The sequence below is a fragment of the Phyllobates terribilis genome, unplaced genomic scaffold (assembly GCF_046119375.1).
Source record: "Phyllobates terribilis strain yellow unplaced genomic scaffold, ASM4611937v1 Scaffold_13__5_contigs__length_258822181, whole genome shotgun sequence".
Lineage (NCBI taxonomy): Eukaryota > Metazoa > Chordata > Amphibia > Anura > Dendrobatidae > Phyllobates > Phyllobates terribilis.
This window is the reverse complement of record NW_027362773.1, coordinates 93,290,805-93,351,752: the sequence shown is the minus strand read 5'-3', so window position 1 is coordinate 93,351,752 and position 60,948 is coordinate 93,290,805. Positions and strand designations below refer to the sequence as shown.

The 60,948-nt window shown below is 48.0% G+C and overlaps 2 protein-coding genes across 3 annotated transcripts; one reads left to right on the top strand and one right to left on the bottom strand.

Annotated features, from left to right (window-relative positions):
• Window positions 1-3,477: 3,477 nt before the first annotated feature.
• Window positions 3,478-19,448, top strand: TSG101 (tumor susceptibility 101). Its single transcript, XM_073658211.1, has 10 exons — window positions 3,478-3,664; window positions 7,619-7,703; window positions 9,686-9,751; window positions 10,419-10,582; window positions 11,567-11,687; window positions 12,646-12,706; window positions 12,973-13,076; window positions 16,613-16,815; window positions 17,068-17,307; window positions 18,616-19,448. The coding sequence occupies exons 1-10, from the start codon at window positions 3,623-3,625 to the stop codon at window positions 18,703-18,705; spliced, it is 1,176 nt and encodes a 391-aa protein (XP_073514312.1). The 5' UTR covers window positions 3,478-3,622; the 3' UTR covers window positions 18,706-19,448.
• Window positions 19,449-21,626: 2,178 nt separating this feature from the next.
• Window positions 21,627-29,498, bottom strand: LOC141173791 (L-lactate dehydrogenase A chain). 2 transcript variants are annotated; one of them, XM_073658210.1, is made up of 8 exons: window positions 29,359-29,498; window positions 26,530-26,661; window positions 26,333-26,450; window positions 25,116-25,289; window positions 24,608-24,781; window positions 23,503-23,620; window positions 22,861-22,984; window positions 21,627-22,692 (listed from the first exon to the last, which is right to left on the bottom strand). In XM_073658210.1, the coding sequence occupies exons 2-8, from the start codon at window positions 26,653-26,655 to the stop codon at window positions 22,528-22,530; spliced, it is 999 nt and encodes a 332-aa protein (XP_073514311.1). In that variant the 5' UTR covers window positions 26,656-26,661; window positions 29,359-29,498; the 3' UTR covers window positions 21,627-22,527. The 2 variants fall into 2 exon arrangements, with proteins under 2 accessions (XP_073514311.1, XP_073514310.1); XM_073658209.1 differs by having other exon boundaries at window positions 26,530-26,664; window positions 29,359-29,494.
• Between the last annotated feature and the right edge of the window lie 31,450 nt (window positions 29,499-60,948).

Here is a 60,948-nt window from a genome sequence, read left to right as displayed (position 1 = left end):
TGTGGAAGATTGGGGTGAGATGGCTCTCAGTGAAACGATTGGCGATCTAATGTTTGTTGGGGTCCTTTAGGGTTACCAACATTTGAGTCTGCTCCCCACCTGTGCTCCCACTCACCACAGTGATCCTGTTGGAGTCGAACTGAAGAGGATCTACAGGGAAGTATAACCCTCTGTGTATGCTTCCAGCCCCCTTTCTACAGATAACTCCACTGCCCCAGGCTGTCTGGTCTCTGACTAATGACACTATTTCCACCAATTCTGTCTTTGGGGTTTCCTGCTACCCAGCCTTCTTTACATTGTGCAGCCCACCTCCTGGTCTCCTCTAGTTTTAGTGCACCCTTCTCCTTTAGCCTCAAAGCCCACTTTTTTGCCATTTTACCACTATATTTCCGTGCTACCTGTCCAATACGCCTTTTTTCCTTCGTAGCGGTGTGGACCGGCTCCTGTGACCTTGCATTCCCTTTAGTGCTGCTGCTACACACAAACTTTATCCGACTCCACTATTCGAGTTGAGCACTGCAGGTGCGGAGCTTAAATCATATTGCCTAATCCATTACCCCTGTTTTAAGCTCTCCTGGTGAGATGGATTCTTTAAGTCGTAGGTCACAGTGAGTAGCTCGGACAGGAGGTGATGAAGCAGCGGAAATGACCAGTGCATGGGACAGGACTGCAGATGGGCAAGTGAAGCAGAAAGCAACAGATACTGCTCCTGCCTGTTATCGGAGGAGACTCTGGACATCCTAAACACATTGGATGGCTGGCTGGTCCTGATAAAATCGTCAGAATCAGTCAAGATTGATCTAAAAAGTGTTTGTTTGGCCATAGTGCTGAAAGTTAGAAGATCATGTGAACTTAATGGACCAGTGACGTGGCGTGGCTCGCCAACATCTGGGTCAAGGCAAGTAATGCACCCCCTAACTTAGTAATAATGCACCCATGAGTGCCCGTTATAAAGTAATAATGCCATCATTGTGCCAGTACAAATTAAGTTTATACTCATCTAAGCCTAGCATGTGACCCCTCTTTTCCCTTACACACAGAGCAAACGGACACAGAGGGCTCAATGTGATGTTATTGCGCCAAAACGCTCACCTGGTGTGCAGGACAAACAGGTGAGGCATCTTATGGAGCCCTGATCTACAGAATCCATCCTTACTGGTGTCTTGTTGGAGACAATGTAGTTCAAAGTGGCGCTCAGATCTGGGGCATCGGCCTACAAGTCTGGGACACGTTCGCGGTCCCAGATCTAGGGCATCAACCAACAAGTCTGGGACACTCGCATGGTCCCAGATCTAGGGTACCGGGTTACAAGTCTGGGACATGCGCATGGTCCCAGATCTAGGGCATTGGCCAACAAGTCTGGGACACGCACATGGTCACAGATCTAGGGCATCGGCCAACAAGTCTGGGACACGCGCATGGTCCCAGATCTGGGGCACCGGGCTACAAGTCTGGGACACGCGCATGGTCCCAGATCTAGGACACCGGGTTACAAGTCTGGGACATGCGCATGGTCCCAGACATGGGGCACCGGGCTACAAGTCTGGGACACACGCATTGTCCCAGATCTAGGGCACCGGGTTACAAGTCTGGGACACGCACATGGTCCCAGATCTGGGGCACTGGCCTACAAGTCTGGGACATGCGCATGGTCCCAGATCTGGGGCACCGGGCTACAAGTCTGGGACGCGCACACATTTCCAGACCTAGGGCGCTAACAACACCAATGCTAATTTACTTCCCTTTTTCAAAATTAAATTTTTATTGAAAGGTTAAATAATTTTCAATTACAAAAATACAAAAAAATAAGAATAACCAGGACAATATCAGCATCAATATATCATAGATTAAAAGTATAAGGTCCAATAAAACATCAAGTTATAGGAAGAAAAAGGAAGGAAGGGAACATTTTAGGACATCAGTATTACAATTATGAAGTTACTAAAATCCTACATGGTGCAGTCAGGCGCGAACCAACACGGAGCATAATCAGTACAGAGAAGAAACGCACCAGAGAAAAGGGTGGGTCACATCAGTCTGATGAAAGACGCTAGGCATCGGATTCCTGAGATTCAATCAAGTCTCACAGTATCACAATCTGTGGGGGATCGGGCAATCAAATGTTCCATCCTATTTAGAAGGGCTATTTCACAGAACCGCTCCTCCAGAGTAGGTGAAGTACTTTCCAGTGATGAGGAATGACATTCTTAGCAGCCTGTATATGGTAGCTTATTAAAGACCTTTTGTATTTGGTGAGACTAATTGGGATCATAAAGAGCAAAAGAGATTCAGGAGAGTCGGGCACAGAAAGACCAGACGTTTTTTTAATAGTCTGAATTACCTGAGTCCAGAAACCTTTTATTATGGGACAGCTCCACCAAATGTGTGTCATCGTCCCCTCTTCCACTCCACATCTCCAGCTTCTATCTGATACTGCGGGAAACCACTTATGAAGTAATACAGGAACCCGGTACCATCTGGAGATGATCTTAAAGGAGGTCTCTTGAGCTTTGGTTGCAATTGACGTTTTGTGAGCAAATTGAAAACCTTTAGCGCATTGTGAGTCTTCAAAAGATTTGGCCAGTTCTCTTTCCCATGCATCGCAATAGGGTGGTCTGGTAGTTGTAGTATGGGCTATTAGGTGTTTATAGAGCAGTAAGATGGAGTGCGAGGGTGGAGACGACGACAGGAACAGTTTTTCAAAATTTGTAAAATCCCTATTGAGCCGTCTATCTTTTCTAACATGGGAATAGAAATGTTTCAATTGTCTATAGTCATAGTCGGCTCTTGGAGGGATAGAGCAGTCCTGAAATATCTGGTTGAGGGGTATTAAAGATGCATTAGACAGTACATGAGCAAAGTGAAGAGGGCGATATTTACTTCTACCCAGAAATCGATTGGAAGACAGCCCCTTACTCCCCTTTTTCTTATGACATTTTGCACCCAGGACGTCCGCCCCTGTGCCCGCTCCAGTAGACCAATGCTGGAGACTGAGGACAATTACTTAAACGGTTATTCCCATCTCAAGTGATGTCTCCGTTTGCGCTGCAGATTCAGGACTGCGGCCCCTTCACTATTTTTTTTTGCACAGCAGCGCAACCGTGAGCCGCAGTACAGGAAACGGCAGCGCCGCGGCCTACTGCTGTAATAGGCCCAGAAGTCACTAGGGATATGAAATGTCCACTTGGCAGTTCCCCTTCCCATTTCTGCAGTTGGGTGGTTATATCTGGTTGTATTGCGCCATCATATGATGCAATCTGATTCTATAGAGACTATGCCTCATATATAAATGTTAATATTCGATATTACAATGTGCGGACAGCAGATCTGTATAGAGGATTTATTTTACTACTTAGATCATTTATTCGATAAAAAATAGTCTCTCAATGTAAAAGCTGGAGTCAGGGAGACCTGCCCTTATCCAACATGGCGGCTGCAGCGCGGACTGTGGTCCCCATGGTAACACACTGCTGTATCCAGGGAAGTGACGTAAGCGCCAGGAGCGGAAGTCGCAGTGCGGACAGCTGGATTTCCGGCTTCGCTGGGTTTGGTTCTAGGAGCCCAAAGAGGGAAACGGAGGGAGATCGGGGACTGTGAGTGAGCGGCGGGGACACCCCTCACCATGGCGGTGCCAGAGGCCCAGCTGAAGAAGATGCTGAGCAAGGTGAGGAGAGCACCGCACACAAGCGGGTCACCACGTCTGACCCGCGGGAGTCCCTGTCACTGTGGTCCCACCAACATTCTCTGACACCGCCCCCGTTATCGCGGCCTCTGTATCATGTATAAACCCCCCCCAACACTCCCTGCCGTCTCCCGCCTCCCCCGGTATCCCGGCCCCCGCGCCGTATCCCCCCACCCCTCCCCCGGTATCCCGGCCTCCGCGCCGTATTCCCCCCCCCCTCCCCCGGTATCCCGGCCTCCGCGCCGTATCCCCCCCCCCTCCCCCGGTATCCCGGCCTCCGCGCCGTATCCCCCCCCCCCTCCCCCGGTATCCCGGCCTCCGCGCCGTATCCCCCCTCCCCCGGTATCCCGGCCTCCGCGCCGTATCCCCCCCCCCTCCACCGGTATCCCGGCCTCCGCGCCGTCTCCCGTCTTTCCCCCCGGTATCCCGGCCTCCGCGCCGTATCCCCTCCCCCGGTATCCCGGCCTCCGCGCCCTATCCCCCCCCTCCCCCGGTATCCCGGCCTCCGCGCCGTATCCCCCCCCCCCTCCCCCGGTATCCCGGCCTCCGCGCCGTATCCCCCCCCCCCTCCCCCGGTATCCCGGCCTCCGCGCCGTATCCCCCCCCCCTCCCCCGGTATTCCGGCCTCCGCGCCGTCTCCCGTCTTTCCCCCCGGTATCCCGGCCTCCGCGCCGTCTCCCGTCTTTCCCCCCGGTATCCCGGCCTCCGCGCCGTCTCCCGTCTTTCCCCCCGGTATCCCGGCCTCCGCGCCGTCTCCCGTCTTTCCCCCCCGGTATCCCGGCCTCCGCGCCGTCTCCCGTCTTTCCCCCCGGTATCCCGGCCTCCGCGCCGTCTCCCGTCTTTCCCCCCGGTATCCCGGCCTCCGCGCCGTCTCCCGTCTTTCCCCCCGGTATCCCGGCCTCCGCGCCGTCTCCCGTCTTTCCCCCCGGTATCCCGGCCTCCGCGCCGTCTCCCGTCTTTCCCCCCGGTATCCCGGCCTCGGCGCCGTCTCCCGTCTTTCCCCCCCGGTATCCCGGCCTCGGCGCCGTCTCCCGTCTTTCCCCCCCGGTATCCCGGCCTCGGCGCCGTCTCCCGTCTTTCCCCCCCGGTATCCCGGCCTCGGCGCCGTCTCCCGTCTTTCCCCCCCGGTATCCCGGCCTCGGCGCCGTCTCCCGTCTTTCCCCCCCGGTATCCCGGCCTCGGCGCCGTCTCCCGTCTTTCCCCCCCGGTATCCCGGCCTCGGCGCCGTCTCCCGTCTTTCCCCCCCGGTATCCCGGCCTCGGCGCCGTCTCCCGTCTTTCCCCCCCGGTATCCCGGCCTCGGCGCCGTCTCCCGTCTTTCCCCCCCGGTATCCCGGCCTCGGCGCCGTCTCCCGTCTTTCCCCCCCGGTATCCCGGCCTCGGCGCCGTCTCCCGTCTTTCCCCCCCGGTATCCCGGCCTCGGCGCCGTCTCCCGTCTTTCCCCCCCGGTATCCCGGCCTCGGCGCCGTCTCCCGTCTTTCCCCCCCGGTATCCCGGCCTCGGCGCCGTCTCCCGTCTTTCCCCCCCGGTATCCCGGCCTCGGCGCCGTCTCCCGTCTTTCCCCCCCGGTATCCCGGCCTCGGCGCCGTCTCCCGTCTTTCCCCCCCGGTATCCCGGCCTCGGCGCCGTCTCCCGTCTTTCCCCCCCGGTATCCCGGCCTCGGCGCCGTCTCCCGTCTTTCCCCCCCGGTATCCCGGCCTCGGCGCCGTCTCCCGTCTTTCCCCCCCGGTATCCCGGCCTCGGCGCCGTCTCCCGTCTTTCCCCCCCGGTATCCCGGCCTCGGCGCCGTCTCCCGTCTTTCCCCCCCGGTATCCCGGCCTCGGCGCCGTCTCCCGTCTTTCCCCCCCGGTATCCCGGCCTCGGCGCCGTCTCCCGTCTTTCCCCCCCGGTATCCCGGCCTCGGCGCCGTCTCCCGTCTTTCCCCCCCGGTATCCCGGCCTCGGCGCCGTCTCCCGTCTTTCCCCCCCGGTATCCCGGCCTCGGCGCCGTCTCCCGTCTTTCCCCCCCGGTATCCCGGCCTCGGCGCCGTCTCCCGTCTTTCCCCCCCGGTATCCCGGCCTCGGCGCCGTCTCCCGTCTTTCCCCCCCGGTATCCCGGCCTCGGCGCCGTCTCCCGTCTTTCCCCCCCGGTATCCCGGCCTCGGCGCCGTCTCCCGTCTTTCCCCCCCGGTATCCCGGCCTCGGCGCCGTCTCCCGTCTTTCCCCCCCGGTATCCCGGCCTCGGCGCCGTCTCCCGTCTTTCCCCCCGGTATCCTGGCCTCGGCGCCGTCTCCCGTCTTCCCCCCCCCCCCCGTCTCCCACCTGCCGTTAATCCGTGTATGATGGATGTACTGTACATTTACTGTCAGTGCATTTCTTTATTGTATGCCGCTGTCCCTTTAAGCCTTGTGTATGGGCAGTTAGTCATGTGCTGACAGCCATGAGTCATTATGATGTCACTGGAAGGCATCACTACCTGAGTCCCTGCAGATTTCTATTTAAGGAAGTGACACCTGAGGAGTAAAGCCACCCGGATCCTGTGATCTGCTGGAATGGAGTGCAGACATTGTATCTGCGTCCACACGTCATGTCCCCCCTGTTCTAGCAGATGAATGTCAGCTACACATACAGTACATGTACGGGGGCGTCATGGCCAGAGACACTGTTACACCCCTGCACCTTAAGGCTGTGTGCCCACTATGCGTTTTTCAAGCGTTTTTGCCGCAGAATTTCCGCAGCGAAAACGCTTGATAATACGTGCCCCATGGTCCCCAATGATAATCCGCCTCTGTTGTGCACATGCTGCGGATTATCGTTGCGGAAAAATACGCAGCATGTCCATTAATTTTGCGGACACGCAGCGTAATTGCCGCCATTGACTTGCATTGAATCTCATAATATCTGCATCACTACATGTGCACAAGCGGATATCATACGGTTTAATGTGCAGATGGTACCCAGGTCTGGAGAAGAGGAGACTCTCCTCCAGACCCGGGTACCATAGAACCTGTTAAAAAGAATTTAAAATAAAGATTATACTTACCTTCTGATGACCCCCGGTATCCACAGCGATGCGTCCGGTCTGTTGCTTGGGTCGCGGTGGTGTGAAAGGACCTTCCATGACGTCATTGAGTCATGTGACAGGTCACGTGACCGCCGGCGTCAGCGGTCGCGTGACCTGTCACATGACTCAATGATGTCATGGCAGGTCCTTTCACACCACCGCGACCCATACAACAGGCCGGATGTAGCGGAGGAGACACTGGGGGTCATCGGAAGGTGAGTATAATCTTTGTTTTACCATTCTTATTCTTTTTTTTTCTTTTTTTTTTGAAACTATTACTTGGTCACACTATATAACTCTATGCCGGTTCCATGGATTTATATAGTGTGACCAAGTTGTCAAGCACTTTTCCAAGTGATGCTAAAATCGCTTGGAAAAGCGCTTGTCAACCCGCATGCGGAAATGCATGCAAAAACGCTTGACAAACGCTTCTACCTGGCAGGAAAACCGCATGTAAAATCCGCATGCATTTTTCCTGCCAGGGAGAAGCGGAAAAAATATGCAGCATTTCTGCATCATGGGCACATAACCTAAAACTAAAGGATCTAAGCCTGGGAGCCACATGGCTGTTCGCAGCCACCACTAGGGGGGGCTTACTGCATACTGTATATACTGAACCCAATAATAAAGCTGCATTCAGTGAGCTCCCCCTAGTGGTGGCTGCAGGAATACAGAATTGTATCTTGTAACCATCTCTGTGCATACGTTTTGTAGCAATGTATCTGCGACCTATAAATATATTAAAAATTGTATTAGATCAAAATATTGAGGCCAATTAAGATTTTAAAAATGTAAAATAGTGTTTGATGCTGCACATTCACATTGAAGAGATGTATCTGAGGCTGATGGGGCTTTTTGTTGTGATTTTTAATATTTTTTTTCTGCTTTATTTCAGTACAAATACAGAGATCTGTCAGTGCGGGAGATCATGAATGTCATCGGGCTTTACAGAGACCTCAAACCATTACCTGACCATTATGGTACGTGACGGATGTCTGCAGGGGGCAGTAGCGAGGTATTGTGTCCCGTCATAGGCACCACAATGCAGCGCCCCTCTCAGGCTTATCCCAGGCTCTTTGCACCAAATTGGATTTTATCATGTATATATTTTTGCGGCACCATCACACCCTAACAGCGACCCCCCAACGCCGCAGGACACCAGACAGCGAGGACTGATCCCATGGAGGGGGAGGTGCAGGAGACAAAGTGGTCTCTGTCTCATGTTCACTTCTTCCTCCGTCTACAAAGGAAGTGAATGATAGACGTTGTCGCCTACCACCACCTCAAAATCCTATTCTGCACATAAGAAAAAGCTTTCTTTATATCGTCCTTCAGCCGAGAACACGAGGAAATAAAGGGAATTTATTGAAACCAATGCAAGGGTATTCCTATCTTGAAACGTGATGGCATATGTCTGGAGCATGTCATCACTTTATGGTCGATGTGGGTCCGGCCTTGGGACCTACACAGATTCCAAAAATGAAGATGTCTGTGCTCTTGTTGCTCCGCAGCCCCTTCACTGTTCTCCCTCACTGTGAGGGAGCTGCAGCACCGCTCAATTCGGGTCCCTGTACAGCCGGGGGGTCGTATGTCTTGGTGTGTGGTGTTAAGCTGCGTGCCCACGATGCATTTCTCAAGCGTTTTCGCCGCGGAATTTCCGCAGCGAAAACGCTTGGTAACACGTGTCCCATGATACCCAATGATGATCTGCATGTGCTGTGCACATGCTGCGGAAATTTCCGCTGCGGATTATCATTGCGGGAAAATCTGCAGCATGTCTATTAACCTTGCGGAAATGCGGCATAATTGCCACCATTGACTTGCATTGAATCTCATAATATCCACATGACTACATATGCACATGCGGATATTAAGCGTTTCAATGTGCGGATGGTACCCGGGTCTGGAGAAGAGGAGACTCTCCTCCAGACCCAGGTACCATAGTACCTGTTCAAAAAGAATTAAAATAAAAAAAACACATTATACTCACCTTCCGATGTCCCCCGGTCTCCTGTACGGTGCATCCGGTGTCTTCGGCGGCTCGCGGTGGTGTAAAAGGACCTTCTATGACGTCATTTAGTCATGTGACAGGTCACGCGACCAAATGACGTCATTGAAGGTCCTTTTACACCACCGCGAGCCGGCGAAGACACCGGATAAGGAGACCGGGGGCCATCGGAAGGGGAGTATAATGTTTTTTTTTCACCATTTTCTTTTTTTTCATTTTTACTATTGATGTTGCATTTGCAGCATCGTAACTTGGTCACACTATATAAATCTATGCCGGTTGCATGGATTTATATAGTGTGACCAAGTTGTCAAGCACTTTCCAAGTGATGCTAAAATCGCTTGGTAAGCGCTTGACAACCCGCATGCGGAAATGCATGTGAAGAACGCTTGACAAACGCTTCTACCTGGCAGGAAAAACGCATGTAAAAACCGCATGCATTTTTACTGCCAAGGAGATGCTGAAAAAATATGCAGCATTTCTGCATCGTGGGCACTTAGCCTTAAAGGGTCCGCAGATCACCTCTCTTGCTGCGCCCCTTTTATTCTGAGCATCACTATGTGTCCCAGACATCAGATCCCCACTAATCTTAAAGTGGCGGCACATCCTGCCACCGTTTTATGGGATGGCAATAGCCCGTCTGTACAGTTTTGTTACTATGTATTGGTGCAGGTAAAATGCGCTCCATTCATTGATAGCAAGGAGGGATCTTTAAAAATTGACTTTCTTTAGCAAAAAAAACAGAATTTGAGTAAAAATAGCTACCAAACTTTAGATTAGACGCACCACCCTAAGATGTCAAACAGCACCTGTCACAATGAGGAGAGGGGCAGCTGCTCATGTGCAGACATAGAGCAATATCCAGCCGAGGTAACTCTAGAAGTTCGGAGACATTGTGGAATATTCTTGGCCGACATTTGTGGGTTAGAGACTAATTGCTGTTTCTCCTTTTAGTTTTCAATGATGGCACCTCCAGAGAGCTCCTCAGCCTCTCGGGCACCATTCCTGTACCCTATAAAGGTAAGTTCAAGGTGTGGGAAAATGGAAAGTTCGCCCACAATGTATAAGGAGAAATATTATCAGGAATGTGTATACGCTATTAGACTGGGGAGAATCTCTCCACTGCCCGGACTAATGAGGTCCACGCTCGTCCTGGGCGTTCGTGTTGAACCCTCCGTCGCTGTTGCTGTACCCGTGCAATCATGAGTGGGGCAATAATCATTAGACGCAGCCTCTGTTTTCGGGAATGGTCAGCACTGATTAAATCATTTGCACTGGCCCTTCAGAGAGAGCAAAGGTTTCTCTCGCTAAAAAATTGCACAGAGAAATCCTGAGAAGCATTTCCACCATGCGGATTGGTGAGAGATTGGCAGATGGTATTGCTCGCTTTATTATGTTGCTTTAATATAATATTAAACTTTTAATGTATATGCACTAAATCATGGCAGCTGCATATTTATTGACCCTGTACTCAAGGCGGTTTAAGGATATTTTTTTTGCATATTTTAGCATTCAATGGTCCCACAGACTCCCCACCTGTTGTAAAACTATAATTCCCAGCTTGTGGCGGACAGGACTTGCTGGGAGTTGTAGTAGCTGGAGAGCCACAGGCTGCACTGCTTTAGATATTATGATGGCGGTTGCTAGATATCAGACATTCTCACTCATTCGTTTCCATTTACTATAGGTAACACATACAATATCCCCATATGTCTCTGGCTGCTGGACACCTACCCCTACAACCCCCCAATCTGCTTTGTTAAACCCACCAGTACGATGACCATAAAAACCGGAAAACATGTAGACGCTAACGGCAAGATCTACCTCCCGTATCTGCACGAATGGAAACACGTGAGTACGGTCGCCTGCAAGAAGCGTCCTCGGGGAGGATTTCTGTCCGGTCCCGGGTCTCTGTCCGGTCCCGGGTCATCTGTATATAGATATATCCATGCACAGAACAGAGCTCTCTATAATGTGGTCGTACCCAATGTGCGTCCGCAGGCAGGATTCTTTACTGTGAGAGCAGTTATTCTTCGGTAATAGATGCTTTATATAGGAAATTGATCAAGGGATTTAGGGATTTATTCTTATCTGAGAAAAACCTGAATGGACCTTCATAAATGCCCACGTAAAGTAAGAAAAGCTGTTCCTCGCCTCCTGAGCTGGCACTCGCATTGTTACGTGAGCACTGCAGCCAGTCTGTGTCCGCCGACTGGCTGCAGCCTCTGCTATTTTGTCCGGACATTAGCTCTGCTAGAATATTTATGACCAGCAGCTGATCGACTGCAGCGGTCTCGTGACACAACAATGATGTGTCACCCACCAGGAAAAGCTGCTCCAACCTTGCAGTGGGAGGAGAGTATAAATTGTTTTTATTTACTTTTTTTTTTTATGGGGCCCTGATTTGATTAAGCAGGGCAATGGTGGACACCCCCTTTAATAAAGAGACGTGCATGCTCAGTCACCTCTCCATACCTGGCAGTTCCGTCCGGTTACTTAGAGAGGAGACCTCAAAAATTAATACCTAGCCCCTAACCCACCAAGGTCACCCTGGGTCACAAGTGATGTATACAGATAGATTGATAGATATTATAGTATATATACAGGTAGCTAATTATGTAAGCAGAGGCTTTAGTATTCCATTGTTTTCCTTCATGCTCGGTACTGACTGTGTAGCTGGTATCACCCACCGCTTTGTTACAGCTGAAGAGCAGCACAGTGTGTCAGTAGCAGAACGTGACTCAATGAGAATGTGCTGGATGCAGCCGCTCCGCGGGCCACAGATGAGTACAGCGTCCAGCACAGGGTAGTCACTGCTTTATTCCCTCTCTACAGCCTCCGTCAGACTTGCTGGGGTTAATTCAGATCCTGATTGTCGTATTTGGAGAGGAGCCACCAGTCTTTTCTCGATCTGCACCGGCGCCATACATGTACCCGGCCACCGGACCTCCCAACAGTGAGTCTTATCTCTTTGTACCTTTCCTTGGTAATAAACGTTATCAGCGTGATGGCTGACGGCTCTGCACGGAAATCTGTTGGTTTGCAGTTTTGCATCTACATTTGGACTTATCAAAGAAAAATTAAAAATGATAGAAAATTGCACACAAGAGAATCGTCAGAACCCGGGGAGCGATGATATCTACTCACACATTGAATGTGGGGCTGGTGTTATACTGCCCATACTGAGACCCTCAGATCCTGCAAGATAAACCCGATGACAGATTCCCTTTACATTGTATTACTGCTGTAGTGTACAACGCATTTCGAGGACGTATCCTAAGCTTCAATATCCATGTTTGTCTTGTTTTTTTTACAGTATGAAGGCAGCATTGCATCCCGAAAGCTTTTTATGCTAAATAACTATATTAATAAAATAAGAAGACCTTTACGTAGTCTTCCAACCCCTGGCTTTGGTACTTACACACTGACCTACGTCTGACATGAATCCTAGAAAAGGACGGCCAACGTTTCAGTCTCGCCAAGATCTTTCAGTCTGTCGGCGTTAACCCAGACCGCTCCTTTCACAAGGCACCGGCTGTGAACGAGGCCTTGGTGAGACTGAAACATTGTTCGTCCTTTTCTCCTGATCCTTGTGCTGACACATCAGTAAATACACCGCTGTGAATTGTGGTATTTTGTGTGGTGGTCTCTACATTGTTAGTATTGGAGCAATCTGTAACACTGAGGGCCGACCACAATATTCCATATACTTCAGGATCACGGAAATGATGACTGCCATCAACCTCTGATTATTTTACATTGTGGAAGGAGCTCGGCTTTCAGTAGCACAGAGTGTTTCAGGGTTGTTCTACGTGATGAAACAGCCCATCTTACTCCATTATTACTTTCCAATATCCAGTCCGTTTTTCCTTTATCCTTTCATCACTAATAATTCCTTTCCGTATGTATTTCAGCCTCATACATGCCCGGCGCCATCCCCTCTTACCCCTCGGCAGGTCTCCCGTCCAATCCAAGGTACAGTAAATGCCATGCAATATAAGGAGATGAGAAATATCTAAACTTACAATTTGCTGATCTATTTACTTAATCAGTTTCCTCCCCCTGTTTCTGATAGCGCGGCCTGTGTAGGACCCCTGAGCGTTCCTATGTATGGGGGGAGATGGGTCATAGTTGTCAGGCGCAGGCTTTCTCGTATATGGCCGCCTTCGTCACATTTTCTGCCTTTTGACCACGAAGGTGAAGTGTCTCTAAAAAATGAATTGTCTGGTTTCTGTTCATAGTGGGTATCCTGGCTACTATCCAGCAGGTGGGTCATATCCCCCAACATCCGGCCCCCAGATGTATCCTCAGCCCCCTGTTACTCATCCTCAAGTTACCAACTCCGGTGAGTACCGCTGTGAATCTTTGCTGTTCATACATTACTTTTTTTTTCACTTTTACGGAAGTCATGGTAGAGCTCAGGGTCTCAAACTGCAGCTGTGACATTCGGGGGGCAGCACTCGTTTGATGTCGGGGAAGGATCCAATGTTGTAACGCCCCCCATATACACTAGAAAGTGATCATGTGGCTGACCGATAACTCTCCTGACTCCTCCATATACAGGAGCGCTCGGCAGTGGCTTATCCCCGGGGACATTGTAATTCCAATGTCGGGAGACCCCCATACGCATGAAGACTGTCAGCCGATCCCGGTGGGTTTGGCCGACTTCAGTCTAATGTGTGCAGCCTTTACGTGACTGTGTATAAGGGAAGAGGATGGGGAGCTGCTAGCGAGCCTAATGGTAGAAGTTCAGCAGCTCATCATCGGAAGGGTTAAGAGGTCGGCATGAGCCGCTAGAAGGCAGCGCTCTGTATCTTGTACTTTTCAGCCACAAGAGGGCGTCGCGCTCCTGCAGGTTTTTTCTGTACGAGGGTTGTTATGTTTGTGGTTTCCGGGTTCTTGAGAACTTTATTCATCGGCCAATGTCCAACTTTGCTCTGGCAATAAATCCATCTCCATTTATACTGGTATTTCATAACCCGACCACTGTGATTATCGTCCTCTCTCCATTCATATCGTCCTCTCTCCATTCATATCGGCTCTTCAGATTTTTCTGCCAAGTTATCATCAGACAATCTTAATGACCTCATTAAGGCCCTAAAACAAGGTTCCGCATATTAACCCCTTAGTTAGCACGGTAAAACAAAAATTGCTTGTTCTCTGATTCATATAATTACAGCAATACCAAATGGAGATAGTGTTTTTTTTGTGTGTTTTACTACTTAAGCACAATAAAAATAATTAAATAAAATCCTGTTGACGTATTCCAAGACTCTTAACTTTGTTTTTTATGCGACTTTTTTTTTTTTTTTTTTTTTTTTTAAATCAACTTTTTAGTGGTCCATAAAACTTTTTTACATGTTGTTGTATTCCTCCATGTGATGATTGAGACGACCGGACAGGACAGGACAGGACAGGACGTGTCATTCATCTATGAAGCCCAGAGTAAATACTACAAGGATTATATTTCTTAAGATGCCGTCAGTATTTGGTCAGTATGTTACATCAGTATTTGTAAGCTAAAACCAGGAGTGGGTGATAAATACAGAAGTGGTGACGTGTTTCTATTATACTTTTCCTCTGATTGTTCCACTCCTGGTTTTAGCTTACAAATACTGATGTAAAATACTGACCAAATACTGAAGGTGTGAACGTGGCCTTAAAAATGGACTCCCGACAGAACAATTTAATGTCTGTTTTAGTTAAATATGCATTTCTATGCTGTATTGTTCCTCTGTTATTCCTCCTGAAAATTTGAGTAATATGACATCTGGACATTACTATTCCCCCTTGTCGATAGCTTGTGTCCCTACACGCTGGCACTATTCAGTTACATATCCTAAACTGGTAACTCCCACTTGTCCGTTTATTCATACATTTCCAGGAGGACTAATTGGGTCATAGTATAACAGAGTGGGAAGAAAAAATGTTCCCAAATTGCTTTAATTGGGAAAGACATGTCAGGGTGCAGACTTGTCTTCTGTAAAGGGGTTGTCTAGACTTATGGTATTGGTGGCCTATGTTTAGGATCAGACTGGTGGAGGATCTGTCACTTGCCCCCCAGCCCCAATCAGTAGAGTATTGTGCCAAGTACAGCACCGTCTAGTGGCCGCTCCTGGGTACTGCAGATCAGCTCCAACGAAGTGAATGTACAGAGCTGCCGTACTTTGTAGGGCCACTACACCGGTGTACAGTGCTCACACCCGGCTGGCACTGGAGTAGCTGATCAGTGGTGGGTACCAGGTTCGGACCCCCACCGATCTGATGTACTATAAAAATGCACTGTAAACGCAGCATAATGATCATATATCTCCACTAGCCCGAGATAAAGGGCCGTCAGGCAGTACCTGCACTGCTTATCTAAGAAGTGTGCACGGGCTCAAATTAAATGCAGTTTTCCTCCATATCCACATGAGATCGGCCGCGGAGCCCATTAATAATAATTGGTAATCGCTGGGTCTGCAGCTGTGGATGCACATATACCAGGCCGTCCTCTGTGCTGTACGACCGGCGCTGCTGTAACCTGACGCTGTTTGCTAAAAAGGTTAAAGGTGATTTCAGCCCAGATGGCACAAAGCCCACACGGCCGAGATAAAAATAGTGAAATACTGCGGGGTCACATCTAGGGCACAGAGATGGATCACTGCCGAAATGAAAGGATTTCTCTCCCATTGGGGCAGATTTAGCAATACAGTCTAATTACTAGTCCTGACCATGTGATAAAGCCCCATATTTATCACGGGGGCTCAATATGGGGTCTGTGTTTATACCACCTATTACTTGGCTTACAGTGTGCACCACAGTCCTGGTGCAGCGGGCTTCGAAAATATGCCCCACAGAGATACAATGGCCATAGAATTCAGTACAGCAACAGCGCCACACCTGGTCACTGATTATGCATGGTACTGCAGCTCAAAGCTCTAGAGACCATCTGCAATACCAGACACAGCCAATGGACAAGGGGGGTGCTGTTTCAAGCAGGAGGCAGTTATGTATTTTTAACCCTTGATGATATTTAAGATGAATTTATAATTTGAATATAAATGAAATCGGATCCATTCAGCAACAAAAGGGTTCAAAGCCTTCATTACTGGGGGCAGTCCTCCATTAGAGTGAGGGGCGATCTGCTCACTCCGCTGTCTGTGTGCTCCCATTCACTTCTCTGCCGGCAGAGCCCTGATTGTGCCGGATGTGCGGCCGTCTCCTGCCACGTGCTGAGTGCATGTCCAGGAATGACAGACGACCGGTGCGGGCCGGCCCTGTGGTGCACTGCTGACGGTGACAGCTTGTAGGAGACATCTGCACTTGGGATTTACAATCAGGCTGATAATTAAACTAAACCGCCCATGGTATCATCCCCAGATTAGATTACAGGATCTGCTATCATACGTGTAAGGAGCTTTTACGTGCAGGTCAGTGTCTTGCAGATTTTTGTTTCGGCTACACTCCTCATTCCAGCCTTTCTGGAGTTACCTTTTCAATAACAGATCTATGAACCGCAGCTTGATCATTAGAACATCCTTAACATATATACATCTCTTTCCTTCCCCCACATTCAGTACTGTATCACAGTGCTGAGACCCTCCAGAAACCTTTACCTCTATGTGACGGATAACGGACCCTCCATTTATTGCATTACCCTGACATTGTAGGTTTTGGTAAATGGGCGGCTGACTGGATAATCGTGAGCCAATGGCAGCTGCAAACCCTCTATTTGGTCCATGGGGTGGAAATCATTGCAGGAAGCGGACAATTTGTAGGATGGAGGGCGCTCTTGCTGCTAAGGAAAGGCTAAAGAATATGATGTCCCCTTGAGTGGTCCGTCACCCCCCTATTGCTGTCATACCTGTGAGGATATTATCCAGACCCCCTAACTTTCAGGTCCAGCCCGAGACGGCACCATCGGTGAGGACACAATCCGGGCTTCCCTTATTTCCGCTGTAAGTGACAAGTTAAGATGGAGGATGAAGGAAGAAATAGACCGCGCCCAGGCGGAGCTGAATGCTCTGAAGCGCACCGAGGAGGATCTGAAGAAAGGCCACCAGAAGCTGGAGGAGATGGTCACCCGGCTGGACCAGGAAGTGGTAATTCACGATTTAGCAGATTTATGGTCGGGATTCCGCCTTAGAACTGTGTGTTTTCAATTTGTTGGATCCAATAGTGTCACCTAATGTTCCCAATAGCAGATGTAGCGAGGACACAGCGGTGAGCGTGGCCGTGCCATGCACAGCCAGGTGGCCGAGCGCTACTGTGCATGGAAGACCAAGCTGTTCACACTAAGCCCGATAATCAGAACCCTTCTGCTTTTATACCTGAATTTTCTATCTTACCATCAGACGGAAGTGGATAAAAATATTGAAACCCTAAGAAAGAAAGACGAGGAGCTGGGAGCGGTGGTGGAGAAGATGGAGAGCCAGTCCGAGTACAGAGACATTGACGAGGTGATCGTGCCAACAGCACCGCTCTATAAGCAGATCCTGAACCTGTATGCGGAGGAGAACGCTATAGAAGACACCATCTTTTACCTGGGGGAAGCGCTCAGACGTGGCGTGATAGACCTGGACGTCTTTCTCAAGGTGCGTCTCTTACTAAAATGCCACAGCTGTGCCGAGAGTCAGATATCCACCACCAATCATTAATAGATTGTAAGGGTCCGTCTGTGTGTCTGCATTTCAGTATGATCTATTATTCTCTTATCAGCCACCTTAGAGTTCATTAACTGTATTTACAGTGGAAAAAAAATCCAACCGCAGATTGCTCAGACAGTTCCTTCTGGATCCCCCCCCCCGTCTCCTATTTTCACACAGTTTTAGGCTATGTGCCCACGTAGCCGATTTGATGCAGAGCGTTTTTGCTTCTCTCTGGCAGAAAAAAACGCATGCAGATTTACATGCATTTTTTTCTGCCAGAGAGAAGCGTTTTTTCAGCATTTTTTCAGCGTTTTCGCATGCGTTTTTTCTCAAGCAGTTTTCCAAGCGATTTTGAGCATCACTTGGAAAGTGCTTGACAAGTTGGTCACACAATATAAATCCATGCAACTGGCATGGATTTATATTGTGTGACCAACTTAGATGCTTTAAATGCAGCATCAATAGTAAAAATAAAAAAAAAAACCTGTATACTCGCCTCTCCAGTCTCCTCCCGGCGGCAATCCTCTCTCCTTGGCGTCCCGCGGTGTACTGGTAGGACCTGCGGTGGCGTAATTTAGTCTGCTGATGGTCACACGACCGCTGACGTCAGCTGATGGTCGCGTGACCACAGCTGACTAAATTACGTCACCGCAGGTCCTGCAAGTACACCGCGGGACGCCGAGGAGAGAGGACGCGGCCGGGAGAAGACCGGAGAGGTGAGTATACAGTTTTTTTTTTTTTATTTTTAACTTTCTTTTTTTCACCGCATGGTAGCCGGGATGAAGAGGCGTTGTAGTCTCCTCTTCATCCCATGCACTGTGATTACGCCACAAATTTGTGGCCATTCAGTTTAATTGAAACGCAGCAAATCCACATATACCTGCGGGTTTGCTGCGTTTCAATGTTCTTCAATGGCTGCGAATTTGCAGCGTAATCGCAGTAGAAATGGTCGTGCTGCGTTTTGCAACGCAATGCGAATTCGGCACGCTAATTAGCGCATCATGTGCACAGCACATCCGAATTCACATTACTTTGCGTGGCAGACGGTTTTACAAGCGTTTTCGCGGCCGTAAAAAAGCGGCAAAAACGCTACGTGGGCACATAGCTTTAGAGGAAGCCTCATGAGAGGTTCTGCAGCAGCTGGGGAAAATGCTATTGCATAGTGTTTGACATGGCTTCACATTAGCTATTCATATGTGCTGTGTACATTTTTTGGGACCCTTACTTACCAAGGTCTTCTCTGCTTTTTTCCAGCATGTCCGTCTCCTGTCCCGCAAGCAGTTCCAGCTCAGAGCGCTGATGCAGAAAGCCAGGAAGACGGCCGGACTGAGCGATCTGTATTAACATCAACCCCCCCACCCTCATTTTTATTTTATTTTCTCAATTCCTGAGATCATTAGAGATTTGGGTTAAATTATTGTAAAAAAATAATGAAAAAAGAAAAACTGCTGTTAGTTTTCTGCTGGTGGGGGTGACGGTCTCAGAGCGATGCACTTTGTCTTTGGTTTAGATTGTACTCACAGAGCGAGGTAACCAGAAGAGCGGCGGACATTATAGTACCCCCTCTGGTCGGTACCGAGAATAGAGGAGGGGGCAGGGATGAATCATGTATAGGGGGTACGAGGACGTCCGCTACTTCTGTATAGCTTACTAGATTTTCTGGTTACCAGTTAGGTCATTGTGTAGCGGGCCGAGTATAGAGGTCCGATTTGTACAAATATATATTTTTTTCTTTTTTTAACAGGAAAAGTTTCCGCTTGCTGAGATTTGCTGCCCGGTCACGTCGCTGGCTCCTTAGCACCAATATATTACACTAAGTGAACGCCGATCACGCCATGGCTAAGGAGCAACTGAGTCCGTGCCGCAAATCTCCGCCATAGGAAGGTTTTCCGTCCAGCGCTGGCTTTGCAGAGGAGGCCGTACGTCAGGATTCATTTGCCTGTAATTTGAGCGTTTTTTGCCCTGTCTATATTTGTATGTGAAGCAGCTGTACAGTGCACCTGGAGCTTCTTGCTGTGCTTACACAGCATCAAATCCACCTGTATGTGAATAATTTTATTAATATGTATTAAATAAATAAATACTAATTCTTTCTTTTTGTGTTGCTTTTATTAAGATGAAAGTAGAGGGAATATTTCTGGGTGAGACTAGGAAGGATGCAACCGTAGGGAGACGGCAGGTAAAACGGGTGTAGTAGTCGTACCGTCTTAACGATGGGTTTAATCATTGTTTCATTAAGTCGTCAAGACTGACGTTTTGCAGATCAGAGGCACGAGCCTCCTAATGAATTTTGTATATCTTTGAATTTTCGTGCACCATCCCAAGAATCGTACTGGGGAACATTTTCTCAATTATGTCTTGCATCCTGCATTTTTCACCAGTTTTTTTCTGCTAGCTGCTATATTTCCCATAACAGTTATGAGATTCTTGTTCTCCTGTCTGTGTAACTATGAATCCAACACTGATGTGAGAATCACTTGCTAGCAAGCAGTATGTATATGGAGGACATTATACTACAGTATTGAGCAGTGTAGCTGTGAATCCAACACTGATGTGAGAAACACTTGCTAGCAAGCAGTAGCCCCATCTGTGGCTTTCTACTTCTCACTCTCAGAAAATCGTCAGCGTATTACAGTGCTGGATTCTACTAAGGCCGAATTCACACATCTGTGTTTCATGGTCCAAGTACGAAAAGGCCGCTGTGTCCTGACCTGATCTTCAGAGCCTCATAGACATGTATGAAGTGTCAAGGTCTAAGTCAGTAGACCCTCAGCCGGTCCATGCATCGTTCTCAGACTGCAAAAGGCCTAAATCTCATCCACAAGCTGCTTAGAAAAAAAAAAGGTTACATTTGCACAGGAACTGACCTGTGGTGCGTAGCGTAAAATCTGTGACAATCTGCTTGGAAACTGAGGCTTTTGTTCCAGCAGTTTATTTTTTCTTCTTCCTTTACCCTCCCCCACTTACCAGGTTGAAACTTCCATTTTTCAGACCGCTGCAAAACATCATGAGAGATGTCAGACAGAAAACCAAAAGCCATAAACTCTTGATTTTGTGCCAAGAAAAAACTCTTGGCGTTTACAAAAGGTACAAAGTTTACCCAGATAACCGTCCCGGTAATGAGAGTGGGATTATTACTTATCACACCTGAGACCAGTGTATAATGGATGGGTATTAAAATGATTAATGATCATTAGCGTTAACCCATTGAGATCAGTGATTCAGCAAATAATTGCAGCAGTTTGTTGTACGGTTATCCACCATTTTATTCTGGCCTGACGACTAGAAGACAATACTGGGGGGGATTCCACATCTTATTATAGTTCTGCAATTTTTGCCCCCCCCCCTCCTTGCTGTCTGTGACTGGAGCAATTATGATCGGCCTTCAGAGGCTTTGACGCATTCCTCATAATTATGTCCGTCTGACGCCGGTGTAGGACTTGTACAGTCAGATGCCCTGCAGGTGCCAATTCTATTTAGTTTGATTTTTCTGCCTCTAGATGCCAACAAACAATGCTGCCTTTCACTGACCGCAAGCAAAAAAATAAGTTAAAGGGAACCTGTCAAGATGATTTGTGCTGCCCGAACCAGCATGAATTGCAGCCACGTATATTCTCGGAAATGCTCCGGTGTCTGGGAAAAAATATACTTTGAAGATCCAGCTGGATACTGTAGCCAGAGGCAAAACTAGTCCGGCTATTTCCCAGCACTGCTAGGGGTCATTGCTGCGTCTATGTACACATGAAGGAGAGCCCTATCAATCACCTGTAGCGGCGCTGGGAAGAGCCGGCCTGGGGCAGTGACGGACAGGTTCTCATGTTAATAAAAAAAAAAAAAAAAATTGGATATTGAAGAACTTTTCATTATACAACAATGAAGTTTTATTACTATATAATGGAGATGAGCAGCTTGACTTGTGCTTTTCTGATCCGGCGCCCAGTTTAGGCCTCACGCAACATCATGGAGCCTAGTAAGTAGCGGGCAAAGATGTGAAGACTGGACTGGTTACCGGCCCTCAGAAGATGCACTAAATTCATCTTTAATGAATTTTATGCATTATACTCCAGAAAGCCCTTCATTAAGGCTGGAGTGCTCAATGTGTTTTAGATCTGTGTAGTAGAATGCAATCTATTACTCCCTGTTATCAACCATTTATGGTTTAATGAGAAGTCAAAGACCACACCCTAAGGGTGACTGATAACTGCATTTTTTTTTTTACGTTAGTGGCCCTTTAAGACTGGAATGACCGAACTGTAGAGATTCCGTAAGTTCCAAAATTATTTATTAGTGTCAAATCCATGTTGCCTTTTACATTTCTCAGCTGTAAATACAGGAAACTTTCTTTGCATGGAAGTGAAGACAACGTACAAGACACAGATATTTATTATATTCTCCTATAGATTCTTTAGATAGATTCTCTTTGGTGGGAACATAATTCTTGATGTGAAATATCGTCCCTGTAAACAACCATCTAGATACTCCCGTATTGTCTAAGGATCCTCCGACTTGGTCAACGGACAATAATGGAGTGAAGGCAGCCATACTCAAGTACAATGTCACTTAAAGGGGATCTCCTTCACTTACTTTTCACACAAAAATCTGACTTAATATAGTATGGATAACAGGGATTCAGTATTTGTAACCCCTCTTACCCTTTGCTGTTCTCAGACTACTGGCAATGTGTCTTACATGGTAAGCTGAGAACCTGGTTGCTATGGAAATACTCCAACAATCAGATTTAAATGGTTAAGCATTGTATACATCCATAGCAACAAGAGTATCCTGAGCATTGACAGGGAAGGGCAGCCAGTCTGCTTTATTAATCAAAAATAGGTGTAGGGCCCCTTTAAATGCACCACAGCCAACAATTTCCATGTAAGAATGGGGACCGTTTGTTTTCTTGGGCAGGGAAGATGTTTTAATGGTCGAAAATATGGTGACTTGTTAATCCCAGAGGTCATTAATTGAACCCATATTTTTTTTTACAACGTAGTGCAATACCCCACGATGCGGTATTACACTCCGGCAGCCCGTACAGATAGGAACATTACTGCTGACAATTTCACAATACAGATGATTACAACACAAGGGAATTGACCTACTCAAAAAGTGCAACGTAAAAACAGTGAGACAATGACAGCGGAAACGTGAGATAACGAGAGCGGCTTAAAACTGCAGCTCCTTCTGGATAGACCAGAGAGTGTCTGCGCTCTTCCTGAGACGCTCCTCTTCATCAGGCTTTAGGGTCATGTTCACCACATCTGTTATCCCCTGGTTACCCAAAACAGATGGGACGCTAAGGAAGACATCCTCCTTAATGCCGTGCATTCCCTGAAAAAAAAAGTTATATACGCTGAATATCCTGTAGGGGGCAGTATCAGAATATAACTATGGTACATAGGGAGCAGTATTATAGTAGTTATATTCTTTTCCATAGTCCTTTTCTTACAGTAGTCACCAGTCCACTGATTACCATACAGTTGTTGTGGGATCACGTACCTTCACCATTGTGGAAATAGGATGAACACGTCTGAGGTTCTTTAGAGTAGTTTCTGCAAGATCTGCAACTGACAGGCCGATGGCCCAGGAGGTGTATCCCTTCAGCTTGATCACTTCATAAGCACTACAAGGAGATTTCATCACAATCTGTAAGTGAACTTTTCCCCACTATGTGTACAAGCCACAGACAGAAGGCGACAGCATTTTGTCTGCGTGCAATATGGTATATGGCGGTGATGTGCAACCTGTGGTCAAACTACAGCAGGGCAGGTTGAGCGTTGTAGTGTTTGTCCGCACAGGATATATCTGTTACATATTTTCTTTAGCAAATCCACAGTCACAAAATCTCCACATTGTGGATTTTGCTGCAGATTTTACAGTCTGCACTGCAAAATGTAAAAACATGCGGCATGAATTGACATACAGTAGATATGAAATCTGCAGCGTGTGAATATAATTGTGTAAAGTCTCATCCATATTGCTGCCATTTTAATATGCAACAGCATTTGGGGTGGAATATTTGGTACAGATATGACCAGTAGTTAGACCGTAGCTGATGAGCCTGAGGTTGCAGGTCACTGGAGATGATTGGAGTTGTAGTTTTGCGCCAATCATCAGGCCGTGTACATACAGAATCTGTACCTATCAACTACTTGTTTGTGAACCTCCTTCCAGTTCTCCTTATCGTTGTCTGCTCCCAGGTCAGGATTCAGGGTCTTCAGAGAGACTCCGGCTACATTCACCCCACTCCAGACAGGCACTGAAAGAGCAAGGAAAAATCATAAGACTACGCAGAGACAGCCCTGAAAGGAGCACGGAAAACTATCACCTATTAATTCTAATTTCCCATCATGTACATTTCTACAGGCTCAGGAGCTGAGCCCACATTATACCAGGATGATGATAGCGGTGCTACACAGCTGGCATCAGCAGAAACCAGAGCTAGCTCCGATCACTGCTGGCAACAGCAGCTTTTAATAAAATGCTTCCAATGTACTTGCGCCCCATCTCCCATTGCCCTGCTTACTAAACAATTGCGGGAGCAGATGGGCTACCATGGTAGTTAGGGGATTGCTGAGGGTCCCCATGACTGCCATGATTGTCCTCCCATCTTGGGCTGGGCTTCATAGGAGAATGTCATTTTTACAATACTGTAGTACTGCAGCATATAATCTATTCTAATATATGTGCTCATAACAAAATTTGTTTTACTTAGGTTAGTTACCGCTCTAGTAGTACCGACTTGGGAGAATCAGGCTGCCAGATCCGTTTTACAGCACAATGAGCACCGTCAAAACAAAAGCGGAATGGAGGGTTTTTTTTGTTTGTTTTTTGTTTTTAAAACACCGTTTCACCCAACTTTGAATTTTTTTCCAATAGGTTTTATGGAAAAATATATAGTGTAATTAAAAACTGCAACTGGTCCTGCAAAAAGCAAGGCCTCCTACAGCTACACTGTCATAATAAAGTTATGGCATGGAGGGGAAAAAAAAGCCAAGTTTTTAAAGGGTTAAGGAACATTACAGTATATAGCAGAGCTGAACAGCTACTTCTCCCGGTAACAGCTGACATTCAGGACCACAGGGATATTCCCCAATGACCTTTCTGAGCCTTTCGGGGTGAAGGCCGCAGCATCTGACCTACTTGAGTTACCAGCTTGACCTTTCCAAGGAGGTAAATATAGACTGGGTCTAAGGTTACGTGCGGTTTCATCTTCAGTCGCTGTCTCCCCGATGATTGCACTCACCGCTAGAGTCTCCGTGTTCACCGATGACCCAGCCGTGACAGCTCAGGGAGTGAATGCCCAACCTCTCCCCCATGAGGTAGCGGAAACGAGCAGAGTCCAGGTTGCAGCCACTGCCGATGACACGGTGCTTGGGGAAACCACTGATTTTCCAGGCTACGTAAGTCAAGACATCAACTAAGGAGAAGGATAAAGAGAACAAGTTTGCATTTAACAGTTCTATCTATTGCTCCCAGGTATCATCCAGTCAGACTGCAGTTTAAAGGAATGTGACCCCCATGAACACTTCTGTATATCATATATCACTACTGCCGAGAACCTCCAGGGACTTCAGCGCTATTATAATCTGTGGATTTTGGGGTTAGTGGCCCTTTAAAACTAAAAGGACCAAGCTCCACTTGGGGCAGGGACTAGGCCAACATTGCTTGTGCTCCTGGGTCAGTACTGCTATTGCACAGGACTGCCTCAGCCCCTGGGTTCACAGCATGGGGTACTGCAGCGCAGGACTCACCGGGATTGGAAACAATCAGCAGGATGCAGTTAGGACTGTGTTTTACAATATTAGGAATGATAAATTTGAAGATGTTGACGTTGCGCTGCACCAGGTTCAGGCGGCTCTCTCCTTCTTGCTGACGGGCTCCGGCTGTGACCACCACCAGCTTGGAATTGGCTGTGACACTGTAATCTGCAATAACAATAGTTAAGTCACCATCACAGCAGTTTATCTGGCGGCTTTTCACCGCCATACAGTTTTAGTGGGCATCAAGCCAAATTTAAAGGGGTCCGTCTGACGACGCTGTTACAAAACAAAGCTCCGCTGCAGATTAATGAAATGTGCAGCACAACCATTAATGTTTTAATTCATTGACAGCAAGCAGAGATCTTAAAACTTCACCATGTAATTTAATACTGAATTCACACAGTCACCATTAACGGACCGAGTACAGACCGCAATGTCCGGACCGGCTGCTGGCCTTCCAACCTGAAATCGGATTCGTATCTACTTAGGCGGCTGTTGAGACAATCAGGAGACCCGCAGCCGATCCGGACATTATGGTCCATACACCAATCATTGGATGTCTGAAACGGGCCCTAGTTCTTAAAAAAAAAAAAAAGTGGACCCTTTAAAGGACATGGACACCTTCAGTTGCATTTTTTGGTTAAAGGACAGGATTTGCTATTGGGTTTTATTGAAATATATTGCCCCATTTGCCCTTTATCTATTGCTTGCTGCAGAATGAATTGACAGAGTCAGAGCGCTCACTTTTTACGGAAGAAGGTATAACTTTATATTCTTTCTTCTGAGCCCCTCTCGGGTGACTTATGGCCAAAGTTTTACAACTTTACATTGTTATAAATCTGCTGAGAGGCGCTAATAAGACAACAGATAAGAGTTGTAAACTCTCCCATCAGAACTAGCTCATAGCTGGAATCCCAGTTAACTCATTCTGCAACTTGCAATACGCAGGTTATAGAAGAAAACAATCAACATTTTTTAATGAAACCCTAATGCAAAAAAAAAAAAAAAATTATCAAAATTTAAGCCAAAGATACAGCTTTTAAAGTGAAAAATAATGACCCCCCCAAAAGGTAGTATTGCCTTTAAGGGTAACAGTGGGCGTACAGTGGTCCTAATTGGGTTGGTCCATGGTACCGGGATTGTCTGCAGGTTAATATTTAATGGGGAACGTGTCAATTTGGGTTCCCCTATGTGGATCACTGACTTACCTTTCCCAGACACAATCTTAGGAGTCCGCAGGAAGAGACTGCCATGTTGTAAATCCATCATTTCACCCTTCAGTTTGTCTTCAATCACATCGACCAGGGCAAGTTCATCCGCCAGATCCTGCAGAAGAAATGTACAATGAAAAGATATGAAGAATAGGATACAGAAACGTCCTGGTAAATGATGGGAGTTGTCTCACCTTCTGCAGGACGCTGATGGCACAGGCCATACCGACTGCGCCAACGCCGACAATGGTGACCTTATTCTGGGAGGCCGCCGCCTCGGGCACCACATTGTGGATCAGCTTCTCCTTGGTACTTGCCATCTTGCTCTGCTGAAATAAGCACAATGCAGACTTAGGGCCGGGATAAAGGGCACCGGGCGTTGTACATTAACCCACAGCCTCATGACTGCAAACAAGAACTGTATCGGAGTCCATAAACATGAAGGCAAGGACGCCACATACCCACGGACGCAATCATGTGACCGCTCCGATAAGGCGTCTAGACTATACCGTACTATGAACAGGACTGAGTATTCTCAGACCGGCATTAAAGTATTTACACCATAATAACATGTCATTTTATCTGTTTCTAGGAAAGCTGGTGGCCATCCTCTTGGCTGCTAAAACTTTTACCAAACTTTCCCAAACTCCTGAAAACACACACATCTATATATACACATATACTATATATGACAAACTCAGCTCAGCTATTTACAGCAGCTCATTGTGGCTTTTCCTATCAGAATAAATTGGACGGGACCCAAGTGTCAGCAGGAAGTAAAGGCCGAGGGGTGAGGGCGCGTTATAGTCACAGACGCCATAACAGCGAGACAACACTTCTCAGCCTGAACCTTCTGATCCAATATGGCAGCTTGTGTGTAATAAACAGACGCCATTCTGTAGCTAAAGGGTGAAGTCAAACCATACATGGATTATATATAGTCAGGATCCACCCACATGACAAAAAACAGGACAAGGACAGTTTCACATGTCCGACCAGTCACGATCCGTCCAGATTGGGTCTCCTATGTTCAGGCCTGGAGACCTGCAACCTGCATGAACCACAGAAAAATACCTAGACGGTGCACAGATGGAGACCCTGTCATCCAAGTGCTGTTGGATCCCACACTCATAGTAAAGGGGGCCAAAAATTTTGTGAAAATTGATATTACTTTCATGTCTGCAAATAAGACGGACATATTTTGCGTCTGCGCTCTATTACCGTATTCGCACATATAGAACGTAAACTAATTATCTCTACAGCTGTTCACAAAGTTCACATGGACCAAACCCTGATGAAAAATAAATATATTTTTTAATGTACAAAAAAAAAAAAGTATGGGGCACAGGATATATATTTTTTCCTTATGGGAATACTATTAGTCATAACCTCCAGTCTGATATATACACCTGCAACACCGGCTCTTAACGTGATGTAACGAGGCCTAAACGGTGCAGCCTGGGGCGTCTCTACGATCCCTTTATTTTATATAGATTTCTATGGCATCAAGAACTTTCGATAATATGGTGACTGTCAGGGTCCATTTATGGTGAAGTTGAGGTATCTGCATGTTGTGACGCCATGGAAACACGACAAGGTCACCGAAAGAGAAGGACATTTACCCTCTAGGGAATACATAGTGTTTCCATGGCTACAATGATCTCTGGGAATAGAGGTTGATGAGCTAGAGATATATAGATATATAGATATATATATATATATATATATATATATATATATATATATATATATATATATATATATATATATATATATATATATATATATATATATATATATATATACACACACACACGATGGCCTCCTCCTGGTGGAGATGTGACATCACATATGTAGTGACAGGGTACAAGGATGTCTGCAGTCAAGGGCACAGGACGTGGTATACAGACCACCATTTGTGAATATTATATACAGAGGAGCACCCACAACACAGGAAACTGAAATTGTTTTTTTTTTTTGTTTCTTTTTGCAAAACTTGAGAAATTCTGGGGTTATTGCCCAACTCCACCAAGTGATGTAACCTGCACCATGTGACTGCGGGTTATTACACCGGACTCTTCGAGGATCCCTACTATCACCCTGGGTGATAATCAGATCATTAGTAAGGACCTGTCACTTGTGATGCGCAGAAGACAAAGGACGAAAATGAGAAATGGGCGAGGTGATCATACCTAAAAGATTATTTCTCCTATTTCCTAATATTCTAAGCAGCAGCGGCCCCACCCTTCTCATCTCCGCATCCCCTCCAGGACTGACTGAATGCATGGAAGCAGAGGATGAGGGGGCACAGTGCCAGCATGACACCACCATCCCCAGTTACTTCCTATCAGACACATGAACAAATGAAATCTGGGCTATAAATACTGCGGCCTGAAAAATGGGGCCGACACCGTGACACCATAGATTCTGCATCTGATGAGGTGACCCAGGAATGGGCAGAAAGGCTGTATCCCCAGAAGTGCAAAGTGTACAGAAATGCAATATAATAAAATATATATATATATATATATAATCAGTGTAATGAAACGCCATATAACAAGCAGTGCAATGTATAGATTTACAGTATATCCATGCTAGGTATGGCTGTATCCCCAGAAGTGCACTGTATACAGAGGAATGTAGCAGTGCAATGTATAGACTAGTGTATATGTAGCAGTGCAACGTATATAGATGTATGTAGCATTACAATGTACAGATTATATTCGTGCAATTTATAGATATATCAGGGCAATGCATCATGACATGTAGCATGGCAGTGTATGTATTATATTAGTGCAATGTTTATTCTTGCTGATTATATGTATTAAAAACATTTTTTTGCAAAATCAAAAGGAAACAAAACATTTACACACCCTTCATTTCCATTAGTAGTGCACCCCACCCCCACCGTATGATAGAACACAGTTCTTTGCAGAGCAGTGCCCCCTCACTATACAGCTGGTGCAGAGCAGGGCGTCCCCCGGGGCCGCAGTGCAATGTCGGGTGTGGACGGCCGCTCTCACCTGGGTCTATGTCTCTTCCTCAGCTGCTGCTGCGCTCCGCTCTGCACAGAAGCCCCGGCGGAGGGATACGTATATATATCGGGGTTGTCCTTGACGTTAGCAGTGATGCGTACCTCATTTGCATAGCTCGCGGACGTGCCTGCTCTCAGGTTCTGCGGCTGGCGGAGAGATCTAGTGTGAAGTGATGCAGTGATGAGGCTGATGCTGGATGAGAATGCGGACCAATAGGATCAGGCGGCGCCGAGGAGGATGATAAACGTGCGATACATGCACAGAGAGCCCCCATAACAGTGTGCCAGCCCAAACTGTCCATAACACTGTGCCTGATGCAGATCCCCCATAACAGTGTGCCAGATACAGATCCTCAATAAGTGTCATCCACAGATCACCCATAACAGTGCATCAGCCACAGATCTCCCATAACAGCCCGTCATCCACAGATCCCCCATAACAGTGCGTTACCCACTGATCCCCCATAACAGTGCGTCATCCACAGATCCCCCATAACACTGCATTATCCACACATCCCCCATAACAGTGCGTCACCCACAAATCCCCCATAAAGTGTCACCCACAAATCCCCCATAACAGTGCGTCATCCACAGATCCCCATAACAGTGCATCATCCACAAATCCCCCATAACAGTGCGTCATCCACAAATCCCCCATAACAGAGCGTCATCCACAGATCCCCCCATAACACTGCATTATCCACAGATCCCTCATAACAGTGCGTCATCCACAAATCCCCCATTACAGTGCATCATCCACAAATCCCCCATAACAGAGCGTCACCCACAGATCCCCCCATAACACTGCATTATCCACAGATCCCCCATAACAGTGCGTCATCCACAAATCCCCCATTACAGTGCGTCATCCACAAATCCCCCATAACAGAGCGTCACCCACAGATCCCCCATAACAAAGCGTCACCCACAAATCCCCATAACAGTACATCCTCCACAGTGCGTCATCCACAGATCCCCCATAACAGTGCGTCATCCACAGATCCCCCATAACAGTGCGTCATCCACAGATCCCCCATAACAGTGCGTCATCCACAGATCCCCCATAACAGCGTGTCATCCACAGAGCCCCCATAACAGTGCGTCATCCACAGATCCCCCATGACAGTGCGTCACCCACAGATCCCCCATAACAGTGCGTCATCATCCACAGATCCCCCATAACAATGTGCCAGACACTTGTGTAGATGTGGGTGACGGCATTCTGCACGCAGCACTACACAAGATATGGAGACCCTATAAAACCAGAATATAAGGCCGCATTCACATGTCCGATTTCCGCGCACTACTGCTAGCTGTCACTTTCACAGACAGCACTCATACCTGTGATAATCTATAGGGCTGTTCACATATTCATGATTTTTTGTGGACCAAGCGTTGCACGGAAAATCAGAGACGTATCCTATTTTGATTCCAGGGTCAAAATTGACAGAATTTAAAGGTGTAAAGTTGACGGGAAGGACACAAGATTTTTCCCAGTTAAACAAAGTCATCTCTTGTCATCTGTTGCGTCTTGTGAGAACATGATAATATCATTCACATATAGACACATTGTATTGTGTAGGGGCCTTGGATGAAGCCTGTGATCTCCAGGATAGAGCGGATAATGGCTGACAATGGCTCCATTGCATTAGCACATAACATTGGGGGTATCCCTGCAAGGAGCCCCGAAATAGGGGAAAATAGCCTGAAATTTACCGGTATCCGTTGACCCGTGCGTGCGCCACTGGGACTGGATATAAAAGTTTAACCCATCTAGTAAATACTGTCACGGGTACACCATGACAGAGAGGGGCCAGATGACCGCAGCATCTGATTTCACGCACTCCTGCACTGATCAGAAGTACTTTGCCTTCATATTAAACGGTGCAGGTTTCTGTTAGCAGTACAGGGGTTAAACTGTGCAGCTTAGAGTCTCTGAAGCTTCCCAGCTTGGATGATCACAGCTGTTCAGTATTGGCCACTCCCCTCTCCTATATATACTGGCCTCTGGCAATGTGGATTGCCAGTGTAAATCTTGTACTGCTCAGTTGTTGGTAGAGGCGCTTACAGTGTTGATCTGTGACTGTTTCTTGGCGTTTCGGCTGTGTGCAAATCCTCATCCTCTCCTATTTTTTTGCCTTCCTTTTCTCCCTGGTGTTCCTCTCTGTTGTCTGTGAGTGCATATTTGTGTGATTGGTATATTCATTTATCCCTGTACATCCTTGTTTGTCTAGTTTGTGTATATATCTACACTTCCTCCCCCACTTCGCTGGCTGGGGGAGGTGGACAGATATAAGGCTGATTCAGGAATTCAGCAAGGTACGTGGCCCATGCGTCTTAACCATCAGAAGTAGTCCAGGGAGCAGGGATAGCTAGGGCGCCCCTAGCGTTAGGGACAGGGAAGGGGCTCCTGGCCCTGGGTAATCTGACAACAGAATCATGACAAATACAGGTCCAAAGCCCACCCTACACATCGTCTCCCAAAAGAACTCCCACTTGATGATTTTCCCGATATGAACCTAGTTTGGTCTCCATGAATAATCTGCAGGGTTCAAGACTACAGTCAATTCATTTTTACATCAGATTGCAATAACAAGATGGGTCTATACGAAGCACAAAGGATTGAGGTCCCTCCAAGGTTTATGGAATCTCTCCCAGTTTTGAGGGGTCCCTACCAGGTTGGGAGGTGAAGTCCTTCTTCACATGTGATTTATCCAAATGCGAGGAAAGTGAAGCCAGCGCTCATTGGTCGTAGGAATCGCATGAGCCTCAGGAGAGCCAGTGCCAACACTGCTGTAACGGTACTGGAGGTGAGTATAGGTGTAATTAGGTTACTGGGGGGAAACATAGGGCTGTCCGAGTAATGGGCAACCCCTTTAATCACTGTAGTCACTGGAGGTTTTGAGGTTCAGTTTGCCACTTAAATCGTCATTTTCAAAATATCCGTGAGTCATATGGAAAGAGCTACGTTGCTCCTTTTCTCTAAGCAAAAGGGTATATGCCCGCGTGGCTTCAGGGGTAGGATTTTGGAGACATTGCAGTTCCTATCTCGTAACCACTGTTGTGAGTACATAGGTTTCTCCTTAGGTCCCCCACAGCAGTGGCCAGGATCCCCTTGACATTCGCTCTAAAGGTATCCCAGTATCGCAACACCTGTCACCCAAGGTGTGGGAAAGACTTAGTGCAACACAAAGGGAAGAGGGAAAGGGAGTCCAGACTCTAGGGAAAGGGGGGAAGTGAGACCTCCTAGGTTGATCTAGCGTCACCCTGTCTCCCCTAACATCCCTGTATTGGCTCTTCACCAATCGCCACACGTGTGCATCGCCCTGTCTTTCCCTGGCATATGTCTATGGCTAGGGAAGGGAGGAGATGAGCACTAGTCGAGCTCCACTAAACACTATAGACAACAAGGGAGGACAAACAGGGGGAACTTGCTTAGCTTTAGACGACTCCACACAAATGCGCATACGTCCTCAAGCTCCAGAGAGGACTAAGTACTGCTCTTGCTAAACCTTCACAAGCAGTAATGAATATCGCCGGCACCTCCCTCTGAAACACAGCAGGTGTTTATATACCCAGGCAGGGTGTTAATTAGCCAGAGGAAGGTAGCCGCTGGGTCCTAGAGACAGCCAGCCTCTAAGAAGATGTCTGTAATGCCAAACGTAGAGATCTCCTGCAACCAATTGCAGGGCGACTGTCTGTCACTTCTGACACACCCGTGACAACACCTTCCCAATATTGTCCAAAAGATAGGCGTTCCATCTCTCCACAAAATAAAGTGATGGGAAAAGAAGAGAGAACCAGAATGGATTCATAAGACATAACGGCTTCGGCCGTAAAGGGACACAGCAGGTGGGGCATGGTCCGTGGCCGGGCAAGATAGGTATTCACATGAGTTAACCCATGCCAGGGTTGGATCCGATTCCATTTCCATTTAGTATTTCACAGATGCAATAAGCAGTAATAAGAACCATCCACTGCTGAACCCGCCTTACATCCTCCATGAATTGCAGTCACCTATATGGGAGTTTCATCATGCAGCAGCCATCGGCCTCTGTGATTACAATGGTGTCATATGATGTCTGCAGGTAGAGGTGAATGTGCATTGTACAGACCCCACTGCAGAATGCAGACTACGGTGAGGGTCTAGGGTGGACATAAGACAGCCAGAGACGGACTACTGAGCCAATCCTGGTGTAATGCAAGTGGATATGACGCGCCCCCTGGGACATATTCCTTTTTGAGGGGAATACCCGGCACCGGATCAGATGGGGGGTTGTAGTCTCCGAGCGGCTGTGACCCGGTCCCGTGCCCAGGGCGTCAAGCTCAGGGTTATGTGGCAGTCTTTACTGATGTTATTAAAGTTCGTTGTGTCGACTACGCCACCCGTTGTGATGCGGTCACTGTGGCCGCCGCTGCAGCAGGGTCCGCTGAGGCTGATGGTGGATGCGCAGCTTGGTGGGATAACCCCCAACGGGAGGGGTATAGCCTCAGAGGGGACAGGCGCAGAGGATGGGGGTTGTGGTGGTGCGGTGCAGCCGGTAATGATGACAGACTCGGGTAGTGCAGTTAAGGGTCTTTACTTACTGCAGATGTTCCTGGTCACTCTAGCTCCAAGTGACCTCCCGAGCCGTGCTGCGTCCACCAGGTCCTGGATCCGGCCAACCCCCAAACAAGTCCGGAGCGTGGCCCTGAGCTCTCCCTCTGTCCTTTCTTCAGCCGTCCCCACCAGTGATTCACCTAAGTCCAGCTCCCTCGGGCCTTCTGTTGGGCAACCTTTGGCCTAAGGTTCCCTGACCCTTCCTGTGGTGTGCCTTCAGGGTGAATGTAGTGGGTGACCGTGACAGACACTGCCCACGGTCTCCGGTCTCTGGCTGGGGAATGTCTTTACCCCCACCAGCTTGGGTTCCGGTACCCTCTTGCTGACTCCTCACCCGGTGTTCTTATTTGGGTTCTTGGGTCCCTTCTTTGTCCCCCTCTGGGTCTTTCTTCACTCCACTCTCTCTCTCTCCAGGGCTGCTGTTTCCTGCTCTCTGCATCTGACTTGTCCTCTGCAGCTGACTGACTGACCCTGATTCTAAGTTGGTGCCCTCCTTATATATCCCTCTATGTGTGAGCTCAGGTGACCAGCACCCAATGAGCTCCTACCACTACCCAGACTGCTCCCCCTATCTGCCCCTACACTACATGGGATGTTCCTCCCCCCTCCCACTCCAGCCAGGAACAGGCTCGGTCGCACCTGCACATTTCTAAGTGGGAGTGCCGTCGGCCTGCTCCTCTGGAATGGGATGTATGTAGTGCATGCAGTCTATCTGAGCTCAGTTCCACACTCCTTCCTTACCCGGGAGTGGAATATCACACCTCTGGGTTGAGGTGCAATACTCCTGTAGCAGCCGAATCCTCAGGGTGCTACATTCCCCCCTGGTAAATCACAGCACGTCCTCGGGCTGTAAGACATAAAACACCAAAAACATACAAAATTTTTATATCAACATATAAAACATGTAAAACATTATATATATATAAAACTTTTTCATATAAACATTCTCGTCGTCTCTGGTTTCAGGTTCCTCCTCCGGACACTGTGCAACGTGTGTCCGGGAAAAGTGCGACAGTCTTTCTAGAAAAATGGTTTCTCCTATAAAACCGGTAGGGGGCGCTTTAGGAAGCGCAACTATATACAGGGGAATTTGGAAGTTGGCCGCTCTCAGTCCTCGGCCAGGTAGAGGGAAGGGAATGGCTGCTCACAGTCCTCAGCCTGCAGGATGAAGGGGTTAACGGGTAAAACAGTTCACTGGTCCCAACGGGGACTATTTTAGCAGCAACAACAGTTCCAGTTCCTTTATACCCTGATTGGGTAACTATTTACAACACCTGCTCTGCCGCACTCAACGGCGTCTTCCTCCTGCTCTTTGCTTATAGCTGGTTGTTACTTCAGACCCGTCCGGGTCCTCTTGCTCCTCCTCCTCGCACCGCAACTCCTCCTCCGTCAGGCGGTGTACGTGGAGGGCGTAAGGTCCTTTGGCACACTTGTGCCGGGTGAAAGTGACCTCGTCTCCGACGTAAAGGTCACGGCCTTTGTGACCTTCCGGCAGGTGGGACTCGACGTCTCTGCGGGTCACAAAAACGTCACCGCGGTTGTTACGGTCCCGAATAAAGCCCCACCCATGCTGCGGGTTGAACTTTATCACTGTCCCGATGGTGCGGGGACAATGCGCTGCACGGGGGTTCCTCCTAGTCCGGCTCTTCTGCTCCGCGCTCTGGATTTGGGCCTGTTGTTCTCTGACCCGCCTCTCCTCCCGTTCTCTCTTAAACTCTGCCAGCTGTTGACGGCAACACTCTGTACGTTCAGCTGCGGCTGCCCGAGTTTCTCCGGTGAACCCCATCAAATCTTCTCCCGTGGGGTCCCACACGAATTGGGCTTCTGCTAGAGGAGGCGAGACCCGAGCCACGGGCTTCGGAGCCGGGATTAGGGGCTCACACAAGGGCCCTAGTCTTTGCTGCCGCTCCAGCTCAGGGTACCCTTCGGGCCAGATGAAGGGCCGCCCGTCCGGCCATGTGAGCTGGCCGAAGAGGTCCTCCCCCAGGTGTGGCACCCTAGGTATTGCGGGCGCGGTGGTGGTGGCGCCCGGGTTGCCCAGGCCTTGCGGCCAGGCCTGGGGCACCTGGAAGGTGAAGGGCACCGTTAGGACGGCGGCGCCCTGGGCTACCTGGCCTTGCGGCCAGGCCGGAGGCTCCACGGAGGTAGGGGGCGCTGTTGGTGATGCGGCGCCCGGGGGTACTAGGCCTTGCGACCAGGCTGGTGGTAATTCCTGCTTTGTCACGCTCCGGGTCGGGGCGCGTGACGTCACAGGGGTCGCTGCGGCGGCTTCCGGTCGGGGCCTAGTCCATGGCGGTGACCTGGCGGCTACGGGCACAGCAGGGGGACTTTCGGGCTCTGCGACGGGGAGCTGGGGCAGGTAAGCGGTGTCACGGCTTGGGGTATAGGCGTCCCCTTTACCTGCCTCCATGCGTTCGGCTCCCTCCTCGGCGCCGTCTCCGGCCTTGGGTCCTCCTGCGCCATCCTCAGAGGCGGTCTGCTTCCTCTTCCAGGGTAGCGTGCTCCGTTGACTGGTCTCTGCTTGCTGGGTCATCTCCCGGCTCCACTCCGCCAGTATCTCGCGCTGTACCCGGGCCATCCTCCTTGCGAGGCCCTCCAGGGCAGTTTGTGCACACTCCCGGTCTCGGGGGAGCTGCGCTAGGATCTCCGCTAGACCTAGCGGGGTTGTGGACTCTAGCAGGCTCCTGACCATCGGGTCGGTGCTGCTCTGCTCGGCTTCCGGCAGGCTCCTGGCCAGCGGGCCGGTGCTGCTCTGCCCTCCTTCCTCGGTCTCTAGCAGACTCCTGGCCAGCGGGCCGGTGCTGTTCTGCTTTCTCTCCATCTCCGGGTAAGCTCCTCCGCTACTCCTCGTTAGACCTCTTGCCTCCGGGTGCGCTCGCTCCAGACTCCTCCAAGCGACACCCATCTTTGCTCTTTTCTTTCGTCTCCTCCCACTTCGAGGGCGGTCCCGGGGCAACTCGGTGACTGTCAGCTCCAGGGGGAGTTCTTTCACGCTGACAGACACCTCCAGCATCACAGTCTCCGCTGGTGGGGGCGGTTTCCACTTTTGGCGCCATTTTCTGTCCCGGCCCACGATGGGATGTGGCCTCTTGCCCTCCTTTGGCACGCCCATAATGGCGTCCGCTGCTCTTCCAAGGCGGGAAATCTGCGGTTTTGGCGGGAAGCGTCGCCCAGTGGCGGGAAACTCTGCAGATGGCGGGAACAAGCTGGAAATGGCGGACAATCGGCGGGAAACGACTGGTGATGGAGTCCGATGGCGTGGACCCTCCGGAACCGGCAGGAGTCTTCTTTCTGAGGTAAACTTGCACTTTTCTTCAGGCACGCAGTACCCGGGTGTTGCGGGCACGTAATCCTGCCGACTACGCCAAGGTTGACGCGCCCCCTGGGACATATTCCTTTTTGAGGGGAATACCCGGCACCGGATCAGATGGGGGGTTGTAGTCTCCGAGCGGCTGTGACCCGGTCCCGTGCCCAGGGCGTCAAGCTCAGGGTTATGTGGCAGTCTTTACTGATGTTATTAAAGTTCGTTGTGTCGACTACGCCACCCGTTGTGATGCGGTCACTGTGGCCGCCGCTGCAGCAGGGTCCGCTGAGGCTGATGGTGGATGCGCAGCTTGGTGGGATAACCCCCAACGGGAGGGGTATAGCCTCAGAGGGGACAGGCGCAGAGGATGGGGGTTGTGGTGGTGCGGTGCAGCCGGTAATGATGACAGACTCGGGTAGTGCAGTTAAGGGTCTTTACTTACTGCAGATGTTCCTGGTCACTCTAGCTCCAAGTGACCTCCCGAGCCGTGCTGCGTCCACCAGGTCCTGGATCCGGCCAACCCCCAAACAAGTCCGGAGCGTGGCCCTGAGCTCTCCCTCTGTCCTTTCTTCAGCCGTCCCCACCAGTGATTCACCTAAGTCCAGCTCCCTCGGGCCTTCTGTTGGGCAACCTTTGGCCTAAGGTTCCCTGACCCTTCCTGTGGTGTGCCTTCAGGGTGAATGTAGTGGGTGACCGTGACAGACACTGCCCACGGTCTCCGGTCTCTGGCTGGGGAATGTCTTTACCCCCACCAGCTTGGGTTCCGGTACCCTCTTGCTGACTCCTCACCCGGTGTTCTTATTTGGGTTCTTGGGTCCCTTCTTTGTCCCCCTCTGGGTCTTTCTTCACTCCACTCTCTCTCTCTCCAGGGCTGCTGTTTCCTGCTCTCTGCATCTGACTTGTCCTCTGCAGCTGACTGACTGACCCTGATTCTAAGTTGGTGCCCTCCTTATATATCCCTCTATGTGTGAGCTCAGGTGACCAGCACCCAATGAGCTCCTACCACTACCCAGACTGCTCCCCCTATCTGCCCCTACACTACATGGGATGTTCCTCCCCCCTCCCACTCCAGCCAGGAACAGGCTCGGTCGCACCTGCACATTTCTAAGTGGGAGTGCCGTCGGCCTGCTCCTCTGGAATGGGATGTATGTAGTGCATGCAGTCTATCTGAGCTCAGTTCCACACTCCTTCCTTACCCGGGAGTGGAATATCACACCTCTGGGTTGAGGTGCAATACTCCTGTAGCAGCCGAATCCTCAGGGTGCTACAGATATATTCACTCTATTCTCATTACAGCCAAAATCCTTTATCCATATTTCTGGACTATCTGATCCTGGATTCATCTGGTGCCGGAGGCAGAACCCCGACCCTGCAAAATGAATGAAAGTGAAGCCACTTCAGCACGCTTTAATTTTTGGCTTTTTTTTCCCATGATTTGAAAGAGATGTTCCCATCTGGAACATTTACGGCTTATGGATAGGATAGGCCATAAATGTTCCTGTCAAAAACGAGTCCTTGGCATTTTCACTGTTCAATTTTTATTCCGGGAGCTCCAAAAAGCGATGATCGTGCTTTCTTTGCAATTTTTAGAGTTCTTTGGCTAAGTATCCATGTTGGAAAGACACTTTGGATTTTCCGCTGTCATTTACTTACGGAAAATCTGGTGCGTTTTACGGCACCATCAAAGTGCATGAAGCTTTAAGAAGTCTTGTGCACGTGCTGTGAAATATATCCGCACCGTTAACCGATAGGAGCTGTGGGTTTGAGATTGGCACCGTGTCAACTCATAGCGGCGAGTTTCAAACTTGTCCTGCAAAAAGCAAAATACTCGGCTTCATTGCACCTTTTTCGCATTGATATCCGTAGCGGTATAAACCACTGTGGGACCTACACTGCCAGATGTCCACGGCAAACACTGTCGGTAGAAATGTTGCCTTATATAAATTAATGCAAAGAGTGGCCAGCTCTCTGTTCCTGCCCCATTTATCGATATGCCATATATGTGCCAGATTAGACAATCCCTTTAAAAAATTCTCAATCAGGTGCATTAAAGAAGAGTTACTGTACATTCATGTATACTATTTGTCTGCATCACTGTCACATTATACCAGCACCAGCTCTTTCCCGTGTGCGCGCCGCCCTCCTCTGCTCCCATCTTAGCGCTCAGCTGTGTCTATGTGTGATCCGCCTTCCCTCCATCTGCCCTGTTATAATCCCCTCCTTGTTTTTTATTAATTGGAAAAAAAATTGAGCGAACAGAGAATTAACTGTAGTGTGCACACGGCCTAAAGCTGACCATACACAAGAGAGCCGTCCAGACAACGTCCGTTTCTCTCCCGACTTACGAGTACTTGTCTCGGCCAGGTATTCATGTGCTTTCAATGAGAGAACAGCATGGTGGCTCAGTGGTTAGCACTACAGCCTTGCAACACTGGGGTCCTGGGATCAAATCCCACCAAGGACAACATCTGCAAGGAGTTTGTATGTTCTCCCCATGTTTGTGTGGGTTTCCTCCAGGTTCTCCAATTTCCTCCCACACTCCAAAGTCATACTGATAAGGAATCTAGATTGTGAGCCCCAATGGGGACAGTGATGATAATGTCTGTAAAGCACTGTGGAATATGTTGGCACTATATAAATAAAAATATTATTATTATTAGAGCAAAGCTGCAGTAAAGAATTCTGTAGTTCTTCTCTCCGAAAAACATTCCAAATGCCCGATCCTTCCCTTAAGAGGTCTCCATACATTCTCGGGAGACCCCCTTACACATAGAGCTGAATGTACTCTGCATTGGTACCAACAACCAAGAAAATCACCCAATGCTCATCAAAGGAAGGTTAAGAAAGGAAGAGGAGGGAAAACAAGCCCCGTTCCAGGTTTGGAGAGTGATGGTGCCAACAAGCTGCGCCAGTGGGATCCATTTAATCTTTGCTTTAGAGCCGCCTCTGTGCAGCATGCATTTTGCCTGTTGAATTACTGACATACAGTAAGCTGCACCAGAGACGCCTGACAACTGCAGTTTCCATAGAAATAACACGGCTGAGACAAAGGAAACATCTCCTTTTTTTACTTGCATGTATACAGTGGGTACGGAAAGTATTCAGACCCCTTTAAATTTTTCACTCTTTGTTTCATTGCAGCCATTTGGTAAATTCTAAAAAGTTCATTTTTTTCTCATTAAAGTACACTCTGCACCCCATCTTGACTGAAAAAAAAACAGAAGTGTAGAAATTTTTGCAAATTTATTAAAAAAGAAAAACTGAAATATCACATGGTCATAAGTATTCAGACCCTTTGCTCAGTATTGAGTAGAAGCACCCTTTTGAGCTAGTACAGCCATGAGTCTTCTTGGGAATGATGCAACAAGTTTTATAATTATTGTATAAAAATTGTCATGAATACTTATGACCATGTGATATTTCAGTTTTTCCTTTTTAATACATTTGCAAAAATTTCTACATTTCTGTTTTTTTTTTCAGTCAAGATGGGGTGCAGAGTGGACTTTAATGAGAAAAAAAAATTAACTTTTTAGAATTTACCAAATGTCTGCAATGAAACAAAGAGTGAGAAATTTAAAGGGGTCTGAATATTTTCCATACCCACTGTGTATATATTTATATATATATATATATATATATATATAACATTTTTTTAATGGCCTTCGGCTCGATCTCGGGCCATGGCGACTCGATGGATGAACCCTCAGTAGGAAGATCGATCTTGTGCAAGCCTAGATAGGTCCACCAGGGTCTTCTCCGCTGTTATCTTGATAGCATCAAGTCATTGGGTTGCTGGTCTTCCTCTTTGCCTTGTTCCTTCTTTTCTTCCGCCCATTATGTCCTTCTCCAGTGATTTCTCTCTTCGCATGATGTGTCCTTAGTAGGGAAGTCATATCTTGGTGGTCCTTGGTGGCTATTCTCCTATTGACTTCTGATGTCGTCACTACACGTTGAGTGATCATTGATCCGAGTAGGTTGAACTCCTTTACAACTATTTAAACATATATATATATATATGTATATATATATATATATATATATATACTCCTCAACATTGAAATTGTAGCATCAAAAATGGAAAGTCATGTAATGATGGAAATCACAGGATAGACACGTTACTGATCTGCAAAGGATGGAAAATGGAAACACAATTTTTAAAACATCTCAATTTCTTCAGTCTGGAGTATGAGCCACATACTATAATCCCCACACTTCCAGCCTTGGCTGCTATCACTTAGGTTATTAATGAGTAAGATTCTGCTGCTGAATGCACTTGGACAAATCATCAAGATCCTCTGCTGGCAGCTCCTGTGTAATCACCGAACAATGACTTCCCCGATGTGCTGGATGAGAGACAAATCCGGAGACTCTGCATGGAAGCAGGCTCAGGCTATGCAGGCGGCTCACAGTAGCACCAGTAACATGCGGTCTGGGGTTGTTGTGTTGAAAAACGGCTCTTTGGACACTTTGGAGAAATGGAACAATTTTTCAATATGACAACTGCAGTTTTCATAGAAATAATATGGCTCTGATAATGGAAATATCTGCTATTTTAATTGTATGCATGTATGTAGATATATGTTTTTGTGTGTGAGTTTATTTATGTACAGTATATGTGTGTGCACATACATATACTGTATATATATACAGACTAAGAATCCCTGTTACTATATTAATTTTATCAATGAACAAAATGCAATGTGAATGAACACAAGGGAAATCTAAATCACATCAATATTCGGTGACGTCCTTTGCCTTCATCAATTCTTCTAGGTCAGTTCTCCAAGATATTTGGAACAACCTCCTGCCGATTTCCTTCAAAAACTGTGTATCTAGAAGAAGTGCTGAGGACAAAGGGCGGTCACCAAATATTGATGTTCATTCACTTTGCATTTTGTTAATTGATAAAAATAAACTATAACACTTCTATTTTTAAAAGCTTCTTACTTTGCAGCATTTTTAGCACACCTCCCTAAAACTTTTGCACAGTATTGTATTTGTGTGCAGAGATAATAATGGACTATATAGATCCGCACATTCATTCTCACAAAGCTCGGAGGAGCAGCTCGTTGTTCCTTTAAGATAATCACTCTCATAGTGGTACCTGTGTACATAGGGCACAGTGGGCTCCTTATACTGTTATTACAGTCAGGGAGGAAGTGATAATATCACGTCAATACTCTGCTTTCTCATTTCCTGCCTTTGGTTACAGGCACAGAGCAACTTATTTCATCATCCAACTCCTACTAACACAAACATACATGAACCACTAGTAAGAACATGGAGGAAAAGACCAAAGCGCAGATGCCTAATTCTGGTGGTGATTTACATCACTGAACCAGCCTCACCCCCTCCCATTCTGCACGTACACCTCCTCATCAGACTGAAACGTGAGGAGGAGAGATCGCATGAATGGAGTCCTTGTAAATTCCACCTTACTGAATAATATGAATTTACAACTCATTGGTGACAATGACTTTCCTGTTACTAATAATTTCCATTCCCCTAGTCTCTTACATACTTGTATGCCAATAATCTGATAAAGAGAGGGGCTGATTCCTGCCCAAGTACATTATATTGATTTAAAACATGTTACATATTTATACTGACACTGAGTTACATCCTGTATTATACTCCAGAGCTGCACTCACTATTCTGCTGGTGCAGTCAATGTGCACATACATTACATTACTGATCCTGAGTTACATCCTGTATTATACTCCAGAGCTGCACTCACTATTCTGCTGGTGCAGTCACTGTGTACATACATTACATTACTGATCCTGCACAGATCCTGAGTTACATCCTGTATTATACTCCAGAGCTGCACTCACTATTCTGCTGGTGCAGTCACTGTGTACATACATTACATTACTGATCCTGCACAGATCCTGAGTTACATCCTGTATTATACTCCAGAGCTGCACTCACTATTCCGCTGGTACAGTCACTGTGTACATACATTACATTACTTATCCTGTACTGATCCTGAGTTACATCCTGTATTATACTCCAGAGCTGCACTCACTATTCTGCTGGTGCAGTCACTGTGTACATACATTACATTACTGATCCTGTACTGATCCTGAGCTACATCCTGTATTATACTCCAGAGCTGCACTCATTATTCTGCTGGTGCAGTTGTGGCGCCCATGAGGGTTCAGTCGCCACAGAGGTACTGCATCTCACCCAGAGGTGTGGTATCCCACTCTCAGGTAAGGATAGAGTGCTGCCCAGGACGCTAACACCTGCATCCAACACGTCCACTTCAGTAGGGCAGGGTGAGATTGCTCCTAAAGGAGAGCACAGTCCCTGGTCCCTGGCTGGAGTGGAGGGGAACCAAGTGAGGGGGAACCATGTAGTGGGTGTGGGTGGAAGAAGCAGATTAGGGGAGCATGAAAGGAAGCTGTATAAAAGGGGGAGCCATCTTAGAAAGACAAGTCAAGTCAGAGAAGGAGAAGTGAAAGGAGCAGAGGCTCTGCAGGAGCTCTGCTCCGGAGGCGGGCCTAGTGAGAGGCCCAGGAGAAGGAGAGAAGAGAGGAGAGGGAGCAGGAGAAAGGCTCCAGGAACAGAAGGGAGACCAGGGGTACGGGCTGGAGGCCACCCGTATGCCCGAATCTGCCAGGCGGTGGAGGGATCGAGCCGCAGAGGGGACCGGCCCCTAAACTAGTGGAGAACTACAAGGCTCAGCTAGGAACCGGAGGCTGCTGTACTTGTAAGGTGCACTGGCCACATCCGCAATTACATCGCCGACAAGGTGGCCACAGAGGGTCCAGGGGACTGCAGGTCGCCCGACAAGACCCGAGGCTACCGGCTTGGGACACTGATTGTGAGGCGCAGGGCAGGAGGGTGAGAGCCAGCGCAGGAAGACGACTGAGGAAGGCACACAGAAAGGGGTCCTGTCAGGCACTCTTGAATTACCTGAGGGATTGCTGAACCCCTGCCTGGTGAACGCAGCATGACGTGGCAGGTTGTAGTCCGGAACCTGTAACCTGAGCAACTTATCAACTGTGAGTAAACTGGGAAGACTGCACCCCACTGTCTCTGTGATTATTATCTGCGCCATCACCCCTGCACTACAACGCCCAGCATCACCTATAGCATCTACACTGCCCTGGAGCTAAGCTATACCTGTGGAGAGCCACACCAGCTTTGCTGCACTAACATCAGCTCCAGAGGTTCTGCTCCAAAGCGGCGGCTCCCTTTAGCCGCATACCACAGGTGGCGTCACGAACTATATATATATAAAACTTTATTAAATCCACTGTAAATAATCCCCTTTGGATTGACGGCCCTGGGTCACGGACCGGGTCACCGCCACTGTGACATCTCCCCTAGCAACGACTGGCTCGTCACCGAGTACCCCACGGCCCTGGGGGCGCGTCACAGTCACTGTGTACATACATTACATTACTTATCCTGTACTGATCCTGAGTTACATTCTGTATTATACTCCAGAGCTGCACTCACTATTCTGCTGGTGCAGTCACTGTGTACATACATTACATTACTGATCCTGTACTGATCCTGAGTTACATCCTGTATTATACTCCAGAGCTGCACTCACTATTCTGCTGGTGCAGTCACTGTGTACATACATTACATTACTTATCCTGTACTGATCCTGGGTTACATCCTGTATTATACTCCAGAGCTGCACTCACTATTCTGCTGGTGCAGTCACTGTGTACATACAGTACATTACATTACTTATCCTGTACTTATCCTGAGTTGCATCCTGTATTATACTCCAGAGCTGCACTCACTATTCTGCTGGTGCAGTCACTGTGTACATACATTACATTACTGATCCTGTACTGATCCTGAGTTACATCCTGTATTATACTCCAGAGCTGCACTCACTATTCTGCTGGTGCAGTCACTGTGTACATACATTACAATACTGATCCTGCAGTGATCCTGGGTTACATCCTGTATTATCCTCCAGAGCTGCACTCACTATTCTGCTGGTGCAGTCACTGTGTACATACATTACATTACTGATCTTGTACTGATCCTGAGTTACATCCTGCATTATACCCCAGAGCAGCACTCACTGTTCTGCTGGTGGAGTCACTGTGTACATACATTACATTACTGATCCTGTACTGATCCTGAGTTACATCCTGTATTATACCCCAGAGCTGCGCTCACTATTCTGCTGGTGCAGTCACTGTGTACATACATTACATTACTGATCCTGAGTTACATCCTGTATTATACTCCAGAGCTGCACTCACTATTCTGCTGGTGGAGTCACTGTGTACATACATTACATTACTGATCCTGTACTGATCCTGAGTTACATCCTGTATTATACCCCAGAGCTGCGCTCACTATTCTGCTTGTGGAGTCACTGTGTACATACATTACATTACTGATCCTGTACTGATCCTGGGTTACATCCTTTATTATACCCCAGAGCTGCACTCACTATTCTGCTGGTGCAGTCACTGTGTACATACATTACATTACTGATCCTGAGTTACATCCTGTATTATACTCCAGAGCTGCACTCACTATTCTGCTGGTGCAGTCACTGTGTACATACATTACATTACTGATCCTGAGTTACATCCTGTATTATACCCCAGAGCTGCACTCACTATTCTGCTGGTGCAGTCACTGTGTACATACATTACATTACTGATCCTGAGTTACATCCTGTATTATACCCCAGAGCTGCACTCACTATTCTGCTGGGGCAGTGATTATGTACATACATTGCATTACTTATCCTGTACTGATCCTGAGTTACATCCTGTATTATACTCCAGAGCTGCACTCACTATTCTGCTGGTGCAGTCACTGTGTACATACATTACATTACTGATCCTGAGTTACATCCTGTATTATACTCCAGAGCTGCACTCACTATTCTGCTGGTGCAGTCACTGTGTACATACATTACATTACTGATCCTGAGTTACATCCTGTATTATACTCCAGAGCTGCACTCTCTATTCTGTTGGTGCAGTCACTGTGTACATACATTACATTACTGATCCTGAGTTACATCCTGTATTATACTCCAGAGCCGCACTCACTATTCTGCTTGTAGAGTCATGCCTATGACTCCATGACCGGTGCAGAACAAGTTGTGTGATATCAGCATATAGGTTTCCAAATAGTACATTTACCTCTATTATCTGGGTGGGTGACAGCTGACTGGGAGCAGGTTCATGTCAGTAAGTTACTGGTCTGCAGATAAGATAAATGACAATGGATTCATTCGCTTTCGGGTAGAAGATTCACTGGTCAGAATGAGTTTGCAAGATTATCGCTTGTTCCTTTGAACGTTCGTTTCCCGATAATCGTGCAGTGTAAACAGGCTGCCAATCACCCGGTGAAATAATATTTAAACTTGCTTAGAAGATCATCGTTCTCGACAGCGCAAACAGGACTTGTGCTGCCGAGAACAAAATGCAGCCTATGTGCACTGAGCGAAATGTTACCTATCATTAGCGCAGATATTAAATGTGGTCTGACAATTAAAACAGCCTCTTATAGATGATCGCTGATCGTCACACATGTTGCTGATAGACGGTCGGGTAGTGGAATAGTGGAAACCCCCTTTAAATGTATTTTATTTATAGGCGTACTCCAGCAGGCAGATATACATTATACATTTCTGGTTCATCTACTCTGCCGTAAAATAAACCATAAAATCCGGATAATTCAGAATTCTTGGATTAAAAATATTCCAAATCCTACATAAAAATGGACAAAATTACAAATGTCATAGATTTCTCCCACGTTGTGAAGATGTGCATAATCCTTCACTTTTATAGCAGAACGACAGGGACAAAGATTATTTTTAGGGTGTCTGGATGGGACACCCCACTTGATGAGTGAAGTCCTTACTGCATTTCTTCCAGTAACGGATAATGATGGGAAAACGTTACCAGTAATATTATTACGCGGCGCCCAGAATCAAGGTCGACGGAATCAATTGTGTGACCTCCAGATCTCCAGCGACCATTGCTGGCGTCATAAATAATGGAGCAGTGTGATCATGGCGTGTCTGCCGCAGTATAATAAGTGGATATAATGCTCCCGGCATGGGTATAATATCATAAGCTTCCCCTCTGGAGCAGGAAATCAGCTGGTTGCCAAAAAAAACAATTATTCTGAACAGATTGTCATTCCCTCAATGCAATAAAAAAGGAAATGTTTCCATTTATTGACAGCAAGCAGAGAACTGGAGAACGTAACAGAAATATCTTAGTAGGAAATTACATATTGTTTTTTTTTTAATCACACAACGATTTTATCCTTTTATGTAATTTCCTTGAAGTGTCCAAAGAAGTGAAGCTGAGACTGATAGGACGGGGTTGCCTCTCCAAAATGTGGCCGCTGAAGGTCACAAGAAGGTGAGTCTCATAAGGTCAAACTGGAGCCTCTGATGCCAAAAGTGAATTCCTAAATGTCATTCATCGGCCCCTGAACCTGCTCACACGTCTCAGCTCCATGTGAGAAGAACGTTAGTCTTATCCATTGTGATACATTAGAGGGATTGTGTCAGCAGAAATTGACCTATTATTTAAATCAGGTTTCTATGTAAGCCTGTGTGCCCACGATGCGTTTTTTAAGCTTTTCCGCAGAGGCAATTCCGCTGCAGAAACGCTTAAACGCTTGGTAGAAGACCTGCCATGTTCCCCAATGATAATCCGCATCTGCTGTGCACATGCTGCGGAAATTTCCGCTGCGGATTATCATTGCGGAAAAAAACGCAGCACTACCAATTATTTTGCGGAATCGCTACGTTTTCTCCGCCATTGACTTGCATTGGAACGCATGGAATCCGCATCACTGCATCTGTACATGCGGATTACATGCGTTTCAATGTGCGGATGGTGCCCGGATCTGGAGAAGATGAGACTCTTCTCCGGACCCGGGTACCAGAGAACCTGTAAAAAAAAGAATAAAATAAAAAATAAACATTATACTTACCTTCTGATGGCCCCTGGTGCGCTTGTCTCCGCTTGCCGGCAGATCGCGGTGGACTGAAGGACCTGCCATGACGTCATTTAGTCATGTGACCGGTCACGCGACCGCTGACGTCGGCAGGTCCTTTAGTCTACCACGAGCTGCCGGCAAGCCAAGACAAGGACACCGGGGGCCATCAGAAGGCAAGTATAATGTTTATTTTTGATTTTTTACCATTCTTTTGGTCACACTATATAAATCCGTGCCGGTTGCATGGATTTATATAGTGTGACCAAATTGTCAAGCACTTTCCAAGTGATGCTAAAATCGCCTGGAAAGCGCTTGACAACCCGCATGCAGAAATGCATGTGAAGAACGCTTCACTTCAGCTTGTCCCTGGCAGGAAAACACATGTACAATCCGCATGTACAATCCGCATGTACAATCCGCATGTACAATCCGCATGTGTTTTTTTCTGCCAGGGAGATGCAGAAACGCTCAGGAAAAAATCCGGAACATTTCCGCATCGTGGGCACATAGCCTTACTCTTGTTTTTTTACATTAGAAATCTTGAAATATTCACACTGGCCACTAGACTTTATACTAGATTCACACTTACTGTTCTGTACAAATGACTTCTCAGCAGTCGCATTATCATCACAGACAGCATTACAATGAATGAACACAGAATGGAACATTTAAAATAAGTGTTTTCACAGCTCACCTCCTCCCCCTCCCTGCAAAAGGACTGATTACACCTCTATACAAAGTAGATGACTCAGGCTCCATCATTCACAATAGATGACATCACAGCTCACCTCCTCCCCATCCTGTACAATGACTGATAACACCTTTATATAAGTAGATAACACAGGATCCACCATTCACAATACAGGATGTCCTTCTCCTCATGTACATTGACTTTTACCCAGATTAAAATTTGAAAGTTTTTATATAGATCATGATTAGTGATGATCGACTAAGTTTCATTAACCCTTTCGATGAGCACGCTTGGGTGCTCGCCGAGTATTTTGGCATGCTCTGCATTTATTTTAATGTTGCCGCGCCTTCAAGTGTCATGGTTGTTAGACAGCTGTGACACATGCAGTGATTGCCTTTCATTCTCTGTCTGACAAGCAATCTCTGCATGTGTATCAGCTGTCTAACAGCCGTGACACTTGCAGGCACAACAACATTAAAATAAATGCCGAGCATGCCAAAATACTCGATCATCACTAATTGTGAAACCTACTCGATCATCACTAATTGTGATATGAACATAAAAAAACATCAAAATATTTTTAGAATATACATTTAACCTAGAAACCTCATTCATACAATAGGTGATTTTCTGATGACACATTCCATTTAACCACTTAAAGTACTGGACAAGGACTTAAAGGGGTTTTCTGGGACTTTAACATTGATGGGATATCCTTAGGATAGGTCATCAATGTCTAAAGATGGGGGTGCGACACCCGGCACCCCAGCCAATCAGCTGCTCCCAGTGTTTGCGGCGGCTGGAACTGCTCAGTTGCAGAGCTGCACAGCTCTGTTGACGGAATAGTGGCCCCGGCCGGGTAATGCACATCCTTACCTATTCACATCAATAGGGGGTGGATGTGCAGTACCCGGCCGCGGCCACTATTCCGTCAACAGAGCTGTGCAGCTCTGCAACTGAGCAGTTCCAGCCGCCGCAAACACTGGGAGCAGCTGATTGGCTGGGGTGCCGGGTGTCGCACCCCCATCTTTAGACATTGATGACCTATCCTAAGGATGTCCCATCAATGTTAAAGTCCCAAACAACCCCTTTAATAACTACACTGTTCAGGATAAAATAAGAAAACTGTGTGCTATCTCCCAGACAGGCGACGTCTTCTGCTCTTAGCTCTGTGTTCCCTGGCGATCACATGACATAAACATCGTCAACTGACCGCTGCAGACAATAAGTGGCCGAAAATTGGTTGAAGCATTCACAATTTCTTTAGAGCATATTTATGATATGATTTGGGTGCACAATAATAATTAGTTTTGCAGTGTTCATAAAAGCCTTGGGTCACTCTCTGATCTGGAAGCATCTGTAAAAACAGACTATACAGTCGGTCAGCTATAAAAATACTACAGCATTCCCAGAATTCCTTAGAGATTGACACTGGGGGTCCTGCCAAGAAGCCACTTGTGTAACCTTTAAAGTGACAGTGAAGGAGAACACAACACATGACCTTACTAACCCCATCATATAGACGGTCTTTGGGAACTCTATTTTGCTTTTTAGAGCTTTTACCCCTAATTTCTTAAGAATCTCTACTTTACAATTAATACGATATGCAGATTTAATCCACACAAAAAAGTTTTGAAATGTTGAAGATGCATTATTTATTCTGAGTTACATCCTGTATTATACTCCAGAGCTGCACTCACTATTCTGCTGGTGCAGTCACTGTGCACATACATTACTGATCCTGAGTTACATCCTGTATTATACTCCAGAGCTGCACTCACTATTCTGCTGGTGCAGTCACTGTGTACATACATTACATTACTGATACTGAGTTACATCCTGTATTATACTCCAGAGCTGCACTCACTATTCTGCTGGTGCATTCACTGTGTACATACATTACATTACTGATCCTGTACTGATCCTGAGTTACATCCTGTATTATACTCCAGAGCAGCATTCACTATTCTGCTGGTGCAGTCACTGTGTACATACATTACATTACTGATCCTGAGTTACATCCTGTATTATACTACAGTCATGGCCAAAAGTTTTGAGAATGACACCAAAATTATATTTTCACATGATCTGCTGGCCTCTGGTTTTTATTAGTGTTTGTCTGTTGTTTATATCACATACAGAAATATAATTGCAATCATATTATGAGTACCAATAGTTTATATTGACAGTTAGAATGAGTTAATGCAGCAAGTCAATATTTGCAGTGTTGCCCCTTCTTCTTCAACACCTCTGTAATTCTCCCTGGCATGCTGTCAATCAACTTTTGGACCAAATCCTGACTGATAGCAGTCCATTCTTGCATAATAAATGCCAGAATTTGTTGGATTTTGTTTGTCCACCCGTCTCTTGATGATTGACCACAAGTTCTCAATGGGATTAAGATCTGGGGAGTTTCCAGGCCATGGACCCAAAATCTCTATGTTTTGTTCCATGAGCCATTTAGTTATCACCTTTGCTTTATGGCAAGGTGCTCCATCATGCTGGAAAAGGCATTGTTGGGCGCCAAACTGCTCTTGGACGGTTGGGAGAAGTTGCTCTTGGAGGACATTCTGGTACCATTCTTTATTCATGGCTGTGTTTTTAGGCAAGACTGTGAGTGAGCCGATTCCCTTGGCTGAGAAGCAACCCCACACATGAATGGTTTCAGGATGCTTTACAGTTGGCATGAGACAAGACTGGTGGTAGCACTCACCTCTTCTTCTCCGAATAAGCTGTTTTCCAGATGTCCCAAACAATCGAAAAGGGGATTCATCAGAGAAAATGACTTTGCCCCAGTCCTCAGCAGTCCACTCCCTGTACCTTTTGCAGAATATCAGTCGGAACCCTGATGTTTTTTCTGGAGAGAAGTGGCTTCTTTGCTGCCCTCCTTGAAACCAGCCCTTGCTCAAAGAGTCTCCGCCTCACAGTGCGTGCAGAAGCACTCACACCAGCCTGCTGCCATTCCTGAGCAAGCTCGACACTGCTGGTAGTCCGATCCCGCAGCTGAAAGAGTTTTAAGATACGGTCCTGGCGCTTGCTGGTCTTTCTTGGGCGCCCTGGAGCCTTTTTCACAACAATGGAAGCTCTCTCCTTGAAGTTCTTGATGATGCGATAGATTGTTGACTGAGGTGCAATCTTTGTAGCAGCGATACTCTTCCCTGTTAGGCCATTTTTGTGCAGTGCAATGATGGCTGCACGTGTTTCTTTAGAGATAACCATGGTTAACTCAAGAGAAACAATGATACCAAGAACCAGCCTCCTTTTAAAGTGTCCAGTGATGTCATTCTTACTTAATCATGACTGATTGATCGCCAGCCCTGTCCTCATCAACACCCACACCTGTGTTAATGGATCAATCACTAAAACGATGTTAGCTGCTCCTTTTAAGGCAGGACTGCAATGATGTTGAAATGCGTTTTGGGGGTTAAAGTTCATTTTCTGGGCAAATATTGACTTTGCAAGTACAGTAATTGCTGTTAAGCTGATCACTCTTTGACATTCAGGAGTATATGCAAATTGCCATTACAAAAAATGAAGCAGTAAACTTTGGAAAAATTACTATTTGTCTCATTCTCAATACTTTTGGCCATGACTGTACAGAGCTGCACTCACTATTCTGCTGGTGCAGTCACTGTGTACATACAATACATTACTGATCCTGTACTGATCCTGAGTTACCTCCTGTATTATACCCCAGAGCTGCACTCACTATTCTGCTGGTGCAGTCACTGTGTACATACAATACATTACTGATCCTGTACTGATCCTGAGTTACCTCCTGCATTATACCCCAGAGCTGCGCTCATTATTCTGCTGGTGCAGTCACTGTGTACATACAATACATTACTGATCCTGAGTTACATCCTGTATTATACTCCAGAGCTGCACTCACTATTCTGCTGGTGCAGTCACTCTGTACATACATTACTTATCCTGTCCTGTTGATGCGGGGGCGGCGCTCTTTCTAGAATAAAGCAGCCATGTTTTTCTAATTCTGGACATTCTCTTTAGCAGCTAAACTCATTGTGTCATACTAATGATCTTGCACTACTTGCAGACTATGTTGTTCTCATACATTATTCACTAAGCTGGGAAGATTCTCAATAAAACATCATAATATTTCTCAGCAACCTAAACTCAGGCAAACAAGGAGGCTGAGGTGGCTGTAACAAGACCCAACATGCCTCGGCGCCGCCACAAATGTCCCATAGATCCATCCTCATTTTATAGGGTTAATCCATGACTTCCCTTGTAGAATCGGCAGGTTACTTATTTATGCAGCGAAGAAAAAAGTCAGATGTTATACTACCACTACGTCAGCATCTTGTTACTAAGGATCAATACACTCCATCAAAATCTTATTTTTGCAGCCCAACCATTAAGTGCTCAGGTACAGCGCCACACATTTGGTTATGGCTGTGTGTGGTACTGCAGCTCAATCCCATTCTGTACAATTGCTCCACAGCTGCCAGAGTGCGCTCTTGGCAAATCCATTATATATAGTCCTGAATGACATATTAATCACAGGAGCAGCTCCTTCATCCTTACAGGATCGGAGCTGGAACCCTCTGAATCTCATGCAAAATGTAACATGAACTTTGCACAATCCCAACTACTGCAAACAACAAACTCAAAGGTCACCGATCAGCCGCCCGCACAATGCAGACATGTAGCGTATATATATATGCAGTACGTGTGGTGGGTATACAAGTTGTATATATAGTAACAATGTTTTATCCCAAGAGCAAAAATACAATTTTTTAGATTGTTATTCTGTTTTTAGTATATTTTTTTCCTGGGGAAGCAGGTGACAACCCTTCTGGTGACCATTACAAAAGAATGTCACTCAGCTTTCCCAATCTCCTGAATGTCATATTGATTCAAGGAGTATCAATTTAGGAGTGCAAAAGTGCAAATTGTGTTACCATCCATGAAACTGGTGCCACCAAGGGTGTATTAGTTATAAGTGACCGTCGATTGTGTTTGTGAACTGGCTTATGAAGGGTCCGCCATAAGTAGTGGTTGCCGCCATAGGGAAGGGAAATCCCACTGTGATGTCTAATATAATGCTGAGCCCTTACCTCTGGTATGAATCAGCTTTAGTGGTAGACTAGTGATGTACAATATACAGAGCATATATTTGATATCCAGGTTTATATTGTCAGAATTTTACTGCAACTGCAGGAAAATGATGTCAAAACTGCACAATGGAGTAACTTGGAGCTTCAACTCAATGCAAAATCTGTAACAAGCCCCCACCTATCAACATGTGCCATTTATTATACTGGGGTCTTCTTATGTGGTAGAGGGGACTTTGTTGTGCATTAGATATAAGGTTTATACTGAACTGTGACTTTGTATATGTTCTTGCGATAAAACAACTTCATTCATAAATATGTTACAAGAATCCTCATCGCTCTTTTCCCCGTTCTCGTCCTCAGCAGCTATGGAGCCAAATCCCATTGTAGCATCGGCGTCTCTGCCCCCTGACAGGCAGAGACACCGCCCCCCTTACTGCTGCGCTCCTGGCCCGGCGTCTTCTGGCTCTCCTGCTGCTGCCGGCGTGCGCAGCTTCCCGGGCACTGTGCTTAGGGCGCGCGCGCTCCCTCCCTCTTAAAGGGGCCGCGCGCGCCGTCCTAAGGAGTCCCCGGCCAATGGCAGGAGGACTTCTCATATAAAAGGCACCTCCTCCAAAATGGAGGTGCCCGTGCAAGGTTGTAGCTCTGTGTACTTACTCTGCTTCAGCCCTCAGGTCCCGCTGCCAGCCTGACTACCAGTCTTGCCCGCCAGCCTGACTACCTGTCCAGCCCGCCAGCCTGATTACCAGTCCAGCCCGCCAGCCTGACTACCAGTCCAGCCCGCCAGCCTGACTACCTGTCCAGTGCGCCAGCCTGACTACCTGTCCAGTCCGCCAGCCTGACTACCAGTCCAGTCCGCCAGCCTGACTACCAGTCCAGCCCGACAGTCTGCTCACAGCCCAGCCCGCCAGTCTGTCTATGTGCTTGGCCAGTCCGCTTATCCGGAGCCTTTACCTGCCGTGCCTACCAGCCAGCCTACCTGGAGGCTCCTGCTTGTTACCTGCCGTGCCTACCAGCCTGCCTATCTGGAGGCTCCTGCCAGTTACCCGTGGTGTCTGCCAGTCCGTGTACCTGCCTGCCGTGCTCATCTGTTGTACCGGTCAGTCCCTGCCTTCTGATCCGTGGGAGTCACCTGCTTTCATACAAGGAGTGGCCCAGAGTAGCACCTGGTCCCTCTGCTCGGTCCTTCCCTGGTTCACAGTGTCTATTGAGCCACCGTGCGACCTAGGTCAGTCCGAGTTGATACCTAGTTACGTCCCTCTGGTCCCTCCTTGCACCGCAGCACAGAGGTTCTACCACCCAGATCCGTAACAGTTTGCACGGGCCATGGAACCCGGTGGCCCCCAGGCTCCTTCGCTTGCTGACCTGTACCAGGAGGTTTCTCGTCAGAGATCCCAACAGGAAACCATCCTGACCTACCTGCGGTCTGTCAACTCTCGCCTGGACACTCTGTCCGTCCCACATGTGTCCGCCTCGAGCCGAACGGCACCCGCTCCCGCTGCGCCTCGGCCTACCTGTGCCACGGCATCCAGCTCTGGACCCCGGCTCTCTGCGCCTCCTCGTTTTGGGAGTGACCCCGTCTTATGTCGGGGTTTTCTGAACTGGTGCACACTGCACTTTGAACTACTGGCACATCAGTTTCCCTCCGACCGGGCCAAGGTGGCGTTCGTCATGTCTCACCTCACCGGGGAAACATTAGCATGGCTAAACCCTCTATGGTAGAGAGGGGATCCCCTGGTGTCCGATTTTTCGGCTTTCCTCACTGCCTTTCGGAAGATCTTCGATGAGCCCGGACGAAGGACTTCTACAGCCTCCTCATTACTCCGTCTCCGCCAAGGGAGTCTCATTGTGGGCCAGTATGCCATACAGTTCCGTACCCTCGCATCTGAGCTTGCCTGGAACAACGAGGCCCTGGTGTCCACCTTCTGGGAGGTTCTTTCCGGACGGATTAAGGACGAGCTAGCCGGCCGGGACATTCCTACCACCCTGGATGACCTGGAGTCACTAGCTACCCGGATTGACATCCGTTTCCTGGAATGAGCTAAGGAGACTACCTGGCAGAGAAGATTTCCTCATCTTGCTCCCGTTTTCCAGAGACCTGCCTCCCAACCAGCAACTCCCCGGGCACGCTCGCCCGAACCCATGCAGATCGACCAGACCAAGATGGTGAAGTCTCGCCAAGAAACACGCCGAGCTGAGGGCAGCTGTTTCTACTGTGGTAGTAAGGAGCATCTGATCCGTTCCTGCCCGGTGAAGCCGGGAAACTCCAGTGTCTAGGACCGCTCGTCCTAGGCAAGAGTAAATCCTCTTCGTCCTTGACTCTATCCGTTTCTATTTCCTGTGGAGAGACCCTCTTCTTTGAAACCGCCCACCTGGATTCCAGAGCCGCTGGGAATCTCATTTCTCAGTCCCTTGTAGAGAAGTATCAGATTCCCACCAAACCTCTGGCAGAACCATTGGCAGTCGCTTCCGTGGATCGAAGACTCCTTCCGGTGACCATCTTGCTCGTCACAGAGCCTGTAACTCTTCAGGTGGGAATGCTGCACTCGGAGAGGATCTCCTTCCATGTGCTATCCGGACTCTCTCACTCCCTTTTGCTAGGCCTACCCTGGCTACAGAGACATGAACCCGTTCTGAATTGGCGATCCGGTGAGGTGCTCCATTGGGGGCAGGATTGCCATGAGACCTGTCTGGTTCCGATTCGCCCGGCTCGACCTCCGTCTACTCCAGCTAATTTACCTGGTCTACCGGCACCTTACTGGTCCTATGCAGATGTCTTCGACAAGAAGGAAGCAGAGACGCTGCCACCTCATAGGCCATATGATTGCCCTATCGACCTGGTACCCGGTGCCTCTCCACCCCGTGGGCGTATCTACCCCTTGTCGATGGCCGAAACCCGGGCCATGTCTGAGTATATCGAAGAAAATCTGGCTAGGGGATTCATCCAGAAATCTACCTCCCCGGCTGGAGCAGGATTCTTCTTCGTTAAAAAAAAGACGGTTCACTACGCCCCTGTATCGATTATAGGGTACTCAACCAGATTACTATCAAAAACAACTACCCCCTGTCACTCATCTCAGAGTTGTTCGACCGCCTTAAAGGCGCGAAGATCTTCACTAAGCTCGATCTTCTTGGGGCGTATAACTTGATCCGGATCCACCGAGGAGACGAGTGGAAGACGGCATTCAATACCCGGGATGGCCACTATGAATACCGTGTGATGCCCTTCGGCCTCTGTAATGCTCCAGCCATCTTCCAAGAACTAGTTAACGGCATCTTTTGTGACCTCTTATATTCATGCGTAGTGGTGTACCTGGACAACATCTTGGTCTTCTCTCCGGATCTACCCACACACCGGAGGGATGTTCGTCAGGTCCTGCTTAGGCTCAGGCAGAATCACCTATACGCAAAATTTGAGAAATGCCTCTTCGAGCAGACCTCTCTTCCGTTCCTGGGCTATATTATCTCTAAGACTGGTATATGGATGGATCCCAAGAAGGTCTCTGCCGTCTTAAAGTGGCCCCGACCGGAAGGGTTGAAGGCGATTCAGCGATTCCTGGGCTTCGCTAACTATTACTGCCTCTTCATCCCACATTTCTCTTCCCGGACTGCACCCATCTCTGCGCTCACCCGGAAGGGAGCAAATCCTAAGGAATGGACGTCCGAAGCGGAAGAGGCCTTCCTCTCCTTAAAACAAGCCTTCTCTTCTGCCCCGGTGCTGCACCATCCGGATTGCAACAAACAGTTCTTTCTGGAGGTTGATGCTTCCTTTTCCGGAGCTAGTGCGGTGCTCACCCAGAAATCTCCGTCCGGGAGAATGGTAACCTGCGGCTTCTTCTCCAAGCTCTTCTCCTCATCCGAGCGCAACTACTCCATAGGAGACCGAGAACTGCTAGCCATCAAATTGGCGCTGGAGGAGTGGCGTTACCTGCTAGAGGAGGCTCTGCACCCGGTGGTCATCTACACTGATCACAAAAACCTGGCATATCTACAAAATGCCCAAAGACTTAATCCGCGTCAGGCCTGGTGGTCTTTGTTCTTCGCCCGTTTCAACTTTACCATACACTACCGCCCTGCAGACAAGAACGTTAAGGCCGACGCTTTGTCCCGATCCTTCCTGTCTTCTGATCAAGAGGAGGAGCCTATGCATATCATCGATCCCTCCAAAGTGATGAATGTGGCTCCCTTGGACCTGTCTCGTCTCCCACCCGGCCAGAGGAAGACCTTCCTGCTCATTACCCGGCATTACTGGTGGCCTTCCCTGCGCACGGATGTTGTAGACTTCGTCACGGCCTGTTCATCCTGTGCCCGCAACAAGGTTCCCAGATATCTTCCAGCCGGCCGTCTCCTGCCTCTTCCCGTACCTGCTGCCCCGTGGCAACACATTGCTATGGACTTTATTACTGATCTCCCTGTTTCTGCCGGTTGTACTGTCATTTGGGTGGTCGCTGACCGCTTTTCTAAAATGGCCCACTTTATCCCTGTGCCTGGTCTCCCGTCTGCATCTGTGCTGGCTAAGGACTTCAGCCATCACATCTTTCGTCTCCACGGCCTACCCCTCCACATTGTGTCTGATCGAGGGGTCCAGTTCACTTCGCGCTTCTGGAGAGCTACGTGTAAGCTGCTGGATGTCTCCCTGGATTATCTGCTTATCATCCTCAATCCAATGGCCAAGTGGAATGTATCAACCAGTATCAACCTTACCAGCTTCCTCCGGCACTTCGTCAACGCTCACCATACCGATTGGGTAGAGCTCCTACCATGGGCCGAGTTCTCCTATAACAACCATGAGTGTGAATCTTCTTCCAAGTCCCCGTTCTTTGTGGTCTACGGTCAACACCCCTGGATTCCGTTTCCCGTCTCTGCTTCTGTGGAAAATCCTGCCGCAGAGTCCCTGGTCAGCGAATTTTCCACTATTTGGGAGGACACTAGATCCGCACTTCTTTAATCCTCCGAGCGGATGAAGAGACATGCCGACAAGAGACGTCTGGACCCACCTCAATTCCGTCCAGGACACAAGGTTTGGCTCTCCTCCAAACAAGTTCGTCTCAAAATACCCTCCTATAAGTTGGGTCCACGGTTCATCAGTCCATTTGAAGTCCTCAAGCAAATCAATCCAGTGGCCTACAAGTTAAAACTCCCGGCCACCTTACGGATTCCCAACTCCTTCCACGTATCTCTCCTCAAACCGGTTGTTCTTAATTCTTTTTCCGATGATCCAGGTACCTCCCCAGCTCCGGTCTCCGCTGATGACGTCTATGAGGTAGAGAACATTCTGGCCACCAAGAGGGTAAGAGGAAAAACCTTTTTTCTGGTGGATTGGAAGGGGTTTGGCCCAGAGAAGAGAACTTGGGAACCCAGGGAGAACATCCATGCCCCGCTTCTTCTTAAAAAATTTCTTTCAGGCCTAAAAAAGAGGGGGCGTAAAGGGGGGGGGTACTGTAGCATCGGCGTCTCTGCCCCCTGACAGGCAGAGACGCCGTCCCCCTTACCGCCGCGCCCCTGGTCCGGCGTCTTCCGGCTCTCCTGCTGCTGCTGCAGGCGCGCAGCTTTCCGGGCACTGTGCTTAGGGTGCGTGCGCGCTCCCTCCCTCTTAAAGGGGCCACGCGTGCCGTCCTAAGGAGTCCCCGGCCAATGGCCAGAGGACTTCTCATATAAAAGTCACCTCCTCCAAAATGGAGGTGCCAGTGCAAGGTTGCAGCTCTGTGTACTTACTCTGCTTCAGCCCTCAGGTCCCGCTGCCAGCCTGACTACCAGTCTTGCCCGCCAGCCTGACTACCAATCCAGCCCGCCAGCCTGACTACTGGTCCAGTCCACCAGCCTGACTTCCTGTCCAGTCCGCCAGCCTACCTGTCCAGTCCGCCAGCCTGACTACCAGTCCAGTCCGCCAGCCTGACTACCTGTCCAGCCTGACAGTCTGCTCACAGCCCAGCCCGCCAGTCTGTCTATGGGCTTGGCCAGTCCGCTTATACGGAGCCTTTACCTGCCGTGCCTACCAGCCAGCCTACCTGGAGGCTCCTGCTTGTTACCTGCCGTGCCTACCAGCCAGCCTACCTGGAGGCTTCTGCTTGTTATCTGCCGTGCCTACTAGCCTGCTTATCTGGAGGCTCCTGCCAGTTACCCGTGGTGTCTCCCAGTCCATCTACCTGCCTGCCGTGCTCTTCTGTTGTACCGGTCAGTCCCTGCCTTCTGACCCGTGGGAGTCACTTGCTCTCATACAAGGATTGGCCCAGAGTAGCACCTGGTCCCTCTGCTCGGTCCTTCCCTGGTTCACGGAGTTGATTGAGCCGCCGTGCGACCTTGGTCAGTCCGAGTTGATACCTAGTTACGCCCCTCTGGTCCCTCCTTGCACCGCAGCACAGAGGTTCCACCACCCGGATCCGTAACACCCATATTACGAGGTCCAAGCAATAGTTACATTTTGGGGGGGGGGGGAGTCGTGCTGCGTGCCGGCCCCTCTGAGCGCTCATATAGATGATATGATTTGACACATGGCTGGACATTTTCTCAGCTTCACTTCTCAGCTATTTCTCCTTGTTTTTAGGATTTAGATAGGAATGTTCTTTTTTTTCCGTCAATGAAGGAGAAGAATAACAAGTGGTCGGGGCTTCGCCTGCCATCTGATTCTATATTCATTCTGGGACATGGGTCTGGGGGCTTTCGAAATGTCTTATTATATCTCATATAAAGCAGCGACATGAACAAAAAATAAATCGTTAACCTGTTAATGACCAGTGGATCCCAAAATAACACTAACGTGACAGAGTCTATGGGGCTTTATATAGTAAATGTCAGGCAGGACTGACCTGTTATAACTATTCTATAGTGTGAAGTGTGGTTGTCCTCTAGTGGTCAAAGAAAGAAGCGCACCTAAAAAATTAAAAGCAATCACTACATGAAATTTGAGTCCCAGTGGGCTCCTCTTCACTTTTGATTTCTCGTTATCG

Excerpts from the sequence above, each read along its gene's own strand:
- TSG101 (XM_073658211.1), top strand. The coding sequence starts at position 3,623 with ATGGCGGTGCCAGAGGCCCAGCTGAAGAAGATGCTGAGCAAG. Across the intron at positions 10,583-11,566 it reads ATCTGCACGAATGGAAACAC|CCTCCGTCAGACTTGCTGGG; the intron begins GTGAGTACGGTC and ends CCCTCTCTACAG. Across the intron at positions 12,707-12,972 it reads GGTCTCCCGTCCAATCCAAG|TGGGTATCCTGGCTACTATC; the intron begins GTACAGTAAATG and ends TTCTGTTCATAG.
- LOC141173791 (XM_073658210.1), bottom strand. The coding sequence starts at position 26,655 with ATGGCAAGTACCAAGGAGAAGCTGATCCACAATGTGGTGCCCGAGGCG. Across the intron at positions 25,290-26,332 it reads TAAGATTGTGTCTGGGAAAG|ATTACAGTGTCACAGCCAAT; the intron begins GTAAGTCAGTGA and ends TTGTTATTGCAG. Across the intron at positions 22,985-23,502 it reads CACAAACAAGTAGTTGATAG|TGCTTATGAAGTGATCAAGC; the intron begins GTACAGATTCTG and ends ATCTCCTTGTAG.